Here is a 68,536-nt window from a genome sequence, read left to right as displayed (position 1 = left end):
AGGGGTGGGAATTATCATCTGTTGTGCCCCAGGCTACACACTACCTTCTTTTTAGCCAGCACCCCCACAGATCTCAGCTGTAAGCCTGCAGGTGCATTGCTCATTCAGGCAAACATCTCCAGCATTCGTTACCTCTCACTGAAGGAACATCGACCACTAATTCCTAAAGCAAACAATCAGCTTTACAAATAGGGATCACACCCACAGCCCCACTGAAACATGTAGCCACACAGCTGATTTTTCTGCAGGTGCCAGGGAGGGGGATGTTATTGCATTTTTTCCCAACAGTTTCCAGCTGTGTTCCACCTCGGCATCAAACTGGAAGCTGCCATTTGACTATGACCTAGATTGCCTTTGGAGCTGCCCAGCCAACTTCTCTCATGACGTTAAGGAAACTCCCTGCGACAAAATTTGGAAAGCTTAGACTATTCTTTCTGATTCCCTTCCGTCAAGACAGGACAGTCAAGGCAAATTATTCCCACACCCATCAAAATTACACGCAAGCAACTCTCAGCCGGTCTTGCAAGTCAGTAATCCCAGGAGTGCTGCAACCTCTGCTTCCTCTCCTGACAAAGTCCACCTACGAGAGAAGTAAGGGAAAGGTTCATCTCCACCAAGGATAAAAGATCAGTTGGCTGGATTTGTGGATTTCTCCTCGGTGTTTCTGCAGACTGGCCCATCATAATAATGCAGAGCTTGGTCTGTTAGGAGCCATGTTTCTCTTTGTTCTTGAGAAACAGACATGTTTCAAGAGTTGCCTGCACATGTGATGGGCATCTGATGTCCAAAGCAGTTGTATGTCCACACAATGGACTGTAAGAGAAACGAAGCTAACAGAGGGACTAGTCAGGAAGCTGGCAGGCATGAGGTTGCCACTGTGTTTTTATTTATTTATTATTAAATTTATATGCCACCTTTCTTCCCAAGGGAGCCCAGGGCAGCAACGACATTGGCAGCAAATACATTGGAAGGTCAGGGTGGGGCGGAGGCAGAATTTGATTCAGCTCACATGTAAAGGAAAATTCACCTAATTCATACTTTCTGAAACCATGCGCAAACTGAAATGCAACCGTTCTTCAAACGTCACACATGTCTGAATTCTGCAAAGCAGTTCTCCAGCCAAGAAATGCGCACAACAATGCATATAACTAAAGTGTGCATAAAGATGCATATATCAGTGAAAAATATCAGACAAAATGCATTTTATTGAGGGAAATACAAATATTAAGGGAAATACGTGTTTGCTGGCAAAATCACATATTAAAAATGTGTTTATTGGGAGAAATTTGCACTAAAACAATGAATTTTCATGAGGATCTCTCTCTTTTTAATCAACAACAGATGTAGAGATGTGGAGAACTGAATTAAGATTGGGAAAACGAGAACCCAAGAAAAACCGAAACTGAGAGATTTGCCCATCCCTGTTGGCAGTAACTACTTTAACAGTGAGTCCTCACCTGCTTCCTGCTGTCAACCACACACAGATGCGCAAAAAGCATAGTGGCTGTATTTAATCTGATACATAAGGCGAGGAATGCACATCATGACCTCCTAAGCTGAGCGCAGCCCATCCATTCCGTGATGCCATTGTGGCAAGACTTTGGGAAGGAAGCCCATGATCCCACGCCGCCTACTGTGCAAGAAAGCTCTGTGGCTCTGCAGGGCCGACTTACCACACGTGGAAGTGAGTGAAGTAACACACTTTACCATATAAAGAGCAAGTCTCCCAAATAAGACCATGAAGTCCAAATTCTAAATTGCATTGCTGTGCCTACCACAAGTTGTGAGTCAGCCAAGAACTTGACAATCCCCATTTTTTAATTATTATTTTTTTGCACCCCTGGGCAGATGGGCATCAGAAGCAAGACTTAATTTTATTGGCTGACTGACAGGCCACAATAGTGTTGCTGCGAAAGGCTACCTAAGATGAAGAAATCTTGTGTCCAATTGAAGTATTCATGAGCAAAAACAACAACAAAAAACTTTAAACAACCTGGTTCCAATCCTGCAAAGACTCTCTAGAGTAAACGCAAGGCCTGAGAGCTGTTTTCATATCACATGTTATCAGCTTGCTCTATCCGCACTGCCAGTGAATATAATGATTGAGTCAGCATCTGAGCTGCATTATGATTCGTGATAATGGCGCTGTGTCATCCTGTGATGTACTCGTCTACATTTAAGAGGTCAAACCTGTACAGCAGCCCTATATTGCATTTGATCTGGGGCAGAAACAAATCCAGACACGCCCTTAGCCGTCTAGCCCACCTTGAGCCCTTGGTACAATATGAGCACTGATTTATTTGCTTTTAAAAAAACAAAAACTAATTAATTTAATTAGCCTCTCTCTCTTTCAGGACTCAGGCACCTTAAATGGTTTTCACCAGAACCTCCACTGCCGGTGACTCAGCCTACCATCCCATATTGCCTCACCCACTTTTCATCCTAATAACAGCAGACTACAGCCAAGTAATGTCATCAGGACAGTGAACTCCCTTTGTGCAGCTGGAAACCGGAATGCCATCATCTGTAGCTGCTGTTTCGCCAGCTGCTTTGGCAGCCAGGGACATCAACAGAAGCCTCTCTGCTGTCATCTAGTGCTTTGCTGTGCAACTGCAAGTCATCCTGGTAGCTGGAACAGTATTTCTTATAAGGTCGCTAACAATAAGTGAGAGCAAAACAGTAACTGCAATTTATTTGTTTTTGAATCATCCACTGCCCTGAGTACCTTTATAAGAAATTCAATCAGTTTTACAAATCGATTAAAAAAAATGATGCTCAGGCAGCAGATTCTTTCTTGGAAGAGGCATTTGCTCAACTCTCTTCTGAGATCACAGCGTCATCGCTCATCATCACCTGTGGGTGGCAAATAGAAGAGGCATTTGGCTAATTCTTCCTATGAAATCCTAGAGGAGAATGTGAAAGCATTGCTTCCTTCATTGGTGCTAATGGAAGTACTCCTCGTGGAGCAACCATAGCAGGTGTAATGGGGGCGATTTGGATCAGGACAATGGAGGAATCAAAGGCTCAAAGTCTTCACACACACACACATCATAGTCTCCATACAGCCCTCAGCCCCTGTGGTTGCTCCTGACAGTATATTGTCTGAAATTTGACTCTTGTTTCCAATGGTTTGTTAATGTTTTAAAACAAAGAATCTCCCTCCTTCAGAGCTATTATTTTCCTAGTTTGCCAATTTATTGCAGTACAGAACAATGAATTTGGGCTGGGGACAGGCAGAGGGTGCTAAGCTGAAAAAAAGTGAAAATTACGTAACAAAATTGTTAATTTAAATAAAAAGCCAGTGTCCTTAATACATGTTTTCTGCAAAGAAATGGGTTCTGAACACAAAACTCTATTTTCCCCCATAGAAGTGAGGTGATCATCATGAGGACAATTGCTCACAAGGCTGTGTCTTTATTTCACAATAGCTCAGTCCCTGTGCAGAGGAAACCCACCCATACCCCCCTAAATATTGCAAAAAGGAAGGAAGGAAAAGTGAGAGAAGAGTCAGAAGATGAGGGCAAGTTGAATCTTTCTGGATGCCACATGGATGCTGTTTGGTAGAAACAAAATGCAAATATAATAGTTGTGCTGTCTTGCCCACTTGCTAAGAATCAAATACAGGCTTTTCTGAAGAGGAAAAACCTATTTGATGGGAAGCAAAGAGAAGGCACAGCTACTAGAAGGGACAATACAATGAAATATGGGTTCACTATTTTTTTGAGGGGGGGAGGAATAGCATGTCAGTACCTCAGCGTGTGAAATGTGGCAAGACATTAGCAATTCCTTATCCAAAGCCCACTGAGGTGAACTTTTAAGGGAAACTGATAATTTAACCACTCGGGAGACTATTCAATAAATATTTTTGATCATTACATAAAAAACTAAGCTAAATGTTCATTTGGCTCATGCTGATACCAGATGCATCAGGGTGTTAAAAAGCTCCTTTAGCTTTTTAATAATTGCATTAAAAGAGGGGATTTCAGCAGGAATGGATTGATATATCACAACGCAGTATTTTCCCCCCATAGAACAATTACCCAAATCCCTCACTTGCATCTCCTCAGCCTAGCTTTGCATCACCAGTGCACTGTACACTCATTAACTCTCAGCTACTAATGACACCCATGACAATTAGCTAAGCAGTGGTGTCCAGTCATGAATACAGCCGCCCTGTGTAAGATGACAATGCTACCCAGGATTGTCACCATTGCTCCAGACAAGATGTGTGATCAACTGTCCTTCCACACCTTCCCTTTTCTTTAAAGAAAGGGTCACAGGGTTCTCCCAGACAGGGTTTTATTCTACAAGGGGGGGGACCCCAAACCAAACAAAAAATATACCCTTCTCAAAAAAAAGGTGCAATCCTCTATTTCGCTCAATGTGAGACCTGATTACTGACTGGATCAGACTGGGAAGGCTTGTGCACATCCTGATATTTATTATTATTATTAAATAAAAAAGATGTGCATACATAGAGACACAGAAAACCTATATGCCTGGGAACAGGGAAAACTAGTGGAGAACAGGGAGTGACAAGTAAAACACTCCACAGTGCAGATCCCTTCTGTCAAGAGATGTGGAGGAGTCACAATGGATATCCAGGGCTAATAAACAACAACCAGGATGATGTGGAAGAACTATCATTGCAAACCAATACACACAAAGATTAGATCGGATTAACTGGTTTGTGGTAGAAGAGCTCCTTCTGCAAGCAACCTCAGGTAGCCAGGCAGTGGAAGGCTGGGCACAGCGGAGGATGGTGTCTTTAAGAAATGCGGCTTATTGTACACATATTTACACCTAGGTCTGCTTTGGAGAGAGTTCAGGGCATTGCATCTCAAGAGGGGCTTGTTCCCCACAGCAGTGCAACACTTGAGCCTGAGACATCCTCAATGCTATCTCCATGCCTCTGTCGCAGCCTGCCAAGATAGTTCTGCTTTCACCTGCATGGAGTTCTGGCTCACATCCTTTCTCCTTCCCAAGAACCCTTCCTCCAAGGAGCTCCTCCCCACCGTCTGCTCACCCACCCACCCCTTATCTAGACCTCTTGTTTTTCAAAAGGACAACATTTCTCCTGTGTGATATCACGCCTCCTGTAACCTCCCAAACTCTATTTCTTCTGCTAACTAACACACAGCTGGAAGAAGGACAGCACCTGCCTGGTCAATTGTCCTTTAATGCTCTGGCATTCCTGCACCCTCAAGGTCCCTTCCAACTCTACAATTCTATGATTCCATGGCATTTAGTTCTCCTTAATGGCATCACTATCAGTGATCTCCTGAACAGCAGAACTGGTTCAGCCTGTATTTCAAATCTGACACCTGGCGTCTTCCCTTTAATACTCCAAATATTATTCAAATTCTACCGTTTATTAATTTCTAACATTCACTAGCTCTAGCAGTGATAAGTGCCCTTGCACCTCCAAACTTGATCACCCCAGATCTGTATCAATAAGAAGCTGCCTCACACATTACTGAGTCAGGCCATTGGTTGATCTAGCTCAACTATGCTGACACACTTGAGTGAATGAACCCAATGAACTTAAAGGAACAAGAACCTGAGAACCTGAGGTGATTCACACTCCCCTTTCCTTGGTAGTTGTCTTTGCAAAGGTTTTATGAAAAATAAAAATAAAATGTTTTGTTGATGCTGATTAATAGGAGTTCTCCAGGATATGGGTCTCTCTCAGCCCTACCTAGAGATGTCTGGGATCAAACCTGAGACCTTCTGCATGCAAAGAAGATGCTCTACCACTGAACTAGTGTCCTTCAAGGAGACTGCTGGAAAAGGTGGTAGAAAGGATGAAGAGAAATCCTTTGGCAAAGAAGCAATATCCCAGGTTACCAGGCCCATACCTCAATTGGTTCCTGGTCATGACCCTATAAGCAGTTCAAGGAAAGGATCTACCCAACAAGACTGTGGAAAATTGAAGTGGATGCTTTGGGCAGATATACTTTCAGGGATGCCAGTGAATCAGACGGCAATCCAAGCATTTCACTATGGCATCCTCAGCAGCACAAAAACTCCAACTTAACTCCACAGCTTTTGGTGAATGCTGAAGACGCACCTCTTTACCCTGGCTTTTGACACCTAAGATGCACATTACTAGGACCCACCCTATTTTTGTGATTGTAAGTTTGTTTTAAACTCTTTTTAATGTTGCATTTTTAATTGATGTACCCCGCCCTGGGACCTTAGGCTGAAGGGTGGGTAGTAAATTAAACTAATCCTCGTCATCATCCTGGGCACAGATCTGGACTGGCACAAGCTCTTTGGCAACAGTGCTTCTCCTTCAGATGCTATGTCTTACAGAGAGCTTTAGCAATTCTATGAAGGAATGAACTCCTCCTGCCCTCTCTTGCATCATCCTATAAATCTGGGGTTTTTTGCCCCACAGAAGACACAGTCATGCACCAGAGGCTTCCTGTAACTATCAGACATCAACACATCAGGTGGGGCTTTTTCCAGTTCCCAGGAAGCAGAATTGCACTCCAGTGTCAGTAATGCAAGACCATGTAGCTAGACAATCGACAGGAGTTGGTTTTCCAGCGAAGTCAAAGAGACATGTTGCAAACTCTGAAGAACTTGTTACACCATGGAAGGTATTTAATTATCTGACCTCCGGAATGCGTGTTTACTTAACAGCCCAATCCGTTGTGAAGACTAGACTTCACCTTAATGACAGGTGATTTCCTGCTGTCTTTAATGTGGGCTTCAGTTTCAACAAGGGTTTGCCAAAGACTGAGTGTACAAGTTGCTGAGATATAGATCTCTTCCAAGGAATAACTTTGGTTAGCCAGCTGGCGCCCCAGAGCTCCATTCACTCCCCAGACTCTTGTTATTTGCCCTTTACATAACAGTTTATCCCATCAAGCCCATCTATTATGCATTTTCTCTGCAAAACTAGGGCAACCGCAATAGGCTCTTTAATTCTTCCCCCATGTGAATGGCAATGGAAGCTCTACTTGAGCAGCCGAGATGCACAAAGCAGGCTTTGGTTGCTATTCAAAAAAGGAGAGGGGGTTGAAAATCCCTTGACCTGTGTCTTGGCTTATGCAGGCGTGAACTGCGGTTGCTGGCCTTTGCCCCTTGGTTTCAAGTTTAAATGAATTACCAACCAGAAAAAACACTGTTAGATAAAGCGTTCAGTGAAAGATGGTATGCATGTGATCTGCCATTCTGTTAATAATAATAATAATAATAATAATAATAATTGCACAATTTATATACTGCTTTAACTACAATAGTCTCTAAGTGGTTTACAAGGGTTCAGTACAAAAGGTAAAAATCAGTTTAAACTATAAAATCATACTTCATTTAAAATGCCTGCTGGATTTTAAATTTTTTTTAATGTTTTCAGTAGGTGCCATTAGGTTCATTAGGGAGGGAGCTAAACTGACCTTTGCTGGAAGTTCCATTAAATTGAGCCTGCAGTGCCAAACACAAGGCTCCTGGTGGATATGAACCATATTGTACATCTATGGGGAACAACTAACAGTCACTCCCCCCCACCAAACCTCTGCTATTGGGCAGGGATATGAGGGATTAGGAAGTCCCTGAAGTATCCTGGACCCCAATTGTTATGTGCTGTTTAAATTAATGAAGGAACCTTGCACCTCACACGTTGCCTATTCAGTGTTGTTGCTTAGTAAGCTTAAAGGCTGCCATTTTCCACCTATCATATGCGCAATGTGACCCGAGTCTTGACCTTTCCAATAAATAAAACATGGAGATAATGAATAAATGCTGCTATTACATTTAAGGGCTAAGCACTGGATTCAATTGCTGTTCTTGGATCAAAAGTTGGCACATCTCTGGGCTCTGGCCCAGGCTTCACTGGGCTTGACCAGTTTTGCAATACAAGTATCATCCACTTTGCCTGTGACTCACCAGTCCCTTATTCAGCTCCAGTCAGTAATTAAGGTCTTTCAGAGACTTTAAAAACACACAAACAGATAAAATGTTTATGTAGCATCCTTCGCCCTCCATAAAATGCTGCAGGACATTGCAAAATGAAGTGCTAGAAAATGAACAGCAATTATGAACCATCAAATGCAACTTTTAATTCTGGTTCTTTCATCAACATAAAGCGAAGACGCAAAAAAGAGGTCTACCTCTCTACAGAAAGTTCACACTAGGTCCATACATTGTTACAGAAAAATAAAAAGCACCTAACTTCTTTTTAGTTAATTCCTTCGCAAGATGAGAATTGCTTGGCTTTTAGTTGAATAAACTAACTTATTTTTACTTCTCCAGTTTGCATATGGTGGTTAAACTAGTGGCTTTTCTTAAACTGTAGAGGTCTCAGTTACTTTTGTTTAGCATATGTCACCTCATCAAATTAAGGATACTCTTTTCACCGATAAATGCAAAACACATAGAGCAATAGCCAGTGTTAGTCATACGCATTCTTGTTTTTCTATCTGTTGTCTAATCCTCACCTGTCCTTCAGCCACATTGTTTCTAGGCTAACAGCATTCCTTGGGTTGCAAACATTATGATAACAAAGAGACTTGGGGCATCTTAAAGACCGGAGGTGGCATACAAGGAAATTCGCCCATTTGTGCAATGGGTGCCTTGTTCCTCTTCTGTCACCTCCAGCCACCCCACAAAATCTCCACTGGAGAAGCCTCCAGAGAAGATTTGGGGAAACATGCAGGGTTCTGCTTGGAGGAGGTGAGGAACACAAAGCCTTTTTTGCACAAGCAGACACCTGCTTGTACTATATCAGAAGATCAACGTAACAAAGTTATTATGGCATTCATTAACTTCTCTCCATCAGATGCATGAAGTGTTATCTAAGTTGGGTGAGTAGGGAATTGCGAGGTCAGAAGGAAAGGAAATGCAGAAAAGGACATTATCATTACATTATCAGCAGGATACATTCATAAAAATCACCTGTTATGCTGATAACACAGAGTTTTTTCTCTTTTTTAAGTTTTTATTTATACTTTTCATGTTTATACATTTCATTAGTTTTACAATCAATTTACCATTTCAAAATTTGACTTCCTTCCCCCTCTTTCCGCAGTTCCTTAATTTTTTGAAAATATCCTCTGCATATCCAAATTCATTTCACTTGCTCATTTGATTATCTACTGTAAATATATACTCTTGTGAAACTGCAGGTTATTACAATAATCCTGATAATGTTTTATCTGTTTACCATTTATCTGTAAATATTCAATAAACCATTTCCATTCTTTTATTAAAAAAAAGTTTGTTATCTTGATTTCTTATACTTCCGGTAAATTTTGCCATTTATGCAAATTCCATGAGTTTTCTTTACTGGGACTTCTGCTTCTTTCCACATTTGGACAAGTAGCATTCTTGCTGCTGTAGTAGCATGCATAAATAAATTTCTATACAATTTAGGTAGGTCTGTCCCTGTAATTCCCAAAAGAAACTTTTGGAAGATATATTTTGGGAGATAACACAGAGATCTTGGCACCACAGGGGACAGCACTGAGCCTCTATTTCAACAGTTTAACTTTGCAGCTTTGTCTGGGTAACAGAAATGCTTGTGAACATTTTGTGGTGTTATTCCAGCGCAGCCAGTTGGTTTCAGCGTAAGTACACCCATATTGCTTAATACTAATTATGCACTTAGAAGCACATATAGTAGCCGACATAATGTGTAGTTTGGTTCAAAGGGGGTGGGGGTGGAAATCTACTCAAAAACACCATCTAGAGTACAATGTTGTCACTGCTCAATACAGTGGTACCTTGGGTTAAGTACTTAATTCGTTCCGGAGGTCCGTTCTTAACCTGAAATTGTTCTTAACCTGAAGACCACTTTAGCTAATGGGGCCTCCTGCTGCCGCCGTGCCGCTAGAGCACAATTTCTGTTCTCAACCTGAAGCAAAGTTCTTAACCTGAAGCACTATTTCTGGGTTAGCGGAGTCCGTAACCTGAAGCGTATTTAACCTGAAGAGTATGTAATCTGAGGTACCACTGTAATCCTAGAGGTGATGCAAGTCAAGGAAGGATGCTAACTGAGCACAGAGAAAATACTGTACCGTGACGCAGCTAAGAAAGTAACCTATTTTGCCTGACCAACCTACGTTCGGGAAACAGTCACATTAATTAGTGTGGTGAAACAAACACAAAGGGTTTGCACCATGTCTCTCACGTAGTCACCCATTCACTGGCAAGGCTGAGTTCTCCCTTTCTCTTTGCATTGTCAGAGTCTCTATTAAGGTTTGTCAAGTAGGCTAATCCAATGTGTAAGAGCGACTTCTCTGCGAAAAGCAGCAGCGACAGGGGGCAGCCTTGATGAGTGCCCCTATTGAGGTGGATCATAGAATCATAGAACTGTAGAGTTGGAAGGGACCCTGAGGATCATAAAGTTCAACCCCCTGTGATTTGTTCTTTTAGATCTAAATGTGCCAACTTGATTTGGAGCCTCAAATTCCTTGAATAATTACGATTCCTGGTGTGTGAAATTTCTGCAGTTCCAAAGCCTATGGCTGTGCCTCAAAGCGACACCACCACCCTGGTTATGCTCAGTGACATAAAATTAACTGCCACCATTTAGCTTTGCAGCTAGCCCCCACCCAGGAAGCCTCCCTTCTAATTTCCTAAAAAAACAAGCTCAAAAGCTTACACACATGGTGGCAGTTAAACAGGAGAAACTTGTGATTCTGTGACTATTGAACGTTACTTTTTATACTTAATCTGTGATGCAAAAGGGACATGTCCCCATTTTTAATCTGCAATCAAATATTAGGTTTGGAGGAGAAGGGAGAAGCAGAGTACCAGGAAGGTTGGGGACGTAATTGCTCCACTTACCTTTCATTGCTAAGTAATGTTTTCCTGGAAGCCTGCCCAACCCGGAAAGCAAAAAGCATGAAAAGCAACTTGGGGCTGTCTTTCTCACACATTGGTCTGATTGGATAAGGGGCATGAAGAGTCCACATGAACCCAGGTTTACCACTTGATCCCTTATAATCAGCCTGAAGACACTTTTCTCAGTACAGTGGTACCTTGGTTTAAGAACAGCTTAGCTTATGAACAACTTGGAATAAGAACGCTGCAAACCTGGAAGTAGGTGTTTTGGTTTGTGAACTTTGCTTTGGAAGCAGGACAAGTTTCGCTTCCTGTTGAGTGTGTTCCATTTGTAAATTGAGTTCCTCAGCTGCCAATTAGAGGTTTCCTGTTGAGTCTGTCGGCTGTTGAGTCCCAAGCACCCATGCAACACAGAGGTGGCACTTGGAGCTTTTGTTTTTGCTATTTTTTGTTTTTGTTTGTGTGGCTTTTTCATTTTTTTGACTATGACTTGTGACTTGTTTTTGTGACTGTGTGGAACTCAGTTCCGCTACTGGTTGATTGTGTGACTGCAGAAATAGATAAAAGCCCCCACATCCAAACAATGACTATCATCAGTGCACATGAGAAAAAAAGTAATTTTAATTTTTATTATCTACAATACTGTCTTACTTATTTTATAGTACAGTACTTAGATTATTGCCTTCATTTTATGGATCAGTGGTCTCGTTAGATAGGAAGATTCATGTTAAATTGCTGTTTTAGTGATTGTTTTTCATCGTCTGGAACAGATTAATCCATTTTCCATTACTTTCTATAGAAAGCACGCCTTGGTTTAAGAACACTTTGGTTTAAGAATGGACTTTCCCAATGGATTAAGTTCATAAACCAAGATAAGGTAAAGGTAAAGGTACCCCTGCCCGTACGGGCCAGTCTTGCCAGACTCTAGGGTTGTGCGCTCATCTCACTCTATAGGCCGGGAGCCAGCGCTGTCCGCAGACACTTCCGGGTCACATGGCCAGCGTGACAAGCTGCATCTGGCGAGCCAGCGCAGCACATGGAACGCCGTTTACCTTCCCGCTGGTAAGCGGTCCCTATTTATCTACTTGCACTCGGAGGTGCTTTCGAACTGCTAGGTTGGCAGGCGCTGGGACCGAACGACGGGAGCGCACCCCGCCGCGGGGATTCGAACCGCCGACCATGCGATCGGCAAGTCCTAGGCACTGAGGTTTTACCCACAGCGCCACCCGCGTCCCACCATAAACCAAGGTACCACTGTATAAAGAACATTTCTTGGCATCACTAGCCAGTGGCCCCTCAATCACATGCTACACCAGACGATCATAGAGCTTGCAGCTAGGACTGCTGCATGCAGGGATGCTATTGAATCAGCTGGTTCCTCTGCATGGAGCCCATAAACACAGTACCTGTGATCTGTGTGATTACAACAGTTCAAGAAAACCCTACCGGTTCAATTCAGAAGGACCAATTCATTCAACTTGACCTCTGCATGAGTGCCTCCCAACTTGGAGTTCAACAGCATCCCTGTATGCTCCCACACCATAGAATTGTAGAGTTAGAAGGAACCACAGAGGTCATCTGGTCCAATCCCCTGCAATGCAGAAATCTTTTTGCCCAACATGGGGCTCAAACCCGTGACCCTTAGATTAAGAGTCTTACTGAGCTCTGGAAAACTATTCTATTACTGGCTTTATTAGACAGTATATTTGCATAATATAGCAATGTAGGTGCGCTAAATGCAGAGAATATTGGCTCACAGACACATTTCAAAAACATGTCACTGCACGTATTCTTATTTGAGGGAAATCACAGTATGTATCCATCTGCACTTAAGTGCCTTGATGAATCAGAACCACAATCCCATAGAAGGAATGTGCAATAATGCCACAATTACGCAAGAGAAGAAAATATGTCATCAGGTACAAGGAAGAATGATGACTTGTAAATGAAAGTAAAGTATACTACTGAAAAACTTGACGCGCTGCAAGTAGAATTTCTTAATCACAAAACATTTTAAGTAGAGAAAGGCTCGTCTCATGTTCTGTTGAGTTGAAAATGGAGATGTTTTCCCTCAAACCTTGTTTTCCCCAATTATTGTAAGTAGCCTTACAATTACAAAATCGATTTTATATTATCTTATTTGCAAATACTCAAGTTTTATGTTAATCAATTAAGAAGGCTACATAACAGACCCTCCTTAGGTTAGCCACATGGGACTTGTGGAATTACAAACACACTTACAAATTGAACTTCAAGATTCTATTTCTCTGTTGCCCGATAATTTAAAAAGCAAAAACAATGCTGCTCATAAAAGGTAAAGGACCATTAGGTCCAGTCGTGACTGATTCTGGGGTTGCGGCGCTCATCTCGCTTTATTGGCCAAGGGAGCTGGTGTACAGCTTCTGGGTCAAGTGGCCAGCATGACTAAGCCGCTTCTGGCAAACCAGAGCAGCGCACGGAAACGCTGTTTACCTTCCTGCCAGAGGGGTACCTATTTATCTACTTGCACTTTGACGTGCTTTCAAACTGCTAGGTTGGCAGGAACAGGGACCAAGCAACGGGAGCTCACCCTGTCACGGGGATTCGAACCGCTGACCTTCTGATTGGCAAGTCCTAGGCTCTGTGGTTTAACCCACAGCGCCACCCGCGTCCCAACTGCTGCTCATATCTGCAGGCAAATATGATGAATAAATAGTTGGAATAACTAAGTTATGGGAATTGCCCTGAAGACCCTTTTTGGAGTCATAATGTCAATATTCAGAATCTGCAGTCTCTTCCTGCTGGCATGCACTGCTCGATTACTTACCCCTCAAAGGGTTGCCTACATTGCAGGCACAAAGCACAACTTGCAAGTCTCACTGCACCCTTTGGTTACTAGAGGAGTTTTATTGTGAGACTTAAAAACATGCATGCCCATTATTAATAAAAATGGTTTCAATAAAAGTGAGGACCTGTTTTTGCTGTTGCTCAAGCAAGGAAGAGAAGGAGCCATCCCACCTTTGGCCCTCTGGGTCTTCCATGCCTCAGGTCAGCTCTGCAGGAAAAATATTTCGTTTTGGCTTCTTTACCCTCTTGTTGTGGTTGTTTTGTTAGCTTTCTGCCCCTTTACTTCTTCCTTGTCCTTATTTGTTTGTCTCATCATTCCCCCGCCTTCCTTCACTGAAATAAATCATCATCATCATTCATGGGTGCACACCCATACCCATGAATTTTATAGTTTCATACGTGAATATGACTTCCATTTATGGATTTGGTTACTTGGGAAGCAGCGCTCAGAGGGGATGCATTTAAAAATGCAAATGCCTAATAGTTAAGCCTCATTATCACGTTTGCATTAGTTGCCTTTGTTTGTTTACTCTGAAAACATACCATAACAGGAAGGTGGCACCCAGCCAATGGGGGATCAAAAATTAGTAGAATGAAAAGGCACAAAATTGGATTTAATCTAACTATACCCTACACTAGGAGCAAATGAGCCAGAAAAGTTCTGTTAATGCTGTTGAGTAATTCTTACAAAGGCACTTTGACCCTTTCGTCCACCAATAAATAATGAAATTCCATTTTTTTTATCCACTTGCTCTAAAGCTGCATAGCACTGAAATGCATACTGTATTTACTTTTACTATTTTAAAATTAAGTTGCAGTGTTCTTGCTGTAAACACTGGTGGTAGATGGGGAATGAACTCGAATCTTACCAGCACATCCATGGGCCATAGTGGTGGTGGTAATGTTCATTTTTTCCTGACAAGGGCACATCCTAGAGGGCTTATTTGCCAGTGAATAATAACAGAAAAGATCCTTAAGGCAATTTCTTCTCAGACAGGAGCCCCTTCTTCCACAGGACTTGCTAGGAATCTTTCATTTTTGAGATAAGATTGGAGGTCTCACTTCAGGCAAGCGAGACTGGTGATGGTGTAGCATCCTTATTGTTTTGGAAAGAGACAGTGGCAGGGAGGATACAAATGAGCATTGTTTGTTTTTGTCTATTAGCTGGAGGTTTTTTGTTCACTTATTTCCTGCAGGATATCAGGACAGTGTCAGTAGTGTCTGTGCCTCATTGCTTGGCACAGAATAATATTGAACAGAACACCATGTGAGGAGCGACATTTTAAATATAGAGACAACTATAGCCTTTTACCCAGAAAGCTTCATTTAACACTGAAAGAGAGGCTGGGCGCTTCAGAGGTGTAATATGTGTCAGGACTCACCATTACTTACCTGGGAACTTTTTTCCCATGCTTCAGCCAGGGTACCCAGGAAACATAAAACCCCCAGATTTTGTGCAATTGAGGGGGTTAAGGAATCCAGAAACGAAAACACAGCTTCAGCCTCTTTTGTTTTATAAGTTAAATACTGATTGTTACCATTTGAAATGCTCTATTACTCTCTCAGTTTTTGTTCAACTTGGCAAAAATCCCATAAGCCACATTTCACATTGCAATGCAGTTAAGATGAGACGTGCACATTTGAAGCAGCTGTTGTACATGTGCAGATTGCAGAGCATGCACAAATGACAATTTCATGAATAGGAGTTGGTGGGGTGGCTGCAGCAGGCAAGCGGAAACTAAACACATAACGCACATTGATTGAAAACATATCTACCCCTTCTCTGTTACAGCAATATGCAAATATGCTGTGTTTTAGTCCACTAATGTGTACTTTCCCTAGTGCCCACATTCCATGTGGAAAAGCTAACCAGACTTGTAGCTGAATATGGCTTCAAAACTGGTGAACACACACATTCAACGACACTGCTTTGAAGTGTATTGACAAGAAAACCCTTTAATATTGATGTGATCAACTTGTATCTAATTGATACAAGATGTGTGTGTGTTGCATTTAGGTGGCATCATCCATGTGCAACATGTATCATAAGGACTAACAACTTAGGAGAGGGCTGGACAGAAGGTGGACTGAGTTTTATTGATAAATTGCTGGATATTTTGCAGTAGTTAATAGCAAAGGTTCCTGACTCCCCTGAATCACTATTTAACACCTGGTTCTGTTCCACCAGCCCCTATCTGGCATGTGGCTCTGGTTTGTGGGCCTTAAGATCCTAGGAAAAAAAGCAAAACAAAATGGAACCTGAAAGCCTAAAATCTGTCTGAACCTGAGTTTGGGTATTTTCTCATGCTAGGTTTAAATGTGCCTTGGAGTCACACACACAACGTATGTGCCCATATGTGACTAGAAAAATCGATTGTATATGACAGCCAATGGAAGTCTTTCTTTCATGTTGCACACCAATTGAAGCCAATTCTTGTGTATGAAAAGTAAAACATCCTTATTGTCTCATTGGCTAGCCATAAAGGTATCTTTCCACGTGCTAGCATTTCCCTAAATGTATGCACAGCAGACGGCAGCCATCTCGACTCATGAACCACCACCCTGTCCTTGATTAAATTCCTCCCAACGTCTGAGGGTGTGTACACACTCCAGTTTGCTTTGCGTCCAGTGCACTCTCATTGCCATTTTGGAAAGTGGCACCTATGCCAACAACAACAACAACAGCATTTATTCAGTACCTATTCTGATGTTTCCCCTGTAAGCAGCTAATGGCAGCTGTAGTTCAGCAACATCTTCAGGGCCAAAGGTGTCAAAGGTCTCCCACTCCTGATCCACCCTAACAACGGTGGATCTTGGGTCTCAAAATTCAGCAGCACCTTGTGCAACACCAAGATTCAGCACCCCCTACCTCTCATGCTCTATTCTAAAGCATAGCTGTGGCGTCCTAACCCTGGTGGCACCCGCAAAAGTATCCGCGCCCAGCCCGACTCCTAGGAGCTGAGGTCCCTTCTCTCTCCCCCCCCCCCAATAAAATATTAGAGGCCAGTTGATGCACATTGCCATTCTAGTGATGTTTGTGCACTGTGTCATGTGATCGATTGTGTGTGGTGGGGCTTACCTGCCCCCCTATATTTTATTCAAGTTGGCATCCTTGGCACCCAAACCGGTTGTGCTCCCCTAAATCCGCCTCTTACCACTGTGGTTGTAATAGCACAGTGACAAAGAAGCAGTGGAATTTCATCAGTAGATGCTTTCCCCATTATTACACCCCCCAGGGTGAAAAAAATATTGAGTGGGGTGTCCTTTGGCCTTTGGCTTAGAATCAGTTTGATTCCCTCCCCCTCTTTCTTCTTTCTTTTTTCCTTCTTCCTCCTGTGAAGAGGCTGCATCCTAATGTTTTAATGTTGTATTTTAATCTTGTTTTTTAAATTGTATTTTAATCAACTTGTTTTTATTATTGGTTGTTAGCCGCCCTGAGGAAGCTGGGGAGGGGGGGATATAAATAACATATTATTATTATTATTAATCACATGACACGGTGCGCACAAAACACTATTTGAATGGCAGTGCCCACCACATGTTGAATTTCTACCTGCCGTGCTGCTGTTGCCAACGCAGGAGCCCTGGCAAGAAGCGAACTGGAAGAAGTGAAAGCGCTGCGGAGGCGTCGTCGGAGGGCGGGAAGGGGCCCCGTCGCAACCATTTCTTCGACGGTGGCGCCTCCTCCCGCCTTGTCCACACGGGCTCTTCCCGCCTCATTCCTTGCAGCCGCGCCTGCCGAAGGCGTCGCTAAAGAGCATCTGCCCGGGAACAGGAAGGAGCCTCCCTCAAAGCTGCCGAGGCGGCGGCGACGAAACTAGGCAGCCTACGAGCAAGCGGCGCTATCTGGACCTCGCCAGGAAGCGCGGGGACGCAGCTGGACCGGTTTCTTCTCCCGCGCGCGGAGCTGAGCGAGGTGATGGGGCTGCTGCTGTTTCAGGGGCGATGCTTTCTCCCCCCTTTGGGGGAAGGGATGATTTAGGTTGAGATGAAGCCTCCAGCCGATGTGAATGGAAATGTCCGCGCCTGGCACTTCCATGGGGTGGAGAGGGAATGGGGTTAAAATGCTGTGCGCGCCTTTTAAAAGATCAAGAGAAATCAGAAGGTTGCGTTTCGCAGGGTAGCAGAGTCCGGACTTTGGTGTATTCGGCTTGCTAGGCTTATAGGACGTATGAAAGGGGTCGGTCTCGCTGTGGGCAGGGTTGCTGCATTGCGGGGGGGTTGGACTAGATGACCCTGGAGGTCCCTTTTCAGCTCTACGGGATTTCTGTGAGGGGTGCAAGTGAAAGGAGCGGCTGAATATCATGCGGTGCCAAAGAGAAAGCCTGACCGCTCCGCACGTTTGTTTGTGTGGGAGATAAAGCAGAAATACAGACAAAATTGGGGAAACAAGTCCCTCCACACGTCCCCCCCCCCATTCCGTTTTGTGAGATGCACAAGATGTTACGATCTTTCTTTTGCCAGTACGTATGTTGGCTGTAGTCCAGATTCTTCGCTGGGTTCCCAGTGCTTAGGTTCTGCCCGGAAAAAGAGGTCTTTCTTTTGAAAGACCCATCGTCATGTTAAGGCCAAGGTCTACAACTTACGGCTGGGAGTTAATAGCTACATGTTATCTTTTACTAACCAGCTGTGAAGTCCAGCCCCACCATTATGGTGAAACATTATCATACAAAGTTAGCAACATGGTCAAGCCATGTAACTCAGGGATTTTTGTAATGTTGATTTTAAAATACTAGTTTCAGTCTTCTGGTACAATCGTAGTATGTGAGGAAAGGGTAGGATTTGTCCTGTAAGATGCTTATTTTCATCTTCTAAGAGACCTTTGTACAAAAAAGGACTAGTTTTTCAAGACATCCTGTGGCACCTTAAATATGAAGTGTGATAACCAAACGTTTGTCATATTCAGAGGTGGCCCACTGAAATCATTTCACATTGAAGTAACTAAGAACTGCTTTCATTCACTATTCAGTGAATGTTTGGGATATATTACTTCTCAACAGCTCTCTTCAATACAATCTGTGATTTCTTTCTTGGGTGACTAAAGCGTTAACATGCTTCAACAACTTCCCTTAATATTAAGTCATGAAAATGCCTGTAAAATTCTCACGGAACTAGGAACGCCCATTTTTTCTTCCTCCTGGGGCAAGAAAGTGATCCCTGAAATCAAAACACATAAAACATCTCTCCAGTTTAAAAAAGCCTCATAGCTGAAATTTTAATTCATATTTCATATGCCATTCTATCCTCATGTTTACATGTGTTTTTCTTCTATTATCTTCCCCTGCCATATTATTCCAGTGGAAATAATACCGCTGAAGACAGAAAGGGTGAGAGATGCAGATGGATAAATATTCCGTGATTTCCATATACTAACCATTTGTATTTTATACAGGGATGTAATTTTAAAATGATATCTAACAGTTTGTGCAGAAAGAATGACATATTTAATATCTGCAATATAACCTCTCCATACAGTGGAGGAAGAAATGGATTTGATGTGGAGTCCTGGATAACCATTTGCCCCTTCACTCACACTGATCCATGTAAGATGCAGAATTCTGCATGAGGGATGCTGCAGTTGCCCGATTAATTTTTCACCTTTAAGATGCAATATTCATTAGTAGTATTAATATTAATATACTTAACCTTTCACCTTAAGGTTTCTAGAATAGTAGATTAATTGAGAAAATGATTTACTCAAAAGTATCTTCTGAGTAGACATACATAGGACCGTGTCTGTCAAATGAGTATTTTCCAGTATGTGCAGGACTGCTGCTTTACAATGCAATCCTATGCATTTCACTAAAAAGCAATCGAGCTCAATGATGTTTAATCTCATGTGAATTTATACAGGAATGCAACCTTAATCTTCATAGGTAAGAGTTCTATCCAATGTTAGCCCTACTCAAAGCAGAGCCATTCAAATTAATGGGCATGATTAACATAGGTTCATTATTTTCAATGGGTCTACCCTACTTAGTCTTGTCTCAGTTGAATGCAGCCTTAAGAGTCTACATCAGTTACACATTAGGCTTATACTACAGATGGAATTTGTTGTGTCAGTTCACATTTTGCAATACTGGCAAAAAATATGAGTGGTTTCCAATTAGCTAAGTCCTGTGGACTCCCTGTTTTTCCAAAGGCAAGACAGGGACCCCCTTCCTTTGAAAATGTTGATACCTCTAGGGTAGTTTTTGCTATGTGAATGGGTCGCAGATTCCCCCGGGTCCACAGACCACTACAGTAATTAGGAACCACTGATCTATATAATAGAAGAGCAAAACACTTGATATTTATCCTTTTTTCTTTTGGTTGAATGCTTTGTTTGAATTGAATTAATAGGGGTGAAAGTCTTCATCTTGTTTAATGGTTAGCAGAAGTGTATTTGATTTGTGGTCACAGAGTCTGGTGTAGTTTCTTATTGAACTTGGTTATAGGAAAACCTGAGACCTTGGTTATTGGAAAACATATAAATGATTTATTTTAAAGAAATAAGTCCGTGCAGCTTTCAAATCAAATCCTACAGGGAGGAGGGTGATTAGCAGGAAAAGAAATACCGGTAATTTTATCCATCTTTTCATCTTGATTCTGCAACTCCTCATTACATCAGCAAAATCTATCGACTTTTTTCTTAGGGTTAGTGGGTGTAATGAAAGCTACCATGTCAAGGGTCATGTTATAACATGTTGGAGTTTTGTCTTCTTGTAAGTCAGCTTGGCTTTGCTTGTTAAGGCTTTACTAAACCACATTATTTATTTGTATAGTACTATGCCAACACACTCTTAGAATAGGAAACCAGCATGCAGGCATCTCCAATGAAAATGAAGATTAACAATGAGTTTGAACCTTAATTAACAATATCAACAAAAAATAGAATTGAGGGTCACCAGAAATGAACTCAAATGTGTTGTTTGACAGGCATATCTAACTATAAAATTATATCAGGTTGTTTTTTTTAATATAAAAAACCCCAGATTAATAAATATTTTAGCTGATTGGTTGCCTGTCACCCAAAGGTCTCCAAGCAACTAATATTAAAGAAAAAGACGTGCAACTACATCATACGATAAAAAAGGGGGAAATCATATAACATGTTAATATTTCATTCAACATATGGGAAAACAAAAACAACAAACCAGCCCCCTACATAGTAATAAAAAACCATTTGCAATACTGAAACAAAAAAACAAGGCAATACTCCCACCCACTAACCAGCAGATAAGACATAAACTCAACCCTCTTCCCTAGCCCAAATGACAATTCACATGGAGTCAACAACTCCCCCACTAGTTACCAGTTCATTTCTGGGCCCAATTCAAGGTGCTCACTCCACCCAGAAGGCAGGTTGCTTCCTGCAAATCAATGGAGAGTGGGTCCAGGGTCTTCCGGGATGGTCTGGCACCTCTCGCCTTCCTTCAGGGGGAAGCAAAGCCAAGCAAAGCAGGGAGCTGGTGGCAGAAGTTTTACCTGTTTTGCCATTGTTCTGGCTACTCCTCTCCTGCTGCTGCTTGGGGTTCTTCCGTCAAGGAATCTTGGCAATCAAGGTTTGTTGACGGTACCGTTGCATATCTTGACACCCCCTACTCCCCATCACAGCTTAAGTTTCTTGGGTTTTCTGAGGACAGAGGATTACTAAATCTGTTTACATCGGTGGTGTAGATCTGCGCTAATAGCAGAGAATGGCAATGGTTGATAAGTGATGATACAGCGATTGCAGTTACAGCAAGATTCTTTCATGCCATTAAAATGTAGTATCTTGGAACACGTATTTCTCCATTACCTTTGTGTAAGTTTCCCACAATGGAGCATCTCCACAAATTGGGTTTTTTTAATGATAACAATAGCTTCCATTGCCAAATAGCTGCACCTCTCCCTCTGACCCAGTTCAGATATAATGTCAAACCATAGTTTAGTTTAATAAGAATTAGTTGCAGTGACCACAGGTGTTCCCACTCTCTTCCCCTCTCTTCCCATGCATACGCACAAGTTAAATGCACACAAGTAGCGGGCTTTCTGTACAATCATCTGAAGTCATCTTGTAAATTAAAGTTGCCATAGGATGGCATTTGGAAAAGTGAAAAAATGCCAGTGTTTTTAGTTTAATTATAACCTAACCAGCCTTTAACAGCACCTCCTTTAAAGGCTATTTCTATAAGGGCAGAACAGAAGAATATGCTGGAGCTAATATATGGGCTTCATTTATATGTGAATCCTAGTTGTATAAACTCACTGCGTATCATCAACGTAGTCCCATGCCAAAAGAAGTCTCTGCATAAGGAACTCTGGTTTAACCACCCCTTTAATTATGTCAGTGTTTTAATGTCACTGTGCTCCTTTGGATAGATGTATATCAAGTTTTAACATTCATTTTCCAGAATGGGTGGGAGAGAAAGAAGCCAAAACATCTCAGAATTGTTCTGCCCGTCTGCTTACAACTTGTCTGTACTAGCTGCAGAGGACCTGCTCATTTGTGAAGGAATAGAATAATTAATCATTTGGCTTTTTCTTTTTTCTTTTCCTTTGTCTTAATAGGCTAAAGAACGCACAAGCCACCATGTGGGGAACCCTCCAATCCATTTTAGGAGGTGTAAACAAACACTCAACCAGCATTGGGAAGATATGGCTCACTGTCCTCTTCATTTTCCGTGTCATGATCCTTGTGGTGGCTGCAGAAAATGTCTGGGGAGACGAACAGTCAGATTTCACTTGTAACACTCTACAACCTGGGTGCAAAAATACCTGCTATGATGATTATTTCCCAGTTTCTCACATTAGACTTTGGGCTCTCCAGCTTATCTTTGTGTCTACCCCTGCCCTTCTGGTGGCAATGCATGTTGCCTACAGAAGGCATGAGAAGAAACGGAAATACCGACATGGGGAGAAAATTGACCTTGAAAGTCTGAAAACCCAGAAGTTCCACATCGAAGGACCCTTATGGTGGACATACACCAGCAGCCTCTTCTTCCGAATTATCTTCGAAGCGACTTTCATGTACATATTTTATCACATGTATGATGGGTACCGTATGCCTCGTGTAGTGAAATGCACTGATTTTCCCTGCCCAAATACAGTAGATTGCTTTATTTCTCGTCCCACTGAGAAAACTGTATTTACTATTTTCATGCTGGCTGTGTCAGGCATTTGCATGCTCCTAAATGTACTTGAGTTGTCTTATTTGATACTAAAGTCTTGCATGAAGAAGTCTCCGACCAAGAAACCACTGCCCAATCATTAGATGTTTGTATGTCATGTACCTATTTTGCATTGCTTAAAAGCTCATCTGTTTTTAATTAAACTATAGTAAATTACACACCTTCTAAATAGTGGGAGTCCATCTTATTTAACCCACAATTCAGGAATTCTTTTGTCAGTACAGGCTTATAATACCCAAATACATCTAGTTACAAAGCTAGTATTTTGATTATTAAGCAGCTCTTTTTTGGCTCCTTTGGGCAAGAAGAGCGCACAGCCTCAAACATCATGATTCTTTATCAGGTGTTTTATTCTCAGGATAAGTAACAATTATTTCCCTAATTACTTTACCCCCTCAACTTACTGCAGTTAGTTTTAGCTATGATTTACAAACCTGGTTTATTCAGATAAATCATGGTTTGAAGTTGGCATGTTTAGACAAACCATAGTTAAAACCAACCACAGTTTGTCCCAGTCTAAATTTAACAACAGACCATGGTTAGTTGAAAACAATACTGAATGCTTCCAATTTCCTTCCAGAGGAGGAGAGCAAACTCAAGGCTCACTCACTTCCATAATCAGAGGCAGCCTGCCTCCTCTGAATACCATTTGTGGGGGAACAGTGGGACAGGGCTATGATGCTCATGCCCAACTTGTGTGCTTCACATAGGTATCTAGAAACAGGATGCAGGGCTACATAAGCCTTTAGTCTGATACAGGAGAGGTTTTCTCATTTGCTCTTACACAGCACACTAAACCACAGTTTAGCCATGTTAAGTCTACAAACAGCCACTCTTGAACATGCTGTGCAAACCCTGACTGCCTTACATAATCCTTACCAGGGTTTAATGGGACTTGAAGCTCTAAAAATCATATTTTTAATATGCATTTCCCTTTGTTGAGATGTAAATGCCATCAAATTGCTCTGTAGCAGTTTTGATCACCACGCTCGGCATACGTTTTGGTGGACTAGAGTGTGCTTCAGATGCACACAGTTCCATGCCTCTGATGAAATGGACTCTAGTCCTGTGAAAACCTGTGGTATGATAAAGTCTGTTAGTCTTTAATGTGCTATAAAATTCTTGGTTTTTATTAATCTGGCGGCAATAGAACTGGGCATACCACATAAGAGCTGCCTATGTGAATAAATTGTGGAGAAACTATAGTTGAGTTCTGCCACTACTTTATTTAAAATGTGCCTTTCACTTGATGTAGGAAGAAAGCCAATTCTGTCCTTTAAAAAGTTCTGAATATATATATATATATATATATATATATATATATATATATATATAGTGACACCGTTTTGGAAGAAATTATTGTACTGCTGCTATGAGCATTTTCAGGAAAGCACGAAGATATATCAGGATTAGCTAGAACAAGTAATTCTGTCTCCCTGAGAACATCCTTAATCCAACTATGACAAACAGGAACTTTGGTGTTTTCATGCTTCTGCTTGTTGAATGCATAACTGAATGATTGACTGCCAAAAGAACATTCTGCTATTCAGTGGTCAGTATTACAAAATATATTATTTGTATGAATGACACCTTTTTTCCTAATTATCCTTTACTCATAAATAAATCACATTTGACATGCCTTCAGTTTTGTTACTTGAAGGGTTTGTGGGTACGCTATGTTTATACCAAAAGTGAGCGGAAAATATACTGCCACTTGTAACAGTGCAAAACGCCTGCAAATATGGACATTTCAAATTTATAAATAGGTCACTAGTTTTGTAAATAGTTCAAACGAATTGCTTAAACACTCTCATTATTACAAGAGACAAATGTGGTCACCCCATACTCTCTCATGCATATTCTCACACACAGGCCCCCTGCTCAGCTGGTGCATGGCCAATGCTGCCTTTTGCTCATCAAATAATGACTGAGGAGTGGGCAGTTGACATTCCCTTCAGAGTTTTGGGCTTTGTACACCCCAGCAAGGTCTTGAGGGGCTCGAAAAATTTGCTGGGGTGGGTGGATCAGTGGGCTTTCCCTTCATTTTTTAAGTATTTAAAGCACAGAAAAGGTATAGGGCATGTTTACCCCCTAACCCTGCCTCACTGTGCCTCAGTATCACATAAACTGTTAAGTTATGTGACCTTCACAGGGACTTTCTTGATCAGCATGTATAGCATGCCAGGTGTTAAGTACAGGGGAAATATGGATCAATGGAACTGGCAAGGGCATGCAACCAAATATTTGAGCTGCCCCAGTTGCTGTAAGCTAAATTCTGCTGAAATGCCACCTTAAACAATACCCTCAAAAACACCCACTCAAAATACCCACATAATCTGACCTACAATCAGAGGAGTGACCAGAACACACCTTGGAACTTGGCTTGTGACCTTTATACGGAATCAGACCAGTGCTCCATTTAGTCTTGTATCATCTACTCTGTCGGGCAGAAGTTCTCCAGGTGCTTAGGCTTTCCCTTCCCTGCCCCCTAAGTAATTTTAAACTGGAGATGCCAAGAACTAAGCGCGAGACTCCATAAAGTCCTGGACCCAGGAAGTTTTAGAAATTAATCAAGCCTCCTGAACCCCTGGATCGAGGCTGGCTTCCTCTTGAAGTAATCGCCTGGGAGATAAGCCATTAAGAACAAAGGAAAGATGATGGGCTATTAAGAAAAAGGGGTGGCGGCCAGCTATGAGTTAGAAGACAACATGAGAGTTTGAAGCAGAGTCTTTAGGGTTGGCTGTGGTGTGACCTATAGGAAAAAAGGTTGCAAGTTGCTAAAGAGAGAGCGTCCAAGTACGGTGGCTGATTTCTGTTTTAACCCAAGGCTGTGGCTACAGGAGAAACAAGGCTCTTTTGGGGTGCTGATGCTGTGAACCTCCCAATCATAGGCTCAGGTTGTATATATGTGTAAATAAACCATATATCATAAAGACACCACAGTCTCCACTGTTTCATTTCCTAAAGGAAACACAATCCCTGGGTGAACGCCTGGAAGCCCTGGAATCTCGCACCACTGGGGTGGCGTGCAACAACAGCTACAACATTTATTCATGACAAGAATATATTGACACTTAGAATCTGTGACATTTGAAACAGGACTTTTTGTTTGAACCTTTCAAACATGCAATCATTACACTTTTGCTGCCGCAATCACAAGGAATAGAAAGTTGCTTTAAAAAAAAGAAGGAAACTGAATCTCTAAGATTCTCACAGCCCTTAGTGAGTTGCACTGAGCTGACTTGCCACCTCTTGTTTCAAATATCAGATTTCATTCTGTACAAACATCTTATGTAAACTTGCAGAAACCACCCAAACTTGCTATGCCTATGCTCTGCTTACTTATCCACAAAGACTACATAGTGTGCCTTGAACAATTCTTTTTTTAAATGATCCTTTCGCATGGTCCTCATGCATGTGAAATGCCTTCAATGTGCTACACAAATATCAATTTGCACCATTGTTAACTATTTCTAGCCAAAAGACAGTATTGACAATTGTAATAGCTGTCCGTGTTAGGGTGAAACTGATGAAGTATCACCCCAAACTATGTGAGGCATGGGTAATGTGATATCCCTCCCTCAATTCTATTATTTTAAAAGAGGGGAGAGAGAATCAATTGAGTTAAAAGTGTACAATTATTGCACTAAAATTAATAATATGGAAAAGTTATTCTTTTCTATGTCTTTCTCAACAGTTGAACTTTGTCTGCATTTGTAAAAGAAATTGTTTGCAATTTGTAGGTGGGGTAGTTTGACAACCCAAATCAATCATAACCACAACCTACTTACTTATTCACTTATTTATTTGGCCACAGATTAACACGTGTAGTTTTACCAAGTCTTTTCCCATTTCAAAATTGTAACATCACACTTCTTTAAACATCTGGCTATGTTTCTCTTCCAGCTATTGGCTTCTGATTCTGACAGTTTTGCAACTTTTAAAAAACGGCCTAAGTGTTTAGAATTGTCATACTGCCACCTGCTGTTTATGAGCACCATTCGCAATCTATATTCATTCCAAAAGCCATAGGCTTCAGTGTCAAACACACTAGGGATGAAGACTCACTGAACAGAGGGGGCTTACAAGAACACACCCAAGGCTGGACATCAGATGCCATCCATGGCTAGGCTCCCAATACACTCTGGAAAAAGTTGGGATTGAGGTGGGACTCGTACTCCCCTCTTCAGTACTACTTCTGGCAAGGTTCTCATTCACTTCTCCTCACCTTCCCAACCCCAGACACCCTCATGTTGACTAACGGTTTTCCCCACCTACATAAAGAAACCACCACTGTAGTTAAACCCTCCTTTGGGTCTTCATTCCACAAGACGAAAGTGAGATATTTCATCAAAGTGCATGCTGTGGAAGGTGATGTATTGAAGACTGTCCAGCAACATACAAAAGGCCCTTGTGACCAAAAAAACCCCCACCAGAGACAGGGAAGGGGTTGAGAATCTGGCTCCTGCCTTCTTACCTTATCTCGAGGGACACTCCCCAGAAGCAGGAGCAGACAGGGGAGCACATGTCTCTGTAGAATATATCCAGGGTCATTTGTGCCTCCCAATCTAGCAGCATCTAGATCAGAGGTCTCCCACAAGTGGGTCACAGCAAAGCTGTTGCCACTACATTGAACTCTGGATAAGGCTAACCAAAACAAATGAGCACTCAGATAAGTGATTAAGACACTTCCCTTCTAGCTTTCTCAATCCCACTGCTTACAGTGACTGCACTGGATGAATATTAGTTTCTGGGCCCCAATTCAAAGTGCTGTTTTTGACCTATAGTGCCAAATGACTCAGCATCACAATACCTCAAGGACTGCCTCTCTCCATATGAACCTGGACCATGAGATCATCCAGTGAGGTCCTTCTTTGTGTGGTGTGCATCTTCCACAAGAGGTCCGGAGGGTAGCAACATGGGAATGGGGCTATGGAGGAATAGTTTTGAAACTGTGCTCTAAATTTAAACATTGCATTGCAGGGGGTTGGACTAGATGACCCTTGGGGTCCCATACAACTAACAATTCTATGGAAGCAAAAGAAGTCAGGGTGTGTAGAACGCATATCACTGTTTATATGACTTGACATTCACAAGATGAATGGGAGAGGTTGGATAAAAGATATCTCTTGCTAAGAGATATAGCAAGAAGCAAAGTGTAATGAAAGGGAAAGTAACAAAAAAGCCAAATAACTAGACTAGACAAGTGTGTAGTGTTTATAATTAGAGATGGGTATAATATGCAGACTCATGCTGCAGCATATTATAATCAGTTAGCTTAGCTTAAAGCTCTTTGTTTGAAACATATATAAAAACTTTATGCTGTGTTGGGGGCAGGGAGATCTCCAGTTCCTGAAGTGCCCACAGAGAAATAAAGACGTGCCTTGATTCTCATATCATTGGCCTCACTTGTTATTTAATCCCCACCTGGGAATGAACTGCTTAGGGTGGACTCCCTTACCAGGTCTTTTCTGTGGTGGCTCCCCGCTTGCAGCATGCTCTCCCCAAGGAGACTTGCCTGGTGCCTTTGATGCATAGCTTTCAGTGCCGGTGAAAAACATCCCTCTTCTCCCAGGCCTCTGGCTAATTAAACAGCCTATGGCAGGCATCCCCAAACTCAGCTCCCCAGATGTTTTGGGACTACAATTCCCATCATCTCTGACCACTAGTCCTGTTAGCTAGGGATGGTGGGAGTTGTAGTCCCAAAACATCTAGAGGACTGAGTTTGGGGGTGCCTGGTCTATGGCCTTTTAAACTGGGGGGTTAGTATTATTATTATTGTTTGTTACTATGTTATATATTTTTGTGCTTTTAGATCGTAAACTGCCCTGTGTTCCTTGGATACTGGGCAGTATAGAAATGTATTGTCGACATCCATCTGTCTCGAGAGACAATGGAGTGTGCCTGCAAGGGTGAACTCTCATTCTCACCGATGTGGTCCGAACGAAAGCAGAACAATAGGTTTGGCACCAGCTTGGCTGCTGGAATTGCCAGAAGGAGGCATACAAGGTGCCATCCAACCGCCTTAGGGACTCCACTCTGGATTTGCGTAGGGTTTGCTACTTTGATTTTTCTTCTCCCAAAGAAGCAGCGGAGGTTTAGGGTCAGAGTTCTCCTTCTCCTTGGATTCCCGGGTGGACAAGGCCCATCTCCCCCTCACTTCCCTACAGAATGTGCAAAAACCGGACTTCCGGGGGCGGCGCGAAACCGTGATGGCGGACCTCTTCGAGCTCTGAAGAGGGGCACCGCAGAAAAGGGTTGTTCGCGACGGCGCAGCGACAACCCATCAAGAGAAACCACGGGCAGAGTGAGTCCGTGGCCGTGGGACCCGGCGGGCACCTGGAGCGACCCCGAAATCACGAAAGGAACCCCGTAAGGGGCTCCGGAGTGAAGGAGGGGGAGTGGTGCTGTGGGTTCATCGCTCTTTCTGCGGAGGCGAAGCCGCGCGGCTGTCACGGATGAGCGCTGATCCTTCTTCCAAGAAACATCGGGCTGAAACATCAAACCCGTGAGTAAGGACCTAAGATCCTACAAATTAATTCGGAAAATTTGGCTGAAAACGGGAGACGAGAAAGAGGAAGTCCGTCTTCCGGCACTGCTTGCAAGATCAAAGCAGATGATCTAAAGAGCGGAAAGCGCTGTGAGTAGAGAAGCTTTCAAGCTTTAAATTGGGACTTTCGTGCACATTGGAAACTTTCCTTTTAAGAATAAATACAGCATAAATTGGACCTGAAGTGGTCCCCCAAGGGGCAAGGGAAGACTCTAACTCCATATTCCCGGGTGGCCGGTCAAAGTTGTATAAACTGCGGAACTGTTGCAAACTTCCAGACACTTTTTGTAATTGGAAAGTGTAACTTTGAGCTTATTTAGCTGAAGTGGATACATTTGCAGGCACCTTGCTGGAACTTTGTTACATGTTTAAAAGTGCTCTGCAGGACTCTTTTCTTAGTGTGTTGGAACTAATTCGCCTTTAAAGGTGCTTTCAAAGGTGCCTTAAAGGTGCTTTCAAAGTTGGAACAAAGGGACTTTGATGGCGGAAAAGTTACCTTCTTCTCACTAAAATTTTGGTGGCACTCCCCCTAGAGGATATTGGTAATATAGAGGCCTGGGAAAAGTTTTCTGTTTATCCTCTCTCAATGGACTGTTTTTAAATTTGGGCTTGTCTTTCCCATGGGACTATAACATTTGACCTTGAACATTGACTGATGAGTGGCGCAGGAAAGACAAGAGCAGCCAAAGCTAAAGAAGCTAAGGAGAAAGAGAAAGCAAAAAAGCAGGCACAGCTTGTTCAAACAACTTTAACTCAGGGACGCAGATTATCAGTTCCAGCTGTGCTTGCGACACAAAAAGTAGAAACCGAAAAGCCTGAAAAATCAGAGGAGGGAGATATGGCAACAGGAGGAGCTGAGGGTGTACTGAAACAAGTTTTGGAACAATTGGCAGTGATAAATCAAAAAATTGATAATCAATCAATAAAAATTGATCAATCAACATCCTCAATCCAGAAGTTGACAGAGCAGGTTTCCCTACATAACCTAGCAATTGAAAAATTGCAAGGAGCATCAGAAGAGAATCGTAAACTGGCAGGGGAAGCCGCTCAAATTGCAATATCGGCTAAAAAAGAGGTTGAGGAAGTTAAAGCGGAAGTCAAACCTCTTTACAAACAGATAGGTGACCAACAAACCTATCTCTCATTGGTGGAATTGAAAAATCGGGAGACTAACCTCAGGCTGAGGGCAGTCCCAGAAATTGAGCAAGAAGATTTGATTGGACTCTTGACAACAGAGTTTACAAAGTTCTGGGATCTAAAAGAAGAAAGTGACTTTAAAATTGTATCGGCTTTTCGGTTGGGAAGATTGGTAAGAAAAAATAGATCCAGAGACTGCTTAATAGCTTTGAGATCAAGGGAAGAGAGAGACAAAATACTAGGCCTACACTTTAAAAACTCAATTGTGATACAAGAGAAAAGGGTGGAAATTTACCGAGACATTCCCAAACAGTTATTGGATTTGAGAGCCACCTATTCAGAATTGGCTAAATTGTTGAGACTTAACACAATTCCTTATAGGTGGGAGTTCCCACAAGGACTATCATTTACTTACAAACAGAAGAAGGCTAAAATAAGATCACCAGAGGACCTACAAAAGTTCCTGCACGACCACGGAGAAGATCTCCAAAAAGAAGCAGCAGCTAATTGGCCTTTACCCAACCCAGGTGGACCAACGCCTGCACCTTCGGAACCAGAGGAGAAAGAAGACACACCGCTCTAGGTGTGACAGAATAGTTCAGGATGTCTCTGCGGCTACTCAGTTGGAATATTAATGGCGGAAATTCCCCGGAGAAAAGAAGGAGGTTATTTCACATATTGAAGAAAGAACAATTGGACATTATTTGCCTACAAGAAACTCATGTGACCAGGCTCCATAGAAAGGTTTTAGTTAATAAAAGATTAGGCCAAGAATTTATATCGTCGGACAAAGTAAAGAAGAGAGGAGTGGTGATTTATGCTAAAGAGAGTCTGACACCTAAATTTTTATTCAAGGATGAACAAGGTAGAATTTTGGCAATTGAAATTCAAGCTCAAGGAGAAAGAATATTGATATTAGGAATTTATGCTCCAAACGATGGGAAATCAGAATTTTTCAAGAAGCTGCATGAGACGCTGCTGGACTATCTGGATTATGCTAACATCATAATGATGGGAGACATGAATGGAGTGGTGTCTACACATATGGATAAGTCTTACAATCAGAATTTAACATCAGATGGCAGACTGCCTAAAACTTTTTTTGAACTGACTGACAATCTGGATTTGATTGACATATGGAGGACAAAGAACCCCCTAGGTAAAGAAGGAACTTTCTTCTCTGAGGCCCATCTGTCCTGGTCAAGGATCGACCAAATTTGGACCTCCAGGGGGATGGCACCAAAGACTAAAAAGGTGGAAATCTGCCCAAAAACATGCTCCGACCACAACGCCTTGAAAATAGAATTTAGACTAACTCAACCCGGTTCCTTCAGATGGAGAATGAATGACACATTATTAAGAGATCAAGAGATTGTGAAAAAGGCCCAAAAAACACTAAAGGACTACTTTGAGATAAATTTGAATACTACAGTAGAAAAAAGAACGATCTGGGACGCAAGCAAAGCCGTTATGAGAGGGTTTCTGATACAGCAGAATACAATCAAGAAAAAATTCTGGAATGGAAAGAAAGATAAAATATTGGAGAAAATACACCAAGGAGAGAAAAAATTGAGAACTAAACCAAAGTCAAAGGAGGTGCTGAGAGAAATTAAATTCCATCAAGCAGAATATTCAAAATTGATTAATCAGGAGATTGAATGGAAAATAAAACAGATGAAGCAAAGATCCTTTGAATCAGCGAATAAATGTGGAAAGCTGCTAGCATGGCAGCTGAAAAAAAGACAAAAGTTAAACACGGTTACAAATCTAGAGATTGAAGGAAGGATGATTCAGAAACCAGAAGAAATCAGGAAGTGCTTCCACAGATACTTTAAAGAACTGTATGCACAGGGGCCTCAGAAAGAATCAGAGATAGATCAATTTTTAAAGACAAATGGATTATCAAAGATAACTCAAGATAAAAAATTAATCTTGAACTCTACAATAACTTCACAGGAAATTGAAGGTGCCATTCAGAATATGCAACTAGGCAAATCTCCAGGCCCGGATGGGCTTACCTCCAAATATTACAAGACTTTGAAGGACTATTTGATACAACCCTTGTTGGAGGTATGCAACCAGATCATGGAGGGGAAGAGGGCACCAGAAACGTGGAAAGAAGCCTTCATCACATTGATACCCAAGTCAGAATCTGAAAAGACTCAGCTCAAGAACTACCGTCCCATCTCACTCCTAAATGTGGATTACAAAATATTTGCAGACATTTTGGCAAATAGACTTAAAAAAGTATTAAATGAAGTAATTCATAAGGACCAAGCAGGCTTTCTCCCTGGTAGACACTTATATGAAAATACTAGAAACATCATTGACATTTTGGAACTTTTGCAGACTGATAGGAACACAAGGGCGGTGTTAATCTTTATTGATGCGGAGAAAGCATTTGACAACATATCTTGGATGTTTATGAAGAAGAACTTGGAAGGGATGGGAGTGGGACGGGGGTTTGAGAATGGATTACAAGCAATTTATTCAGAACAAAAGGCTAAATTAATAGTGAACAATGTGGTGACGGAGGAATTTAGAATTGAGAAAGGGACACGACAAGGGTGCCCCCTATCCCCTCTGTTATTTATTTCAGTCCTGGAGGTGCTATTGAACATGATCAGAGAGGACCGGTTGGTACAAGGGATAGAGGTCGGAGTGAAACAATATAAACTGAAAGCATTTGCAGACGACCTAGTTCTGACACTGCAGGAGCCAGAACCCAGTACAAAAAGAGTTCTTGAACTTATATCTGAATTTGGTCGGGTGGCGGGATTTAAGTTAAATAAACAAAAAACTAAGGTGTTGACCAAGAATTTGACAATTACAGAAACAGAGGGGTTTCAGAGAGAAACAGAATTGAATGTGGTAAAAAAAGTGAAATACCTAGGGATCTATTTGTCCTCCAAAAATTTGAATTTATTTAAGGATAATTATGAGAAATGTTGGTTGGAAGTTAAAAAGGATTTAGAAATTTGGTCAAGATTGAAACTTTCCTTGTTGGGAAGAATCGCAGCTATAAAAATGAATGTGTTGCCGAAAATGTTATTTTTGTTTCAAACCTTGCAGATCGTGGACAGAGTGGATTGTTTTGGAAAATGGCAGAAGGACATATCTAGATTTATCTGGCAGGGCAAAAAGCCCCGAATAAAGTTTAAAATACTAACAGATTCAAAAGAAAGAGGGGGGTTTGCCCTGCCGGACTTGAGGTTGTACTATGAGGCTGCAGCCTTCTGCTGGCTGAAAGATTGGTTTTTGTTGGAAAACACTGATGTCCTAGATCTGGAAGGATTTAATAATGCTTTTGGTTGGCACGCATACCTATGGTACGACAAGGTTAAAGTACATAAATTGTTTAAAAGCCACATTGTCAGAAAAGCAATTTTTGCAGTCTGGATGAAATATAAAGACCTACTAGAGAGTAAAACTCCGAGGTGGTTATCACCAGTGGAGGCCAAGGCCCGAAAAAGACCCAATATGGAGGCCTACTGGCCGAAATATTGGGAACTAATTGAAAAAATTGGAGACAATTGGAAGCTGCAGAGCCAGGAGAAATTAAAAAACAAGGTGCGAGATTGGTTACATTATGCTCAAATTCAAGAGGTTTTCAAAATGGATAAAAAAGTTGGATTCCAGGTGGAAAAGTCGAAACTAGAGACAGAATTGTTAGAACCAAAGACAAAGCTGTTATCTAGAATGTATAACTTGCTGCTTATGTGGAATACACAGGATGAGATAGTTAAATCTGCTATGATTAAATGGGCACAGGATGTTGGACACAACATTATGTTTGAAGACTGGGGAAGGTTATGGAACACCGGAATGAAATTCACGGCAAGTACTGCCTTGAAGGAAAACATCATGAAAATGATATACCGGTGGTACATGACCCCAGTCAAGTTAGCTAAGATACATCACCTGTCTGACAACAAATGTTGGAAGTGCAAAGAAGCAGAGGGGACATTCTTTCACCTCTGGTGGACTTGCCCAAGGGTTAAGGCCTTTTGGGAAATGATTTATAATGAGTTGAAAAAGGTATTTAGGTATACCTTTCCCAAGAAACCAGAGGCCTTCCTGTTGGGCATGGTGGACCAGAGAGTGTTAAAGAAGGACAGAATTTTGTTTATGTATGCTAGTACAGCAGCAAGAATACTCATCGCTAAGAACTGGAAGACACAAGATCTACCCACGCTGGAGGAATGGCAGACGCAGTTGATGGATTACATGGAGATAGCTGAATTGACCGGCAGAATCCGAGATGTGGATGTAGAAACAATTGAGGCGGACTGGAAAAAATTTAAAGATTATTTGCAAAAGTATTATAAGCTGTATGAATCTTAAGATTATGCATGATTTGGAAATGATATGCTTTAGCAACTATGATTAAGTGAACAGTAAATTAAGTGAGAAAAGAGAAAAGGAGATAATATGAATTGAACATGTTACGTTTATTTTTAAAGGTATAAAAATGGTGACATAATATATTGAATTTGGATACATAACATGTGAAAGTTACAATAAGGTATGATATAAGGTAACAAATTGCTGACATTGTTAATACAAAGAATGCAGAATCGGAAGGGGTGGGGAAGTCCAAGTTAGGACTCTTTTTTTTGGTTTGATTTATATTGTTTTGCTATACAAAAAAAAAAAAAAAAAAAAAAAAAAAATGGTTTCTTGTAAATTTGTAGGTATGTTTGCAATGCACAAAATTTGGAAAGAAACGCAATAAAAAATATTATAAAAAAAAAAAAAAAAGAATGTGCAAAAACCGCCTTCTTGACTATGAGACCCGCCATTGGTCTCATCCGCTCAATCCACCAGAGCCACACACAGGGGAAGTCCCTAACTCCCTGAGGGTTTTGAGACCTGGTTTAGCCACCCAGCCAAAGCCGCTTTCCAGAGTGTCGCCCCTGTTACATGCTGACAGCTTCTAGGAGCCACAGGTGACAGCCGAGTGGCAGAGGGGGGACCAAAAGGTGCGCAAACTACCTCTGCAGGTGCCCCACGTGCCCCACACCAGAGGTCCCACACCCTTCCATAAACACCCCACAGAAATGCAATAACTAGCTCAATAAATAAATGCTATAAAATGAAATAAACCTACAGAAAAACTTAAAACCACGGAATCCCTTCCCCTCACAGACACGAAACCTAGCCCTCCCTTGCCTCCTGCTCCAGACGCAGCCCTGAAACCGCGGGCCTGCTCCGCTTTGGCGGGAGCCACCGAGGCCTAGTCCTGCCGAGCGACGCCTCGCCCGCCCCGCGCCCCCAAGGGCCGCGCTTGGGCCGGCGGAGAGGCGTGGCTTGGCCGGGGCCCAGCCTCTCCCCCGGCGCTAACTTGGCGGGTTCAGCCAGGCCTTGCTCATCCGACGTGACAGCGGCGATGGCTGAGGGGGAGACCCTGGTCTCTCTCCCTCTCTCTGGGAGCCCCACGTTACCAAGCGCCATTAAACTTCCACACCGGACAGATTTCCCACCCTTTTTTTAAGCGTTCTTTTTTATTTTATCCTTATTATTATTATTATTATTGTCGTCGTTATTCTTCTTATTAAATATTTTTTAGGGGGAGGGGGGAAGAGAGAGAGAGAATAACAGGACTTCTGCCTTTCCCCCCCTTCTGGCTCTTCTTCCTCTCTTCCCTCGAGCCAGGCTGCCCTTTGACTCCCATGTGCCGAGAAGGACTTTGGTGAGCTTGGCCCGCTGGCTGCGCTCAAGAGTTTGGGGTAAGCGCCGCGGGGCAGAGGGGGAGAAGGAGGGCGCGCGCGGGTGCGGGAGGCCGGGGCGGGGAAGGGAAGGGACGGGACCTGCTCCGCGCCGCAGCCTCCCCTGCAGCGAAGGCCGCTCCGAAATGCAGCCTGGCCTGGCCACCTCCTTGAGGACTAGCAACGTGGACTTCTTCCCTCTGCTGCTGCAAATGGAGGGGGGGGGGAGTGTTGTCCCGCTTTTGGAGGCGCAAATCTGTACTCAGCTGCTTATAATAAGGGGCTCCGTTGCGAGCATGGAGTGTGTGTGGCAGCTCGGGGAGCGCGCTCTGCTGCTGGAAGCTCCTGCGCTGCGCCTGCTTTGGGGTTAGGAGATGCGCTCGGGTCGCCTCCAAGGCAGGCGCGGTTCAGCCTTCTCCCGTAGCTCATGGGGGGTAAGGGGAGAAGATTTGATTTCTATCCTTTTCCTGATTGATTTATTAAAGCTGCTCTTCGTTTCTTATTTGTTTTGTTTGCAAGCGCTTAAGTGCTTTAGATCTGTGTGTGTGTGTGTGTGTGTGTGTGTTTTGCACTGACAGTCGCTTCTTTAACCACTAGATAAGACAGGTGCTTGCTTTGCTGTGTCTTATTTGATTAAGAAATCGCACATGACTAAATGAACATCGCACCGATAATATTGACATTTTTGTAGCACTGCAGTCTCAGAAACAATTCCTATAGTTACAAGGCCGTGTGTGTGTGTTTATCTGTCACACACATATATTGGCAGGCGGCGGGTTGCATAGCAGTAGTGATGCTTTGGTCCAAAGTTGTGTAATTTGCTTCCCCTTGGTGTGATAATGACAACCTCGGGAATATCGAGGGGTTTTTTCTGCTTTGCCTTGCTTAAAAGTATATAGCGAACGAAACGCAACATGTAGGAAGAGTTTTCCAGGGTCATCAGTGATTCACCCCGTTGCCCTTCATGCCCCCCCCCTTATTGTTTTCCTCACTGTAGAAATTTGTAAGATTTCGAAGTGTAAGTTCCTCGAGGCGGGGAGCTGCGTCTTGTCCTTCTATTGTTCTGTGCCTGGACACTAGTAGCAGTAGTAGTAAATTGATTTATTATTATTATTATGAATTTAAGGGGGGAGACAAGGTGCACCATAATTTTTAAATTCAAGTCTGGCATGGAATTCTGATTTTTAACTGCGACTTACCGTTTCCTTTAAAATGTGCATTTTTTATTTAGTGGACGTGCTGAATGCTCTTCAGGATGGCGTGTTGTTTATCAGTGCAAGGGCAAACGGTAAAACGTTTCCGTTACTTTAAGGTGTTGCCCGTAGTACTCGCGCCGAGGGCTCAGTCCTGCTCAACATGAACTCGGAAATAAGTCAATAGAATTGTCCACCCGGAAATAAGTCGTATGAATATGTACGAAACAGGAGTCTACCCTCTGCAGGATGAACTCAGATTAAGCCCTGCTAATTAATTTGCTTCGCTTATTTGCGACTAGTTGGCAGAGGATAAGATGCCACGGAAAGAGGCTTCCTAAGGTCAGAGATACCCGAGCAGACTCGAAGCCCAAACAGGGTAGTGGATTCTTCGGATCGTGTGAAAGGTAGACCGGAGGATGAGGAGCGAGGCTTGTCCTGTTGCTCGGAGTTTGCAAGAAAAAGGCACCGTAGAGGTAAATCGTGGCACCGTGGTTCAGAGTTTTTGCTGGTTCACGGGCTTCGCTGCAATCCTGGACCCATTTACTTCGGGATAAGTACCACGGAACGCAGCAGGTCTTGCTTCTGAGCACACAAATACTGTGTAGGATTGCGTGGACAGTTCAGCAGATCGGGCAGGGGAAATCGAGTTGCTTTGCAGTTTTATACACGGGTGTGAAATAGCAGGGAATATTCCGAGATTACACAGGACTGGGAGTTAATTTTCCTCCAGAATCCTATCTTCCGCCTGATCCAAACGATCAGTTTTATGTGTCCAAACCAGTTTTATGTGTCATCCCAAAATTATTGCTAAAATGCAGTGGGAAAGTCTATAATATCGACCTTTTAACCAACGGGAGGCGTTTGAAGTATCGCTAGGAAACGAATTTGCAATTAGAATCGGCACATTTATTTATTTATTTTTAAATTAACAATTAGAATTTAGAAGCCTTGTTCACGTGAGCCGAAGTTGCAAACCAAATGTGCACCCCATCGGCGCTCAGTGTAATGTAGGGAAACGTGAGAACGTCTTGGAACCGCGTGTCAATGTTTGTGGGAACAGGAACCATGTTCTCAGGGGCACCCGAGAAATGCCAGGAATTCAGCTAGTCGTGAGGTCTCGGTTACTCGGGAGGTAAGTCCTTAATTCCTGGCGTGCCTTGCGGGACAATCCTCCGCACACTTTACTAAGTGAAAAAGCCCCAGTAAGAAATCCGTCGGGCTTATTTCAGAGTATCCAAAAGTCGAGGTTATTAGGTTGGTGTCATGAGCTCCGTTGGATGCAGCGCATCTTCCCTCTAACGAAACAATCAGAGCACCGCGAGATGCTGATGCCAAGGTGCAAAATCACTGCGTGCGATCCTAAACGCATCTACTTGGCAGCAAGTTCCACGGAAGCGGTGGCCGTTCTTGCAAAGGAGCGTGTTTGGGATTGACTCCTCGAGCCCCTTGACTCCGTGAGGCTTACTCTGAAGTACTGTAAACATGCGTGGATCCGCCTGCGCGTGACTTGCGCGTTTCCTTTCCCAGCGTAAGTTACATTGCCGGCTCCTTTAAGGCTCCCCCGCCCACTTTCCCCGGTGTCTTGAATACTCCTTGGTGCGGAATATTTGTGAAATCCGATTTTCTAATTCCGGATTAAGATAGGACGAGTTTGTATACTTTTGAGGCGCTGGTTGGAGGGAGCCAGGGAATCGATGTTTTCAATCGTCTCTTCAGCACTTGACGCTAAATACAACAAGATGAAATAATAACGTTTTGACTATTAATAATTTGGCTCTTAGGTAACCCGAATCCACCGCCCATTTTAAAATACTATAAAATGATTTGGTTTGGCGGAGTCAGTGAAATCGAATCAGTTTAGATTGGTTTTAATTTCACTTTGGCAGGACTTCAGAGGATGCTGCCCCTGTGAGTTTGAACCACAATCTAAATATATTTAAATATTTCGGACCTTGGAACCAGCACGCGTCTTTCTCCTCCCGAAGCTAAGCCCCTGAAGGTGTTGGTGGCCGTTCTCACCAGGGGCTCATGAGAACAAACAGGCTGAATTCTAGAAAGGCGTGGGTCATCCACCATCTCTACCTTCATAGAGACTCTTGATACTGTTACAAGAAGATGCACACGGAGGAGGTCTAATTAGCCGCTGGTGTCCGGTGGTCTTTCCCCTAGAAGCTCTGAGATTTCCATTGCACCAGAACTGGAGGACCTGTGGTCCTCCAGATATAGATGGACTACAAATCCCATTACCCCTGGCCACCATGCTGGCTGGGGCGAGGAAGTCCAAAAGCATCTTCAGAGTCACATATTTTCCCAGTCTCTATATAGTATTCGTTCTGAATTGAAGCCAGTCTCTACCAAAAGAACCACTTTGTTCCTTTCGAGGAGGAGGAATCCGTTAGATTTGCTGGAGGGGATATGAGAGAGGATGCTGAAGAACATTTGGTCAGATTGTGCCTGTTTTCTGATCCTGCTTCCTGGACGTTATAGAGAGGGAATAATGACTGAACAAGTGTCATGGAACTGATACAGATTGTGCCACTGGCATGAATGCTGCAGTCCTAACCCCATTTACCTAGGAGTAAGCCCTGCAGAATTCAATAGGGCTTACTTCTAAGTAGACATGGTTAGGATTGTGCTGTTAAACATTAGTATGAGGTATACGTTCAAGCTCATCTCACAGCTCAAAACAATAATGTATTTGGAGACAAACCCTGATTTGACTAAATGCTATTAAACATTTAAATGAGTAATATATACATTGTTGTAGATTTCTTCCAAAGAAAGTACTGTCATTTGATACATGTAAAATTAATAAAGCTTTGATTGTCTAATTGATTCCTAAAGTCAAGCTTTAATTGCAGGGGTTTTTTTAAGTTCTCCAATTAAATATTATGGATTATAATAAGTAAATATATGAAGTACTCCTGGAGCACAGTTTGTTCTGAGCCAGCTTCCTCTTCTCTATGATAAATGCTATGATAAAGAATGGCTTTTCTTTCCTGTTTATGTATTTTGAATGAGATATGATTTCTCTTCTAACAATAATAAATAGTTGAAGCAGTGTTCTGCTGAAATTAATACAAATACACCTTTCAGATCAGGATTGCCTGCAGAACTGATGGGCCTGGAACTTGGTTTATGTTTGGTTGTTTTTTTTTTTATATTGCCTCTGATGCGCTCTTTAGTGAGGAATATTTTAAAATCTGAAAAAAGAAAATATTTAAAACATCCCTCTTAAAAACATTCTCATTTAGGCAAGCTTATCCAGATGCTTAGAAATCCTGATATGCATTTTAATATGTTTTAGTATTTTAACTCTTTGTATGTTTTAAAGTCTTGTATTTTAAAAAAATATTATTTTATCTTTTTGTAAAATGCGTTGAGAATTTATTTATTTTTTACAATCAGACGGTGTATACATTTTATGAAATAGATAAATTAACAACAAGTGGTAGTTTTTGCTTATCAAGTTATGAGCTTTCTTGTAGCTATTCCTCTCAGGATCTTCAACCCTCAATGGCATTCTGCAATACATAAATGTATTTCTGTTTAATCAGTTGACAATTCAAGCTGCTCTGACTACTGTCAAGAGTCAGCTACGATATAACTCCTCCAGGTGTGATATCCACATAGGCTTTCACCTGTTTAAACCTGACCGTTTTGTGATCATGGTTCAGCTGAAACAGAAGCAGAGGAGTGCCAGCAATTCACCAATGTTTTGGATCACACTGGAGGGCACCAGGTTGACAAGTTTGGAAGTTAGGCTTGGATGTTTTGCGCACTAACACCTTCCCACAAGGAAAGCATTTCGGCTAGCTGCAGTCAGAGCAGGAGATATTAGCAGTTAGCAGGTGATCCCTGTGTATTGATTCCACATGTGTGTGTTTTTACAGTGCGCACACACACACACACACACACACGGACAGAGTATTGGACTAGGAAGACGAGGCTCAAATCCTTGCTTACTCAGATAACTCATTTGCGCACCTTAACTATCTCTCAGTCCAGCTTACTTCACAAGACTGTGGCAAAGATAAAACTGGCTAACATTGTGGACCCTGCTCTGTGCTCAGTGAAGGAAGGATAAGGTGCAAATGTGATAGATAGATAAATATACATTAAAAAAAGCTGAAGCTAGTCAGCGCTTTCCTAGCATATAGAGTAACAAAGAAATGTGAGTGGGCTCATCATATCTATGTGTCGGTTTTGTGCTATTATTTACTACATGCTGTTGTGTGAGCAGCTTATGCAAAGGAAGGTCCTCCATTGTCCCTTTGCATAAGCAGGTTCTTGCCAAGCTACAATGGCAGCTCTGACCAGCACTGGGTCCCCCAGCACTTGGGACTGACTTTGGGGGGCAACAGGGAAGCAGGAATATCTACTGCTGGAAATTGGAACTGAAAGCAAATGAAGTGTTTTCCGTGTCAATAGAAGAGCAGCCTTTATGTCTGAGACATCGGTGATATAACTCAAGCACAGATGGAATGAAGTGGGCATCATCTAAAGATTTAAAGACATATTGTGCTGATCACCATTTTTGCTGCAATAGTAATCCTGTATACTGATAGTGAGCTCATTTAGCTCATGCAGCCAAAACTACGCAAGAGGATTGGAGGAACACGAAAGTTTGCAGAACTACATACAACAACAACCCACTACCCAACTTAAATTTGCAGTGAGGGAAGAGAACCCCCCCCCCCCAACAGCAAAATAAGGATGCAACACTTTCAGTGCCAATGTAAAGCTGACTGTTGGGGTGGGAAACAGAAATATAGGGCTGGTGGAATGGAGTATTCTGGAAAGGGGCATACTTTTTTGAGTCCACGGCTCCCTTGACCAACTACATTCTTTCTGCGGCACCCCTGTGGGGCTCAGGAGCCCAGTGATGTCACCACTTGCCTGCAGACCTGGCAGCCCCTCACCCCTTTTCGAACACCCTCCCTTATGAAGTGTTCCCTCAGCCTCCTCTCCCCTCTCCTTGAGAGTCCTCTGGGCAGCCGCTGCTGCCACCCCTGGTCTCAGAGCTGCCCCCCATGCCCCAAAGAGAGGTGCCTCCTCACACTGCCCCTGGGACTTGTCTGTCCATTCCCAACAGCAAGGGCTGGTGGACTGGCTGGCTAGGCTCCCTTGCCTGCTTGCTTGCTTACTCCGAGGCTGCCTCAGCTCCTGGCAACCAGCACCCCCTGACCAGCCCCAGAGGCAGCATTTGCCTGGGGAGCTTGTAGCCAGGGCTGCTGCAACAAACAGCTGTGCAAGCCTTTGGGAGGCAGAGATGCAAGAGGGCATCAGAGGAGGGATGGAAGGAAAGAGGGACAGAGGTCAGTGTTGCCTGGCACCCCTGACTGTCATTCAAGGCACCCCAGGGTGCCACAGCACACTGGTTGATAAAACCACTGCTCTACACAGCAACCTGTTATTGCAGCCCCTTTTTGAAACAAATTGTTGAGTTGAGTACAGAACCTACTGTTAGCGAAACACCATTCTGAGTATAGCCCACAATTAGCTCATGTGTTCCAGGACCTAATTGGGAGGCCTGAAGGGCTCATGTGCAAGTCCAAAGATGCAATTCTGTGAAGAGCTCCAGCCTGAGTTCCCAAAAAGACTTCCATCTAGACATACAGCTGACCACATGGTAAAAATGTTTCTGGAATGTACTACTGACTACAAGTGGTGGTGGTGGTGGTGGGGAGATGCACTCAAGTTAAAATACTTTGATGCTGAGAATCGTGCTGTTAAGATCACTCTGATAAAATGTGTCTGTCTGTGCACTCCAGGCCCATATTAGTTACTGTATACATAGGATTCAGCTGTACAGCTGCAAATATAACGTTTTAAGTGCACTATACAAATGTGACACTAGATGGCGATGGTGAGCTAATTGCAAATTCAATATATATATTTAAACGTGGTTTTTTTTGTTAAGCATTTTTACAGAGTTGTTTTTATATGTGAAGGTTCAGCTGTAGTGATTTCCAACTACCACCCACTTCCTGAGCTACTATGAGTGATAATTTGCCTTTCGTTATATGTTTACCTATTTTCTGTGCCATGGTCCCTTTGTAATTGAAAGCTACAAATCATGAATTTATTGTTTTTCAACCTAATATCCTAGATTATATGTTCCCACTCTTATTGATTATAATAATGAATTATTGTGAAAAGACTGCCTTGCACAGAAATGCCTGAGTGTGGTTTGAGGGGGAATTGCTTACCAGTTTCTCAGGGATTTTTTATTTTTATTTTTGGTAATAATGCTGCCATAATGTTCTTATTGTAGGTTAGAGAGCTGAAACAATGGGTGACTGGAACTTTCTGGGGAGACTATTAGAGAATGCGCAAGAGCACTCCACAGTTATTGGCAAAGTTTGGCTGACGGTACTGTTTATCTTCAGGATTTTGGTGCTGGGGGCGGCTGCTGAGGAGGTCTGGGGAGATGAACAATCAGATTTTACATGCAACACCCAGCAACCTGGTTGTGAGAACGTCTGCTATGACGAAGCCTTCCCCATCTCCCACATCCGCTTCTGGGTGCTGCAGATCATCTTTGTCTCCACCCCGACCCTCATCTACCTGGGTCACGTGCTCCACATTGTGCGCATGGAGGAAAAGAAAAAAGAGAAGGAAGAAGAGATTAGGAAAACCGGAAACGGCAGGGAAGCAAGCCGCCTCCTGCAAGGATCAAAAGCGGAAGTTGGCAGCGGCGAGAACAGCAGTGGCAGCAACGACAAGCAGCCGCCAAAGCAGAAAGAGGAGAAACTACCTGTCCGCGATGAGCATGGCAGGATTCGCATGGCAGGTGCCCTGTTGCGCACCTACGTTTTCAACATTATCTTCAAAACTCTCTTTGAAATAGCCTTTATCTTGGGCCAGTACTTCCTTTACGGTTTTGAGTTGAAGCCACTCTACCGTTGTGGCCGCTGGCCCTGCCCGAACATTGTAGATTGTTTCATTTCGCGGCCCACGGAGAAGACCATCTTCATCATCTTCATGCTGGCGGTGGCCTGCCTCTCTCTGCTCCTCAACATGTTTGAGATGTACCACTTGGGATGGAAAAAATTCAAGCAGGGCATGACCAGTAGACGCAGCCATGCAGCACCCACCTTCACCCCCATCACGCCAGCCTCAGAAGCAGAGGACTCCAAACCTGCCTCCCACGCAGCCTTGCCGGTACCTGCAGCACCACCAGCCGCGACCTCCATCACCATGCCTGAAACTCGTGCCATCACCCCGCTGGTTTATCAGCAAGCTGGGTTGCCACACTATGCGGACGTTACCTCCAGGCCACAGCCAGCCTCTGTTGCAACCTCTCTGACTGGCTACCCAGGGGGTCCTTTGGCCGGCGAGGACAGGCACAAAGCCCTCAGGCACACGGCAGTCTCCACCCCAGTCGCAACCACGTCGTCTATCCCTTCACCTTCGCCCGTCAACAACTCCTACTTCAGTAGCCAAGCGCTGGCTGATGAGCACAACTGGGCCAATTTGGCCGTCGAGCAGCAGAGGAAACTCGCAGGCTCCAGCTCAGCTGCCTCCTCCACCCCCAGTAGCCTCCGACAACCTCGCCCGGAGCAAGGGGAGCCCAGAGAGCACCCGCCGCCTCCACCTTCTCTGTCTCCTGTGGCTGCCGCCAACAGCAGCAGCCTGAGTACCAGCCTAAGTGGGGGAAGTGGCAGCAAGTGGGATGGAGAGGGTGAAGAGGAAGGGTCCTCAATGTCAGCTGCCTGCACCTTGGTGGAGATGCACGACCCACCGCTGCTCATAGACACGCGTCGCTTGAGCAGGGCTAGTAAATCCAGCAGCAGCAGAGCCAGGTCTGATGACTTGACCGTGTAACTGGATGCCCTACGCCGGAAGGAAGAAGAAGACGAAGGTAGCAAAGTGTAAAGGGGAACTATTCTGGGGGGGTAGGGAGGCTTATCCCCAGGACAAGGGGATAGGGGAGGCCAAGATCCCAAACTTTGAAGCTTGCAGTTCTTGCACTCTGTGGGTTGTAGTGGTGGTGAGGGCGGGGGCGGGACAAACATCAACGTTTTCTAATAGGTTGGGGGTGGTGAAAGCGCAGCCCACCGGCCAAGGGACCAATAGCAGCCAGATCACGTGAGAGGAAAAGAGGTAGATTATAGGTGCTAGCAGCAAATGAGAACGTGCTGTTGTAATCACATATCCCAACAAGCAGTGCTTAGTCCTTGTCGTCATCTGTCATCTCATTCTGCCCCTCATCAGAGTTCCAGTTTCTTTCACAGGCTCACATTTAGTTCTAGTAAGCAGAGGGTATCTTCCTCCTGTTCACCTCACTTCCATAAACCTGAAGCTCACCAAAGCCAGTCCAAGCCATTTTGCTGCCTGAGGCAAAGGACAAGATGGTGCCCATCTCCCACTCTACATACAGAAGTTGACTAGACTAGCAGTTGAATCTTACTATAATGGTGCCAATGGGATAGCATCCTCCCCAACCTCTTAGGGCAGCAAACTAGTTTAAGGGATGCAGGAAAGACTGTGTGGCACACACATCTCTGACCTCAAGTAGAAGGCCCTGCTGCTCCTCAGCATCAGCCACCTGAGGCTGTTGCCTCACTCTGCCTAATGATAGGGTCAGCCCTGAAGGTAACTGCAGATCATCTCTCCCCTTCATGGTCAGAAAGCCACAATTAAAACAAAAGCAGGTTTAGGTGTCTTCAGTTAATTTAAGGCAGCTTTCTGCTCTTCACAAATTGTCAGTTTCTAATGGGTCTGTACTGACCCCCTGCTGTAGACTGAAGTGTTCATTTTTTCCTATTCTTTTCTTTTTTGGCTCTTAATCTGTGAGGAAGTGTCAAGCTTGAAATTCTACACAAGTGTTTCCAAACCATGAAGACACATTTTAAATCTATGTATTTTTAAACCTTTGGTTACCTTTCTTGAAATTACTTCTGAAACTATAAATGCAAAAACAAGAACGTAAAGCACACACATCTTAAGATATGGCACACTTTGGCTATTAACCCAGAAAAGCAAAGAAACCGTTCCACTATTTTATGCTTATTGTGAACAAAACTATAGGATGAAGTAGGACTGTGCATTTTAGGTGGCTAAATATTTTTGAGCTAGTTGGGGGAAATAGTGAGGGCACAACTGAGCTAAAAAGAGGCATAAACACTTGATTTCAGTGGAGTGAGTAAAATAAGCAGCAGGTTACAATCTCAACCTAAAAAGAGATTTTTTTGGGGGGGTGTCTGCTGTTGTAAAATGTATTTGGCAAAAGTAATAAACAGTGAAATTGAAAGACTAAAACTACAGTGCACACCTGAAGATTTTAAAAATAATCTATGTATTTCAAATTAATGTGGCAGTGCACTTACCTCTTTAGTTTTATCTTTTTATTGTATAAATATATACAATTTGTATTGACTCTGGTCATTTTCACAAATGGGAATTGGCTTCTGTTTGATCTCCAGCATGAAAAAAATGTCCAAAATGAAAAATTAGGCCCTGTACCACACAAAGTTGATTATGCTTAAGTACCTTTGAAATCCATTGGTCTTGTTATTTGCAACTAGCCTCATCGATCTCAACAGGACCTAAGCGCAACCAACTTTTTCTGGATCAAAGCCTAATGTACAGTGTGAAATTGTTTTATCTGGTATTTCTTAAGCACATGTTTGCTTTTCTCATATATTTAAATCACATTTAACCACTTTATTGTCTAGAAATGTTGATGTCTATTTGACTAAGCGGCAACTTGTCTTCCACTATCTGAATCTATTTATTCCAGACTAAAGATGTCCTTTTTTGAAGACATAAAGTGAAGTGCACTGTGCTATAAATTAACAGTGCAATGTGGCACACGCCTGGTCAGAAGTAAGCCTCACTGAGTTCAATGAGGCTTATTTCCAAGTAAGCCAATATACCATTGCAACCTAAATCAAAGGAAGATTTAAAGATGGTGGGTTGTATCCAACAGTGGGGGGGGGGGGGAGTTCTGATCATGTGGGATTTCCCCTTCCACTCCTTTCTCTGCCTGTCCCCAAAACTGCTCTGGAGGATTCTTCTGGAGGGGCTGCAGGGGAGAGGAGGGGGGTTGATCTTTTGCAGACCTGGAAATCTGCTGTGCTAGTGGAACAGCAGCATTGGATACGGCCCGGAATGTCTGGATCAGACCAAAAGTTTATCTAGTCTAGCATGCTGCTTCCCAAAGCAACCAATCGGATGCTCGCTCCCGGTTGGTCCACCATCAAACTGCATTCCCTGAAGCCTCTGAATCTGGATGTACCCCTATAGCCATCATGACTAATAGCCATTGATAGGTCCATTCTGCGTGGATTTGTCTAATCCCCTTTTAAAGGCATCTAAGCAGTGCCTTAATATATCATGATAGATGACATTCTGCTCTCGGGGTTGCATATGCAGTGTTGCTGATGCCAGCATTAAGTCAACCTGCTTGTCTAAGCAGAAATGAGAACAGAATTGCACTCAGTTTGCCTCTTCTTTTCTTTTTATACTATATTGTCTGAAATGTAACACAAAACGAATTGCCAAGGTAGCACCATATATCTTATTTCAATAAATAAATGCAAAGGGGGGAAGATAGTTGCTTCAATGTTCTTTGTACTCACGTATCTCAAGGAATAGAGTGATTTCTCCAAAGTTAGCCTGGTTTTCTATTTAATGAGTGCTGTTCCTGTTCTAGGAAGGCACCCAGAAAAGGAGTAAATTAACAGCTTGGAATGGAATTTGACTCACAATTTCCTAGGCTCCCTGATAATTCCCTGTGCTGCCCACATTCCAAGCAATGTTAAAGGTATCTGCAAAATAATAATAATAATAATAATAATAATAATAATAATAATAATGAAAACTTATTATAGCATCATTTATTTATTGCTTTGGCCACATGGGCCAAGCCTTACTTAAAAGATTGCTTTGTATGCCAAGCTTTTTAATATACTATGTCCTATGCATTCCAACTCAAAAGTAAAACCCACTGAGTTCAATATGACTTTCTCCCAGGGGAGTGTTGTAGGACTGCAAACTAGGCCTTGTTCTAAATTCACTAAAACAAATCCCATCTCTCTTGGAAGGATATAGAGAAATACTTTGGGCATCAGACACCAGTATTTCTTACTTTTTACTGAAATAACATCCACATAGGCCATAGAGTATTAGCACAAGTAAGAACCAAAAGCAGAATAGGAGCAAGGGTTCAGTTCATGAATACCAAGAAAACACCTCAATTAATATATTTCAACCAACTTAGAAAGCAATTAGTTCAAGAAACATCTGCTGGGAAAAACAACACATCCTGTTGTAAATATGTTCACTTACCTTGGTTTTTTTGTCATTAAAACAAAACAGAGAGTATGGTGACAATTAACTCTTGTAGCTTTTTTGGGGGGTGGGCTCAATATTGGAAGAGGTTTCTCAAAGTAGTATGTATATAAGGGTGTTTTCACATGTGACTTTTAAGAAGCTGAGTGTTCCAATTAATCAAGTGAAAAAGTGACATTCATATGCTCATATGTTGTTTTGAAACTGTCTCTCTCTAGCTTTTTAAATCCCACTGACAAGTACATCATTCATAAGCAGCATGCCAGAAGCACAGGCCATGATCCCGCACAGATTTTGCTTTCCTTAAACTGTATCTACTTCAATGGAACTTAAATTATTTTACATATAATTGCTGGAACAGGGCTTGGGAAACCTTTGTCGCTCCAGATGTTTTTGGACTCCCCGGGCCAATAGGGCCAGTAACCAGGAATGGTGGTTGTTGGAGTCAAACAACATCTGCAGAGCCACAGGTTCCCCATCCCTGGTCTAAAAATTGTGTTATTCCACTACCGATCTTTGTAGACCTTCCTGCAGGTAATTTCCACTGGATGCAAACCAACATACTCGGGCATAGAGTGAAGCTGTAAGACTTTAAAATATCCTATGACTGGAAGTATATGCAATGTCGGCCGACTCATGTCTTTGCCACTGCCAAATTTCTCACACCCTGCTCCCCTTCCTGTCAAAGAAACATAGGATATCCCCTGCTCCCTACTCGCCCTTGCGAGTTATGTAATAAACATCATTGGTACTCCATGTATTGGTGGGATTTCCCCACTGGGACATTTCTCCCAGGTGATCAAGCATGGGGAAAGCAATGTAATAATATGTAGAAGGGTTTGGGTTGGTTTGTTTTAGTTCACCAACAGCAGCAGGATGCTTAAGAATTACTATGGACAACAGTGGGAATATTTCCCCTCCAAGGGAGCCTTTAATCAGCACACAGCCCTCCCCCTCCCCAATTTTGTAGTGGAGAGACAAAAAAAAGTTGTGCCTGCTTTGATCAGAAGCCAAGGGAGTCCTTGCATCAGCACCAGTGGCGTAGCGTGGGGGGTGCAGGGGGGGCCGGCCGCACCGGGTGCAACATCTGGGGGGGTAGGGTTAGGGCGCGCAAATCCACAGGTTAGGGGGCGCAAAACCACGGGTTAGGGGGCGCAAATTACTTGCCTTGCCCCGGGTGCTGACAACCCACGTTACGCCACTGATCAGCACTAGGCTACCCACAAAGTTAATGAAGCTACACATGGAAGGGAAAAAAGATGCAGCCCATTTTAACATCTTGTAAGACACAAGCTAATTCAGGTCACTGAAATATCTTGTAACATGTTTTGGCAAAACTATAAAGAGGAAAGGGAGATTTGGAGCATATTAGCCAAAAAAAAATGGTCAGTAACAGATAGATGATAGATAGATGATAGATAGATAGATAGATAGATAGATAGATGATAGATATAGAAACAGTATTTTAGGACCTTTTTCAGTTTGATCTCTTTTTGCTTATTAGTGTGCTGATTATGTTATTGACTTTTAAATCCTGGTGGGTATTTAAATATACGTATTTTTAGGTACTCTGGATTCTCTTCCTTGTGAAATGTGTGCTCTGTTCACCATTCGGTTTCCTGAAGTTTACATTAAATTATTGCCCCTTCACACAGTGGGTTTCCCCGCCCTAAACAGAAGAGTCATGTACAAAAACTGTATCTCACATGTGTTTGTTTCACAGCAGGAAGCTGCCCCTCCAGTCATGGGTATTCATAAAGAGTGTTTTTTCAAACATGTACATCATTCCATGTGTTTTCCCACATACAGATGTGTTGGGGATGGTAACTGTCTGAGAGAAACTTCATTGCCCTAAGCAGCGAGAGATTTGTGCAAGGAAATTCTTTTCAGTGTGTTGTTCATGGGAATGTGTAGCTGGATAGACAACTCTATCCATATTATGGTGTTCATCTGAGCCCTACTGAACCATCTGTATGTGTCATTTGGTGTAAATGGGGATGCCCCGCCCGACCAGAGCCACCACTAATTGTCATTGGAAGCTGCCTACAATTTGAGCAATAATGGGAATCCCGTGTGAAGCGGTTCTTAGGTCAAACTCTTCACGACAGAAGCAGAGCTGTGTTTTAGAAGATTGGTTGCACCCAACACAGGCAAAGTAGCAAGATGGCGGCAGATTCAAACCAGGAAAGATGGCAGCATAGGAAGCTTCCTTATGCCGAGTCCATCTAGATCAGTATTGTCTACACTGATTGGCAGCAGTGTCCAGGTTTTCAGAAAGGGGACATTCCCTGGCGTACCTGGAGATATCAGGGGTTAAGCCTGGAATCTTCTGCATGCCAAGCAGATGCTCCCAAGTAAGTCCACCAGTCCACCCCCCACCCACCCCCCATGTAGGCTCCAAGACAATAGAGAATAAGTTGGGAATAAGTGAACAGAGGAGACGGGGGGGGGGGCAGAACATGTAGAGGAATGTTCAGCACTCACCCACCCCAACCCTCCTGCTACTTCTCCCCTTGAAGTTGCCTCTGCCCCTTCATGTCATACCACAGTTGTTCAGGGCTATCTGTTATTTAGAACTCAGATCCACCTCTGTGATATGTAGATCGTTATCCATTTGTTATTTTATTAAGTGTGTGGGTTGCTTTATCTTGCACGAGGCAACCCAACATGACTTACAAACAAACAAACAAACATCCCTCACCATAGATACATTAAAACCTGGGGGGGGGGGTAGAAATGCATTAAAAACACCCCACCCACTTCTAAAAGGCCACAGATAGTTAAAAAGCAAAGGCCTGGTTATAGAGAAAAGGCATCCTATGTTGTGTCTGAATGCTGCCTTTGAATGGACATGTGTAGCTGGTGTGTGCTCAGGATCACAGTTTAACAGGACGAAATCCAGACATTGAATTTTCCTGAAGGAATTTGTGTTAATTCCACAAGCAGACCATAATGGGAATATCCCATGTAGAGCATAACGTAATTCCCACCTTTGTCTCTCCCTTCTCGTCTGCTTCCCAGCCCCCACCTCCGCTTCCCCATTATTTTAGATTGTAAGCTCCTTGGAAGCAGGGGATGTCTTTCTCTTCCCTGTGCACCTCTCTAAAGCACCAATAATGCTATGTTAATAGTTAGGATGCATGCATCTCAAGTTGTGATTTACATGTGCCTTCCCACAAGTCCCCTGTGTGGGAATTTCGTGATAAGCGTTGAAGCCCCTATGTGAAAGTTTATTTGCAATTAATGGAACGTATATGTATGTTCAGGGTCCAGCTGTTACGGGACAAGTTGCCACCATCATTTGAAGCAACAGCCCCCTCCTTGGTTCTTGTTCTTGTTTTAGAATCTCTGCATTGTTCCCATGTGGAAGATTTTGTTTCCTTGCTACGAACAACATGCCAGTTTTATTTGTTCACAGAGATATTTCTTGTGAAACCTTATGCATAAGTATAAATTATTCCCATGAGACAGACACGGCTATGCAGGTTTGGATTTTTTTTTAAAAATGTTTAGTTATGATACTCTTTGATTTCTGGCATTTCACAACTGTTGGCATACAGTAAGCCCACAATTTACGCATGGTTAACACATTCAGCTTTATGCACTGGGGTAAAAAAGTAAAAAATAAAAGGGGGCAGGTGTCTGGGGAGGGGGAGACTTTTAATAATCCCACTCGTCATTGACTCCAATTGGTTTTGACTATATGTGATTCTGGCTTTAGGTGCAACCTCCAGAATGTAACCCCTGTGTAAATTGTGGGCTTACTGCATTTGAAATAAGTGTGTGCAATTTTGAAGCAGAGGATATATTCCCTCTTAACGCAATGTATTTCCACTGGAGAATCGGATTGCATCAGAAGGTTTACTCATTTATGTCGCTCGAAGTACACGTATCCTTCGACATCACGAACCTCCCAACAAGGAAGGAGAGAGTTTTCTGGGGAGTCAGGGACTTGTAATCACGCCAAAAGCATCAAACTGTTCCAAGTGCTGTCTTTGAAGAAGTGCCTTGTAGATTAATTATGTGAGAACCAGTTGGTGTCGATGTTCATTTACCTCAAATGTTTACAAAACTGTTACTAAATAAACTTTTGTACCATAACGCTGTCTCTTATAAATGACATTTCCACACACCCATCCCAATCGGTTTCTGCAGCTGCTGTTTCTTCTTCAAGTAGCACAAACAACTTTCTTAGAGCTTTACATCATGGTCACCTCTACAGCATACAGGGGTACCTCAGGTTACATACGCTTCAGGTTACAGACTCCGCTAACCTAGAAATAGTACCTCAGGTTAAGAACTTTGCTTCAGGATGAACAGAAATCGTGCTCTGGCGGCACAGCAGCAGCGGGAGGCCCCATTAGCTAAAGTGATGCTTCAGGTTAAGAACAGTTTCAGGTTAAGAACGGACCTCCGGAACGAATTAAGTACTTAACCCGAGGTACCACTGTACATTTAAAGCACATTTAAAGCAGATAGCTTCTCCCAGAAAATCTCGGGAGCCATAGTTTATCCTTCACAGGGCCACAACTCCCAGCACCCTTAAACTACAGCTCCCAGGATTCCACGGGAAGTCATGTGCTGTATGGCTGTGACCAAGTACTCCTCTCAGGTTGAGGTTGTCTGACATAGAGAGAACTCTAGGAAGTAACTTACTGTTGTTGCCTCCAGTGCAGGAAGACAATAAAAGGGCCCGCTCTGAGGTTATTGTGTGGGAGCTATTGTCATATCATTTATTCCCACACCACAAACCAGAAGTCAGAATGTGTGAGAGGAACCCACAAGGAATTTCCTTCCCTCACTTTCCATGATACAGGCATGGAAAAGAACTAAGCTGCAATTGCCTCCCCAATGAACCCCCAGAGTGCAAAATTTATGTCAGAACGTAGGGCAACCGCTTACACATAATAAAGAAGGGCAGACAAGCACACTGTTTTCCATAGCAGCTGTGTCTCCTAACCTCTATGTATAATTGTGCAAGCTGAGCTTGCTGGCATGTGATTGAATCCCACCTGAAAATAGCAATACAGTGGTACCTCGGGTTATTGACGCTTCAGGTTACAGACTCCGCTAACCCAGAAATAGTACCTCAGGTTAAGAACTTTGCTTCAGGATGAGAACAGAAATCATACGGCAGCGGCGCAGCAGCAGGCCCCATCAGCTAAAGTGGTGCTTCAGGTTAAGAACAGTTTCAGGTTAAGAACGGACCTCTGGAACGAATTAAGTTCTTAACCCGAGGTACCACTGTAGTCTGGGATAGCCTTCACACGCCTGCAAGGTCTCCTTATATTCTCGATAGCTACTGAGCAACTTGGAGCCCTCTGCTCCCTCCCTTCTTCTGATTATTATCTTCAAACCAGACTTGGACGAGGCAGCCCTTCAAATAGAGGACTGCGCTCTGTAAAAAGTGGATGCACAACCTACAAAAGGGCCAGTGAGTTTAGCTAGGCACAACTCTTTAGAAGCAGACCCTTTTGGAAACCAATGGCTTAAGATGCAGAAGTCGATGAAGACATGGTAAGAGGAGGAGAGTTTGAAGAGGAGTCACCACATGACTTGAAACGGATCCCGGAGAAGAAGGGATTTATGTGTAGCACCCAGTCCCTGGTCAGATTTGCAAAAGACCTGGTACTGAGGAACTGGGATGCAGCGCTGCTGCTACCTGCTGTCAGGGACTAGACTGAGGTTGGAATGGTGGAGACCACCCTCCTCCTACTGCAAAAGAGAAGACAGTATAGATTTACAACAGTGGCTTGCAGAAGGTCACAGAGGGAAGAAGCTGGGAAATAGTGGGAGAGGAGCAGGAAGAAGAAGCACCAGGGAAGGGACAGCTGACTCAGTGTCTTTAGAAAGCATTCCAGGACCCAGCAGGCACTGAAAGTAGGAGAGCAGAAAGCTCAGAGGCAGAAAGCACAGATCAGCCAACGTAGGGATGACGTATAATAGGAGAGATGGAGGGGGTGGAGCTTTACTCGGAGCAACACCGTTATCCAAGAGAGATGGCATTTCTACATCTCTCTCTGTGAATATTGAAAAAAAAGACCTTGGTAAGAGCTTCTTGTCTTTCCTTTACTGGCAGCCGGCCGTGAGGGAGGGGGAGTGGATTCCCTGGAGCCTGACAGGCAGTACACAAAATAAATAAATATCAGGAATGGGGTCGTGCGGCCCTCCAAATATTATTGGACTCCAACTCCTGTATTCCTGACTGCGCGGTGCTGATGGAAGTTAAGTACACCAACATCGGCGGGCCACAAGTTCCCCCTTCCTTGATGTACAAGGGGTCCTCTGAGCTTACACGTTCATAACATGGTTCCTAGTGGCAAGGCAAAATCCCCATTCCTCTCAGCTACCATGTGGTGGTCTAGGATAGCTGCATTCTTGCACACACAAGGAAAGGACTGCATACAATACCACTGCCTGGAAGGAATCCCAATGGCACTCCCCATGGCATGTGAATGGTAGGGAGCCACTCAGGTCTCCCACCCTGTAGAAAAACTACTATCAAACAATACGTAGGGTTCTATCCAACCAAGTTGTCCTGTTAGCAAAAGGATTTCAATCTGCACAATGGGACTTTTTGTCCCTTGCCTCCCCAACCTCAATCTATTATGGGTTTCCTCTTCAACCCTCCAGAGCATTTTTGGGGGCATGCAGTCCCCTTGTGCAGGCCAAACACTCTGTGCTAAGACCATGGGCTGCCCCCCCAAATCAAGTAAACAAATAAAAATCTTTAACCCACTACAAAAAAGGCTCTGCTCCATCTTTCTTGCTCAGCCATGCACCAGTAGAGCAGTCATTCAGTACCTTGCAGAAAGTGAAGACCTACCTAAGGTTGACAGTGACAGGGGAGCATCTAAATGGGCCACGCTAACTGAGTTGTGCACAGGAAAAATGCATTGAGGGAAAGGGAGGAAATGGAGAAGGAAGAGCTGAAAAGGTTTTCAGCAAATCCAAGAAAACTTATTTTAGTTTAGATTTTTAAAATAAAATGAAAAAAGCTGTGTTGTAATTTTACAAAATATACTCATTAACCGCATGAAAGGTACTCCCTGGTGTTAATTTTTTTTATTTAGCTCCCTAGTTTTCAAATGATTGAAGATTTTGACAGATTTCTCTGAGCACTTGGGGTCAAAAGAAAGTAACTGAAGACAACTGTTGGGGAGACATTTCATTCCAAATCTGCTAGACAGAGCCAGACAGAGGATGATGGCAGGTGGGTATCCTGCCCACGCCAACATAAATCCTAGCTACGCCCATAGCCAAGACACTTGCTTCCTTTCATACAACCAGTATTCAGAAACAATTCACATTTAATTAAGGAAGCTTTTTGTTCATGTCCCTGCAGCCAGAGATGAGCAGACTTTGTCCTGAACTTTGTCCAGTCCAAAGCTTTGAGCAAGACAGGTTTGCAAAGACAATTCTTTTAAAGGAACAGCAGTGTTGGAAATGTTTTACCCTGCAGAACAAAGCAAGAGCAGGCAGGGGAGAATTAATTTTCAGCTTCAGTACAGCCTGGATTTTCCACTTCATCCACAGCTAAATCCCAGGAAAATGAGTCTTAACTTGCATCCATTAACTTGTGTCCTTTCAAACAAACAAAAAGCCATTCCTTGTGTTAGACAGCATCACATATTAAGAGTCACAAATTACGTGGGACGTGGTTGTTGTTTTAAAAGCTGCACAATTTTATAGATTCAGTTCTTCTTTTTAGAAGTGATGAAAACGTCCTGAAATAAACCCATTTTCAAGATGCCCATGAGAAAAGTCACCCCAAGCAAAATAAGAAAAAAACAGCAGACACAGGAACTATGATTCCATGCTTTGTAGTGTGAAATGTTCAAATAGAATTAAAAGCAGAAATAACGTTTTGCTGCTTTGAGCAAAGACTAAAGGCGAATGTGTTTGAATTGCCAGAGACCTGGAGGGTGTATGTGTTGTGATAGCGGACTGTATTTTGCACAAACCGCAGACGTCAGCAACCGGAGCTCAACTGGGGAAAATCATAGCTGCGAAAAGTTGTGGGAAATGACAGGCCAACTCAACTGAAAATATTTGTGTTAGCTAGATATTTTCACAGGCTGGGAGACGTCAGAACTACAGCAGCTTAAAATAATTACGCTACATTCTTCTCAGTTCATGCAACATTAAATGAGCACATTACCCTGAAAAAGGAATTAATATTACGCCTGCCTCCTCCTGGCAGAAGGGAATTATCTTCATTTCTAGACTCCTGAGAACTTTCTGCCTTCACTTCCTTAGTCTGTGTTTCAAAACTAATGCTTTTGAATTTTATATGCAATTACGAATACAGAAATAACCAAATTAGATGGCTTCAAAAGAAAAATTTACAGAGGATAAGGCTATCCATTGCTACCAGCCATAATGTCACAGTGAGAGGCAGTAGTGCTTCAGAATGTTGTTTGCAAGTTTCCCCACAGGCAACTGGTTGGCCACTAAGAGAACAAGATACTGGATTAGACGGACCATCAGCCTGATCCAGCACTGCTCTGCTTGTGTTCTTATGCACAATGCCATGCCTGTTAGTCGACACAAACACTAATAATTATCAATTATTGCTTTTATTATGAATGCAACATGGATTATTCCTGGTTATAAGTACAGGAGACACATTTTTTCATTTCCTTCTTCTTCTTCTTCTTCTTCTTTATACAAGCCACTTCACTTTTCCACCTGCACTGACACAGAAACACACACTACTAAGAAAGAGAGGTTAAAATTTCCTTGCATTATCTTTTCTTCAAAATGTAGCCCTACCACGTGCCTCACAGCTGACACTCATTTTGCCACGGTACAGGCCCTGTTTGGGCCGAAGCATGATGCTACTTACAGAGCTCAATGTTTTGTCCTGTGCAAAAAACAATGAATGCCAAGTCCTTTAAGGCATCCTCCTTTCTCCAGTATGCATAGGGCCAAAAAGACACAGCTTAAGTCATTTAACACTGAACTGAACTGAACTGAACCAACTTCAGTGCCAAACAATATTTGGGTGTGCACGGACACATACATATTCTCTCTCTCTCTCTCTCTCTCTCTCTCTCTCTAAATCTGGCCTTCAATGAGAAAACAATAAAAACATTGTTTGATGTGCAGAGTGCACATCGTATTTCAGACATTTCGTAAAAAGTCAAGCATCATTTAAAGCAGTCCAAGAAATGCTACAAATCAAAGGGCTGTATTGGTTCTTTGTGCACAATGCCGAAGAAGAAGACAGAAGAGGAGACACATTTGCATAAAAAGCGCATATGCTAATTTGTGCACGTAGATGCAAATTTAGGGGGGGTGGGAAATACTATTACTTAGTACCGCTCACCCTAATGGAGAAGGTGTGCTGTGTGCACATGCAGTCTGCTGTTCAGGCACCAATTGTTGATGGGCAACTTCGAGGTGCCTACCGGTCTCCCTTATTTAACAGAACTTGCTCTTTAAACTAGACTTGGACCAGACAGCCCTTCAAAGAGAGGACTCCTTCAAACAGAGGATTGTCCTGTGTAAAGTAGGCCAGCAGAGGTGGGTGACTAAAATTAAATCAACAAGGTTGCACAGGTGAGGAGCCCTGGACCAGCCCCTACCTTATCTCCCATTGCACCTGTTATGTACTGAAGTTCTCACCCTGGGCCAGCAGGGGGATACTGTAGATAGGGTCCACATATGCAAATAAGGGATTGAAAGTGATGTTCAGTGATTGGATAGTTACAGAAAGTTGTTACAGTTGCGTTGTACTGGAGCTCTATATAAGCAGGCTGGCTGAACCCTTCAGTTCGGTTCTGTCCTGGCCTGTGAATGAACAAGAGCTGCCTGAAGAATCGCTGTGTCATCTGATATGTTCACCCACAACCTAACAGCACCTTTGCTTCAGATACTAGCCTTAGGTCTGCTACCCCAACTAGGTCAGGCACAGAGGAAAAGAAACCAATGAAACTGGTGGGAGTAAGGACAGAGGTGCAGGTGAGGTTTAGCTCAAGGATGGGGAACCTCAGCTCCAGGGGCTACAAATGGCCCCCCAGCCCTCAGGACTCTCCTCTGGTCACACCTTGCATTGATCATACATCACATCCCCCCTCAGTACTCTTGCCCTGCTAGGAATGTTTCTTCGGACTGTGCAAAAGCCTCCTGCTTGCCTGGATGAAAAACAGAGGACGTGTGTGACTTTTTTGTGGTTGAGATTTAGCCTAATGTGCAAAGGTAAGAGTCCCATCCATTGCTCCACCTATTGTCCCCTTTGGCCTTCCCACAAGCACAGGCAGCCATTTGGCTGAAATAGGTTTCCCACCTTAGTTTAGCTCCTCTCAATCATCACAGCCTTTTTTTCAATTAAAAACCATATACCCTGCTTTATATGTGAATGGAGGCAAATGGTTCTTTGGCTGCACATCTAACTGGGCCCGAACTCTGCACAGATGATGGAATATTTTTACAATAAGTTTTCCACATCTGCTTTCCTATAAATAGCATGGTTGTCGTTAGCAGGGATGTATTAATTTTTTAAAAAAATCAATATATGGGAGGAATTTTGAATAAGGTTGCCAGCTTTTTAGCAACACAGAAATCTGCCTTGCACACCATTGTTTCATGTAGCTCATCTAGCTCACTTCCGTCTATACTGCCCAAGACATTTTGGCAACTGAGGGGAATCACAAAATGCCCATGTCCCACCCCCACCCCCCCAACAAAGAAGGTGTGGGTGAAGATCTACATCAGAAACAAGGGTGGGTGGGAATAATAATAATAATAATAATAATAATAATAATAATAATAATAATTTATACCCCGCCCATCTGGCTGAGTTTCCCCAGCCACTCTGGGCGGCTCCCAATCAAGTATTAAAAACAATACAGCGTTAAATATTAAAAACTTCCCTGAACAGGGCTGCCTTCAGATGTCTTTTAAAGATAGGATAGCTGCTTATTCCCTTCACATCTGAAGGGAGGGTGTTTCACAGGGCGGGCGCCACTACCGAGAAGGCTCTCTGCCTGGTTCCCTGTAACTTCACTTCCCACAGTGAGGGAACTGCCAGAAGGCCCTCGGCACTGGACCTCAGCATCTGGGCAGAACGATGGGGGTGGAGACGCTCCTTCAGGTATACTGGGCCGAGGCCGTTTAGGGCTTTAAAGGTCAGCACCAACACTTTGAATTGTGTTCGGAAACGTACTTTACACCAGGAGCAAAGGTGGGAGGAGCAGCGCTTCCTATTTGTCAAGAGGCTGCTATAGAGGCGATATTTGGGGGGGGGGGCTGCTAAGGAGGTGGAGGATCTGGCTTCCAAGGAGTGCACCACAGTTGTTGATGCATTCCTTGGAGGCTAGATCTGCTACTCCTTTGGATTGTGCCACCTGAGGCAGTCAGCTCATCTTGCCTCATGGCTGGGCCGGCCCGGATATACTGACTGGCAACAGCTCTTCAGGGCTCTTCAGGCAGTGGGAATTGCCAGTCCTACCTGGCTGGACATGATGGGGATTGAACCTGAGCCCTTCTCCATGCAAGGCAGGTGCTCTACCACTGAGCTATGGTTCCTCCCCAGCCCTACTCTTTCCTCCTTAACAGCAGCCTGCAATGCACAACATATAACAGGTTAAGCTTTTCCTTAGGACAAAATGGAGGTAGAAAGCACCTCCCACTTAATCTCTGAATAATAGAAGGGATCCACTGAACCAAACGTACCACTTCCCTCTCTCTCGGCCAGCTGTTGGAATGAAAGGCTTAGTGTCGCCTTCTTCAGCCTGATGTTCTCCAGATGTTGCTGGAATACAACTCCTGGCCACCCCTGGAAGTACATCAGTGATGATGCTTTGAAATAATCCACTTTAACCAGGCAGAATAATAGAGCCAGAATTGTAGAGTTGGCAGGGACAGAAAATGAAACTCTGTTATTTTAATTGACTTTCTTGGGCATCTTACCAGCATAATTAATTTGCAGGAATGGGAAAACCTACAAGAGGGAGAATGGAGGCAACTTTCAACATGTATGCTCTTCCTCCTTCTCCGGGTCTTTCAGAGAAGTTTAGTTACTGCTTCATTTTCCGCAGACTATAGCTGGTCATTGTATCCAAATCAGCAAACGAGGATTTGTTCTTGCCTTATCCAAACCAGGATCGTTTAGGGCTATGTCTTGATCAAGCCACAATAACTACTGGTTTTCTTCTACCTGTGTGCTGTTTTGTTTACAAAAAAGAAATCAAAAGTTTACAAAACCAAGCAGGCATCAAATAATATTAGCCGTGATTATTTTGAAAGTTTATGCATGGTCATGTTTTCTAGGTCGGCAATCCCCAACACAACTAGACATTATGATGAAACAACCTAGTTTTTGCCCTGCCAATTCCCTATAAATTAGGGATAAGATAGGGGATTTGAAGCACACCACAGGTGGACAGAACGATGGAACTGAACTAGCTATTCCCACCCCCCACCCCTTCTAGTGGGGGGTCACTTCCAGCGTTAGTCTGTGAACACAATTACCATTTATTTATGTGATTAGCAGGTTTACCTTCTAGTGAGGCTAAATGCACCACTAGAGAGAGAGAGAGAGCCAGTTCAAATTCGACATTTGTTGCCTCATAATTTATGACTTTATCATGCTAGCTAACATGCAAATCCTCACTTTTAGCTCATCAGCAGGTAGGGAAAAGCAGATATGCCAGTTTCTGTTCTCTCCATTTCCCATTTTTTGAAACTTCAGTTCAGTTCTCTACATTTCTAAATCACTTTGCTCTTTTTAAATGAAAAGTAATCAGCATTTTTGTGAATTGCTCCTGCCGTACACATTTCTATATGCAATTTTGCATGGTGTATACATTTTTGCAAAACAGTTCCCCCCCCCCAAATACATATTTGTTTGCTATTTTCTCTTATATATGCATTTATATGCACACAATTAATCACTGTGTACACATTTTTGTACACATTACTTGTCTGGAGAACTGCATTGCGAAATCCGGGTGAGAATTTTGCAGAATAGCTCTGTTTCTGTTCACACACGGTTTCAGAAAATGTGAATTTTGTAAATTCACTTTTACATGCTAATTGAATGGCATTTCTTCCTCACCCTGTCAGTTGGCGAGCCATGAAAATACACGTGGGTGAACTGGCTCTCGAAAACGACAGTGGCCAGGATAAAGAAAGCCATGTCAATGCACAGCAAAAATTGTAGCTCATATATCTTTGCCATCTTAAAAATACACAGCACAAAAGCAACAAAAAAGCTCAACAATTTTGACCTGAACCCCCAAAAAGGGGGTAGATCACTGCCAGTTTTTAACTCTGTGAGTAGTAGATCACAGTCTCTTGGGAGTTGGCCACCCCTGGTGTAGCACCAGGTTATTGTTTTTTTAAAAAGCAACACTGTATGCAGAAACGTTTCAAACATACAAGTTAAGCAAACCAGCAAGACATTTTAATACTTGAATTTCAGTTTCGCAGCTCCACAGTTCCTAATCAAAAAGCTGCAAAGGGAGTTTTGGTCCACAGCAACGGACCCAAAAAGCAGCCCTAAAAATATGAACCTTCAACTAAAAATATCTGCAGTTATTTCAACTTCGTTTTTCCTTGTTGTCTAAACCAGCCACGCTGTACTTGCTTAAACAAAACCATTTAAAAATGCAGCTGTCATCCATTCTATTCCCTCCCGTAGCTGAGCACAATTGTTGTTTTATAATAAAATGGTGACATTAGTTCATATCATGTGATTAAGGAGGATTCATCAGACATTAGAGCCCATAATCACAGCCTATAGTCCCATTTCACGTTTGCAACTGGCACATCCCATTTGACCCTGCTTACTAAAGCACTTTTATTATACTAACCCAAAGGACAAGGATTGAACAAAGACAAAAGAATGCAGGGGAGCAAATTGCTGTCACACTCACAGCTGTGTGCTCAGAGTACCATCCCAGCTCCACATGAATAGTGGGGGGAAATGGGAGTCTAGTCAGCACCACTTGATAGGGATCTCCAATCTCCCCTGACCTGTCTACCTCCAGGACCCCTTTTTCTCTCCCCCATCCCCCTGGTGCCTTTTGAATTAACCCAATCAATCTAGCCAGGCAATAAATTGAATTTTCAAAAGCTTAGGACAATCATTGGCCAGGATCCAAAGAGCTGTGCAATTTACCTTTGTGCAATGAAGGAAGCTACATAACGGGCAGCCAATGTAGTGCTAAGCTCAAGTCGCGTCATGTTTTGTGGGAGAGAAAAGCATAAGCAGGTGACCTTGTACTTTGTTGGACAACTGATTGCACAAGCCTAGAACAGAAAGCTTTTTTAAATTTTATTTTTAAAGCCTGCCTTTCTTCCAAGGAGCTCACGACAAATTGACACAATAAGGTAAAGGTAAAGGGACCCCTGACCACTAGGTCCAGTCGTGACCGACTCTGGGGTTGCGGCGCTCATCTCGCTTTATTGGCCAAGGGAGCCGGCGTACAGCTTCCGGGTCATGTGGCCAGCATGACTAAGCCGCTTCTGGCAAACCAGAGCAGCGCAGGGAAACGCCGTTCACCTTCCCGCCAAAGCGGTACCTATTTATCTACTTGCACTTTGACATGCTTTCGAACTGCTAGGTGGGCAGGAGCAGGGACCAAGCAACGGGAGCTCACCCCGTCACGGGGATTCGAACCGCCAACCTTCTGATCAGCAAGTCCTAGGCTCTGTGGTTTAACCCACAGCGCCACCCACATCGCTATAATATATGTGCCAAAATGGATCGCAAGGGGGTTCAACAGGACTTTTCTAAGCTGGGTGAATGGGAAGTAAAATGTTAAACATCAGCAAGTTTTAAGTGATGCATATTTTGGCAAAATGCTCCAATTCCACGGAATGGGTTCTGACCTGGCAATGGCTGGCCAGGAGAAAAGGCCAGGGAGGGACCACCTAAACACTCTCATGGGCCTCCTTACTGATCCGGAGGGTAGCAGGTGGTGAGGCAGCCCAGGGTTGGGGTGGAGGTTACCTTTGCTTGGCCAGGTGTGGTGTGGGGCCACAGAGCCATCCCAACGCTCCTGCCATGGCACACCACACTAGTCGAGCTCCCTGCACCTCCATCTCAGTAAGAGCCAGAGACCCAGAATGGGGCAGCTCTGACAACAGCTGCCGTATTTGCTTTAATTAGCCATTAAACCATTTCTTTTTTTATTTGAATATCCTGCTGACTGAACAAATATTTCAACCGAGGAAGAAAACGGACAGGAGTTAAAAGGGGTGGCGGCAAACTCCCTCCCCACCAGTCTTAGCTGCTCTGCTGCGGAATCTCTGGGTCACGCAGGAGGGTCTCATGGAGGAAAGAACCCCAAGCCTGAAATTGTCTGCTGGCAGAGTCAGAAGCCACAGAGTGGGACACGTGTATCTACCGTGCTGCTGTCTCTCGCCACTTTGGGCTTGTGGCAGCAGATGCCTATGTGAGATGCAGCAGCATACCGTAGTATAGGCAAGGAAAGGGAACCCCAGGAGCAACTGGCAGGGAGGGGAGCTGTGAAACTGGCCTCCTGGCAGCAGTGTCCCTGCCTCTTAGCAGGGCAGTGGTGAGGCTTGGGCAGTGTTATGTACATGCCAGAGGCGCCAATCCAGCATTGGACCAGCCCAGACCTCACCACTCCCCTGTTCCACCTGCACTGGGTAAGCAGTCGCAACACCACTGCCATAAGTTCAAGGGCAGAGCACCACAACTTCCTGCTGGCCCTCTAGATATTATTGGATTCCCAGTTCCCATCTGCCCCACTTAGCATAGCCAATGGTCAGGGAATGGTGGGGATTTCAGTCCAACAACACGTAGAGGGCCACAGCTTCCCCATCTCTGTTATATGGAGAGCACTTCCATAGCACAGAAACTGGCAGCAATATGGCCTAACTCGTGTAAGCACAGTCACCCAAAGGCTTTCTAAATACCACAGAAAGCAGATACTTTGAGGTATCAAATAGGTGCTAGAGCAGCAGAGAACCTGCTGAGCTCCAGATGTTCTTGTGGCTCCAGCTCCCATCAGCCCCAGCCAGCATGGCCCATGGTCAGGGATGATGGGAGTTGTAGTTCAACATCTGGAGGGCCACACATTTTCCACCTCTGGGCTCTAGAGTGTGTTGGTGTGATAACCAGTTTTAATATAAGGGTAGGATCAAATTGGTTTTAAAATCTTTTGAGGCATTTTATGGAACCGAATATTAATTTCATTGCATCATTAAGTCACCAAGCCTTCTTTCGAGGAGCAAAATAAATTTTATTAAAAAATTAGACAATAAAACTGGAATAAAGAAACACAGGCAAGATTTGATGACAGTGGAGAGAAAAAAGACACCATAATATTATATACATGAGCGGTTATAAGCAGAAATCTGTGTATCAGCAATAGTCCTGATTATCCTGTATAGCACAATCACTTCATCATCAAAGATATTTATTTTGTTCAGCCTTCCTATTTCCCAAACCTAGCAACTCTCAGACTTCTAACTTAACCAATTATTAAGTATAAATTAATGCATATGTATATCACATTCCTGATCTCCTGACCATGCTGCTGGTTTAACATGTTCCCTCCCCATTCCCTCTCATGAATCCTTACTCCACTGCCTTTATTTTAACCATGGTGAAGCATTATGCCTGCATCATCACCAACCATGGCTAATGCCAACCAGATTTTCCTATGTAACCAGTTTGAACTGGATCTGCAAACCCCGGTTATGAAACTGGTTAGTGCTGATGCAGATCTAACACCACGCCATGCCTAAAGCAAATAAAAGACAGGAGAGGGAGAGGCTGTGGCTATGAGATCAGGAACACTACAACTATACCAGAAGAAAGCTAGGTGTGTGTTCAAGACAATGGAGTGCTCTCCCAACCAAGTATTCCCATATCTAAAAACAAAAAAGGGGTGTGTTTAGGCACATGACTTCTAAGACTGACATACTGCTGAATTGCTTTAGGAAGCATACCATGAAATGTGCACAACTCCTATGCTTTTGGTTTATTTAAACACTCAGACCTAAATGTAGGTTCCAGTCTTTAGAGTGCAACAGAAGTTTCAGCCAAGAAAAACCTGCACAACTGAGCCTTGGTATCTTTAAAAACAAAAACACAAAACGAACATGTAGATGTTGCTGAAAGTCAGTTGTGGAAGCCTTTCTATTGATGTCGCTATGAATAGAGCTGCATCTCTTATAGATGCCTCTATAGATGCCCTATAGGGCATCTTCATACATCTGAATGCAGGTTTTCATAAGGCATCTCTACCACTGTTAATCAGGAACAATGGGGCCCTAATCAAGCATATGCATGATCAAACCAATGTTTAAAAGCAGTATATACATATGGTTTGTAGCAAACCAGCACAGGATAATGGGCAACTTAAAACCATGAATACTTCGTTCCATCTGTATTTTAGCTTACACTGCCTCAATTGGAGTTTGACACAAACATCTAGCCAAAGCAGAACCACCCTAGAGAAAAAGTTGCAAAGAGAATTTATCACTTGTTTCTTTACATAAACAAGACCGTAGATGATGCAGACATAACAAACAGCGCGCTGCTTGCTGCTGTCAAGCAATAGTAACTGTACAGCTTATTACTGGCAATATTAATTTCTAGAATGAAAGGTGTCCCTGAGCTTATTTCAAGGTTGTATTTTGAAAAGAAAAGAAAAACCCTCCCATTACCATGGTATTTCAATAGTTTATGAGGTTTGGTCTGAATATACTTTTAAGTCCTAAAGTGTTGCCGGGCTCAGGAGTGATTTGGCTGGCCTAAGATGGACAAGGAGGGGGAATAGGTGGATGACAGTGTGATGAATGGGGCTGGGGTTGGGGGACATAGACTGGAGGGGAACACTTCCCCCTTCCAGGATGCAGCTGCACTGGCTGGGGAAGCGGGACCCCCACGTCTCCTCTCCGAGGAAGGGGCACAGAAACAGAATCCAAGGGGAGGAGTCAGTCCACTCTTACGGGAGGTTGCCCAGGACCTGGTAGACACAGTGACTATCTGCATGTTCAGCAGTCTTGCAAGGCATAAGTCTCACGAATAAGAACACCTTGCCAGGCTTTGAAAGCTTGGTGAGTGGGTGTGCCAACCCATTGGGACAATTCTGTTGCTTCCTTGCAGTTCTGAACTCCTTGCGCTGATCTTGGACTCCATAAACCTGGACCACTGCTTCTAGCTTGACTAGCCTATCCTTTCCTGCCAGCTAGCCTGAGTGTAGCAGATGCTGTGACTCATCACCTGTTACTGAGCCTCTGTCTTCTCTGCTTTAACAAACATCTCTTCCTTGCTCTCATATAAACCTAGAGTTGGAAGGGGCCCAAGGGTCATCTAGTCCAACGCCTGCAATGCAGGAATCTCAGCTAAAGCATCCATGGCAGATGGTCATCAAGCCTCTGCTTAAAAACCTCCAAGGGAGTCCACAGCCTCCCAAGAGAGACTGTTCCACGGTCAAACATCTTACTGCCAGTAAGTTTTTCCAAATGTTTAGTCAGAATCTCCTTTCTTGTAACTTGAAGCCATTGCTTCAAGTTACAAGATGCAGCCTAGATTAGCATCAGCTTTTTTTTTTTTTGCTGCTGCATCACACTGTTGACTCATGTTAAGCTTGTGGTCGACCAAGACCCTTTTCACATGTACTGCTAGTAAGCCAGGTGTCCCCCCTCCTATAGCTGTGCATCTGGTTCTTCCTGCCTAAGTACAGAATCTTACATTTGTCCCTATTGAAAGTCATTTTGTTAGCTTGTACCCAGTTCTCCAATCTGTTAAGATCATTTTGAATGCTGATTCTTGTCTTCTGCAGCATTAGTTACCCCTCTTAGTTTGGTGTCATCTGGAAACGTGATGAACATCCCCGCAATTCCTTCATCCAAGTCATTTATGAAGACTCACCACCTGTTACTGAGCCTGTATGTCTTCTCTGCTTTGAAAAACATTGGGCAAAAGATTCCTGTATTGAGGGGTTGGACTAGATGACTCTTGTGGTCCCTTCCAACTCTCCAATTCTATGATCCTATGATTTATTTTAAGCCTTAGGAATAACTTAAGGGTCAACAAGGACCAACTGAGGAAACAACCAAATAATTAAAGTTTGTCCACTTAAGGCTAATTAACAGTACTGTGGTACAGTTATTGTACAAAGCGTACACCTCTTACCTTAAGGCTGTGATTCTGTACTTGGGATACTGTATTTCCAGGCATTCAAAAGTGCAATAAAGAATACCTTCAAGTTACATGAGCCATTGTACCTTGTAGGACAAGTACAGCAGGATAATACTCTTTTCCTTTGCATGGTATGTGCTCCTCTTGCACCAAAGCAAACCTCCGGTAAGACACACCATTTTGAGAAGGTGGAACCAGTCGTTATTCCAACCCAAAGCAAAGCATTCATTAAAATCTACTTGCATGCAGGTGGAATATCAAGGTGTCTTTATTGAAAAAGTATCTGCAGGAATATCATACAAAGACAAGGAACCAAAGGGCTGCACACAATGTCAGGCGTGCAGTGGGATCCACCCCATCCCATTGCAGCACTTGATGCTGACTGAAAAGCCACCCCTGGATCTTCCAGAGAGGGGTTCAACATCGTGCCGCAGAACTTCCAAATTATCAAATTATCAAATTCCAAATTCAGCCAGAACTTCCAAATTATCACACCTACCGACCTCTGAAAATTCAGCAGTGCTTTCGGCTCATGCAAGATGCTTGTGTGCAGATCCTTGCCAAAGCCAAACTGCACTGCTGTGCAGAAGAACCTAGAATTGTACAACAGTCACCTGTATAACTTGCACCTGAGCAAGAAAAAATCCAATTGATTAGGTCCATTATTTGTACAGGCTGGGAATAATGGATTTGCAAGTACAAAAAGCAAAGGCTTTCAATCACAGTATGCAACAATCTCATCT

The 68,536-nt window shown here is 43.3% G+C and overlaps 2 protein-coding genes and 2 long non-coding RNA genes across 5 annotated transcripts; 3 read left to right on the top strand and 1 right to left on the bottom strand.

Annotated features, from left to right (window-relative positions):
- Positions 1-2,039: 2,039 nt before the first annotated feature.
- On the top strand, positions 2,040-3,493 carry LOC310675856. Its single transcript, XR_014510248.1, has 3 exons — positions 2,040-2,277; positions 2,355-2,625; positions 3,429-3,493. It is a non-coding gene; the product is annotated as an uncharacterized lncRNA (long non-coding RNA).
- Positions 3,494-17,394: 13,901 nt separating this feature from the next.
- On the top strand, positions 17,395-22,938 carry LOC310675786 (gap junction beta-2 protein-like). The gene is made up of 2 exons (XM_083436887.1): positions 17,395-17,533; positions 22,150-22,938. The coding sequence occupies exon 2, from the start codon at positions 22,172-22,174 to the stop codon at positions 22,850-22,852; it is 681 nt and encodes a 226-aa protein (XP_083293013.1). The 5' UTR covers positions 17,395-17,533; positions 22,150-22,171; the 3' UTR covers positions 22,853-22,938.
- Positions 22,939-23,871: 933 nt separating this feature from the next.
- On the bottom strand, positions 23,872-25,774 carry LOC310675874. The gene is made up of 2 exons (XR_014510270.1): positions 25,178-25,774; positions 23,872-25,105 (listed from the first exon to the last, which is right to left on the bottom strand). It is a non-coding gene; the product is annotated as an uncharacterized lncRNA (long non-coding RNA).
- Positions 25,775-35,783: 10,009 nt separating this feature from the next.
- GJA3 (gap junction protein alpha 3) lies at positions 35,784-47,923 on the top strand. 2 transcript variants are annotated; one of them, XM_083438810.1, is made up of 2 exons: positions 35,784-36,185; positions 43,638-47,923. In XM_083438810.1, the coding sequence occupies exon 2, from the start codon at positions 43,655-43,657 to the stop codon at positions 45,188-45,190; it is 1,536 nt and encodes a 511-aa protein (XP_083294936.1). In that variant the 5' UTR covers positions 35,784-36,185; positions 43,638-43,654; the 3' UTR covers positions 45,191-47,923. The 2 variants fall into 2 exon arrangements, with proteins under 2 accessions (XP_083294936.1, XP_083294937.1); XM_083438811.1 differs by lacking the exon at positions 35,784-36,185 and adding an exon at positions 42,859-42,992.
- The last annotated feature ends 20,613 nt before the right edge of the window (positions 47,924-68,536 follow it).

Source organism: Podarcis tiliguerta (assembly GCF_965153285.1).
Source record: "Podarcis tiliguerta genome assembly, chromosome: 4".
Taxonomy (NCBI): Eukaryota; Metazoa; Chordata; class Lepidosauria; order Squamata; family Lacertidae; genus Podarcis; species Podarcis tiliguerta.
The sequence above is the reverse complement of the archived record's forward strand: the minus strand, read 5'-3'. Positions and strand labels throughout refer to the sequence as shown.

What these genes read in the sequence shown, in the direction of transcription:
- LOC310675786 (XM_083436887.1), top strand. Translation starts at nt 22,172, where the DNA reads ATGTGGGGAACCCTCCAATCCATTTTAGGAGGTGTAAACAAACACTCA.
- GJA3 (XM_083438810.1), top strand. Translation starts at nt 43,655, where the DNA reads ATGGGTGACTGGAACTTTCTGGGGAGACTATTAGAGAATGCGCAAGAG.